A 70,757-nucleotide genomic window follows, 5' to 3' on the forward strand; every position below is an offset into this window, starting at 1 on the left:
TCCTATTTCCTTCACCCCAAGCCTTCTCATCTGAACCAGAGTGAAGAAGGTGTGGTCTGTCCCAATGCTGGTGCAAAAGCTCCAACATGGCACTGCTTTTGGTTGTGCAAACTGCTTTTCCCTTTGACATAATTTTAAGTGTTCTACTATTTTTACCAGTAGTACATGGGCAGTGAAGAAAATTTACAAGTATACAATGTGTCCACCTCCAGCTCTGAGACGGCGATGTCAGGTCCACGTACGCCCCCAGAGAGCTGGTGTCAGAAGGGCAGGGGCTGCAGGCTGTGTCACTCTCCACCCTGCTTTCTGCACTTCCTGATATCCAAGACACACATCAGGCATACAGAGCTGCCTTACTCTGCTAGCCACTGGATAGCATCGCTCCATTCTGTGGCTATCTGATAACTGACTTAACCAACTCCTTACTAGCAGGGGCTTTCCAATCCCTTTCAATACCCCATGATCAACCTTGTACATCTGTCCTCCGACACTTACTAAAGTATGTGATGGGTAAGTTCCTGAAGTACAATTCCTAAATCAAAGGGCGTGGGCATTTTTAAATCTGATGGTATGGTCAAACTGCCATCCAGAGAGGTTTAATCAATGTGCACTCTCACCAGCAATACAAAGAAGCCTAGCCAACAGTGTGGCAGGGACAAAAATTAATGGTTAAAATTTGCATTCTCTAATGAGACTGAGCATATTTTCAAGTTTATTGACTGATGATATTTATATATTTTGCCAATTTCTGTTTGTTGATCTTTTTCTGTTTGATTTGGAGGTACTCTTTATTTATTAAAGAAATTAGTCCTTTGATTTAGCATGCTTTCCAATTTATCTTTTGCCTTATTTTACAGGCTTGTTTCCATGCAGGACATTTTTATGTAGTTGAATTTATGAATGTTTTCCTTCATGTTTCTGAGTTTTGGCTCATATTTTTTATATTATCCCCACTCCAAGACTGTAAAAGGCAGTAGATTTTAAATCAGCACACACACACACACACACACACACACACGCACGGAGTGTAGAAAATGTGACTACTGCAGCGAAATTCCTTAACACCCACACACAGAATGGCCGATCTTTCAGGTTGGAAGGGTGTCAGCAGTCACACAATGAGATCCAGGTGGTAGCTGCGGCCCCGAGGTCACCCATTAGCCAGAGGAGCACAGGCTTCAAGGAACCCATGTTTTTTCCTCCCCAGAGAAAAATTCCACGCAGCCCTGCATCATCTCCACACCTCTCTGGGGAGCCCAGGAGAACCAAGGAGCAGCACCCCCTTGATAATCTTCACATTTCCATTCTAGTTGAAATTCAATCATACAGTGTTGCAACACCTTAGATTTTTGGTCTTTGGCAGGAATTTTGAGCTGCAGATAAAATCCCAGGGAGCAAAGGGAGAAAAGTGATCCTGCCAATCCCCTCTCAAGGGAACAGAATCTAAGTGCACTCTCGAAAAGTTCACCCTTGCATGGGTTTCCCTGGGAGAGTGACACAGACAAAGTATGATTTTAAAAACGTATCACACTGCCATTAATCTCCCTCACAATACTCCCTTACTTCGTTCACACTTAGCCTATGGTTCTTGGGAATTTGTGAAGCAGTTCTGGAAGTCCTCTTTCCTGAGGGTCTGTTTGTGCTGTTGTGGTGGCTTGATGTCCTGAATCAACTCAATGCTTTTACCTTTCATGGTCATTTTGACTTTGGGGGAAGAGCAGAAGCCACACGGTGCCAGATTGGGTGAATCGGGTGGATGAGGACGCACTGTCATGTTTAATAAGCCCACTTTTCCATTTAGTGGTACTCGGCAGCAGCATTCACCATAATTTCATCATACTTCATAGACATGCATGAAAGAGAACTTCCAGAGCTGCTTCAGAAAGTGGCAAGAGTAATGGGATGAGTGTTCAAAGTGAAAGGGTGTATTCTAAGGGGAATTAATGGCAATGTTTGTTACTGTGATGAATTTTAAAATGTAAACATTTTCCATCACACCTCAGAATAACACGTCCAGACTAAGAGCTAATAAACATTAACAAACGATCGCCCCTCTATTCCTTCCCACCAGCAGGGTCACACACTGCCCACCCAACCCTGCTAGAACACAGCCCAAGGAGCCTGACTGGCGACAGGGGACGGGACGGGACAGGGACAGACAGTGGCCTCTTGGGCTCTCTGTGGACACGGCGGGTTCAGTGTTGCTGGTAGGCAGCTCAGAGAAAAGGCTGATTTGGTGTTTTGTCTTCTCTGTGCTGAGGTGGAGCCTTTACCAGGCACAGGAAGGACGGATGCAAAAGCCTGGTCTGGGAGGCACAGGACCCCCAGGGTCCACCTGGTTGGGGGCAGGGTGCCCTCAGAATAGGTGGAGGAGCCTGGATTTAGTTCAGTGGTTTCAGCACCTGCCTGTCTCGCAAGCGCAAGGTCCCAAGTTCAATCTCTGGTACCAAAAAAAAAAAAAAAAAAAGAATGGGTGGAGTCAAGCAGTCAGGCGAGGGTGTTGGGCAGTGGGTGGGCCCTGTGAGCTGGGAGTGTGAGGCCCAGTGCCACAGGAGGGTTTCGATGCTTAGATGGTGTTACCGCCTCTCCTCCCCACCAACTCTCCTCTCACAGCGGTTCCTTCTCTTGGACCCAATAATGAGAACGACAAACTAGTTTCCCCTTCTGCTGCCCCTAAAAGCAGATCTTGTTTCTGGTATCAAGGATTGAACCCAGGGCCTTCCCACTGAGCTGCCCCATCCCTTATTTTCTATGTTGAGATAGGATCCCGCTAAGTTGCTCAGGCTGGCTCAAACTTCAGAGGGTCTTGGCTCAGCCTCCCAGAGTGCTGGGATTCCAGACCTGGGTGAAAGGCGGCTCTCAGGTCGCCCCTGCAGTGGCTGACTCCCTCCTTGGTAGGACTACTCCTTGCTGGAAGCATCTCACAGGTTTGTGTGGAAACGCGTGCCACATCAGCCCTCTGGACAGCTCTGCTGAGTCCAAAGAGAGCGAGGGGCTGAGCCCAGCCCTCCAGTCCCCTGTGGATTATGAGGGGAACCACAGTTCCACCTTCTGCAAACTCCATTTCCCTACATCTGCTGACTGCAGTAATGCTGCAGCTGTGGTCTGAATGCAGATGTGGAACCAGAGCCCCCCACCCACCTCGTGCTGTCAGGGTGCACCCTGAGGTCAGGCTGAGGAGGAGGAGACCTTGGCCTTCCCACCGCTGAGGCCACAGCGCCAAGTCACCATCTGTGAAGCAGGAAGCAGCCCTTAGGAGCCAGGAATCATCTGCTGGCACCTTGATCTGACCTCCAGAGTCCGTAACTAGCATTGTGTGTAAGCCATTGATCTATGGAGTCTGTTCTAACATCCTGAGAGGCGAAGACAGATTCCCACCTGGACATATTTTCCATGCTGAAGTGACCCTAACCTTCGAGGGAGGGACAGGAGAGTGCAGGGAAACCACCACCTGCCATCTGGGTGGAAGGCGCTTCCTCCACACAGGCTTTCTGATTGGAGTGAATGAGCTGCTAACTTGTACTTACCTGGGCATTTTTATTTCTTTTCCACCTTCAGAGCCACTGGTGGAAAAGCAGATTTGGAGTTTTTGTGCAAACTTTAGTTTTCCGCAGTACAATGCTCTTCCTTTTTTACTGAGCAGTTACCAATGATTTCTCCACTTTATTGGTCTTTTCAGAAGAGTAAGTTTTTGAATTATTGATCAACCCTACAGAACAAGTGTTTCATTTCATGACTTGATGCTTACGCAGGCTTGTGAACTGACACTTAAATGCTTGTATTCTGCTTCACTTTACCATTTCTGAGATGCTATTAAAATTTCTGTAACTGTGGATTTGTCATTCTTCTTCCTGCAATATTAGATTTTTCTCAATATTTTGTTGCAAGGTGGTTCACGTTCTTGATGGTGTATTCCTTTTATAAATATAAAACACAGAAAGGCTGCCTGTTTCTCCCAGTTGCCATCATGCCATGAATTCCATTTTATTTGATAGCGACATGCTGAGTACCCTTTTCATTTAAAATGCACACTCCCTGACCAGTAAGCGGGACTTCCAGAGATTTGTTCCAACCTACACGTGTGCAGTATTTGAAATGAAAAGTTCAGTGTAATTCATTGCAGGATTCTGGGCAGTAACCAAGGACTGACTGGAAAAAACCCAACGTCTACTCACAGGGCGTGGTGAGGTGAGGGTCCCCTGCTCCACTAAGGGAGGCGGCGGCTCCTGCTACTGATCAGAAGTGAGCTCTGTTGCTTTAGAGACAGCTGAGGCATAGAACATCCAGGTAAATGTCAGGATGTGTGGGGAAGGGAGGCCTACCTGTGCACTCCTGTCTGTACAGACTGTCCCTGGAAGGAAAGACAGGGAAGTGCTGGCTGCCTCCTTGGAGGGCTGAGGGGTGGAGGGAGATGCTTACTGATCTGAACCTCTCAAATATTGAGCCTGGAATGTTTAGCGCTTCCAAACATAATTAAAATAAAATATCTACACCTGCATCTTGTGTGAACACTTGCCAGTGTCAGTCACAGCTCAATTTCTGGAACTATTTTGCATTTTCTGTCCGGTTTCCTTGCTGTTCTCACCGCTTCCCCTTCCCTTCCCTTCCCTTCCTGTCCTCTGAGGAATGTCATCTCGCTCTTCCTCCTCCCATGGATCGGAGGCCGAGCTTCTTCCCACATCTGCTCGCTGCTGCAGCCTGTGACAGGCCCACTGAGTGGCGGGCCGTGCAGGGTGCTGGCGTCTGGTCTGGCAGCCCGTCCTCTCCCAGCCGGGTCTCTGGGGGACTGGCTGCTGACATCCTGGGCCAGGACTGGTGGGAAGAGGTCCCCTACCCCGACTCGGCAGTCACCCCAGCTCCAGGGCTCCCTCTGGGCCCATGGAGACTGTCATGCTAGCGACAGCGCCTTGCTCTGAGGCCATCGGGTCCCACTTGTCCAGCCACCAAGGCACCGAACACTCCAGGATTTAAAACCTCTCACCTTGCCTCAGCCCACACAGGCCCCTCCAACTGCCACTCATCTCCTCCACTGCCTGCAAACTCCGGGGATGTGGGTTTCCTGGCCTGACCTCTCCCTCCTCACCCCGTGCACCCCGCCTCACTCTTTCAACTCCCTCTGGTGGCTCCAGTGACCCAGCCGTGGTCTCTGCAGTTTCCGCTGTCACAGGCAGCCGAGTTAGCTGTAGAGGCAGATCACTTTACCCATCTGCTGGTCTGTGAAGAGGACGAAGTTGTACGTATCTGTCATGCTTCATGTAGGGAATGTACGCTCTTCATCTTCTCCACAGACCTTCCAAGGTGCAAAGGGAAAGACAGGGCAGAAGTGACAAGCCCGTGTCTTTTGCAGCCTCAATGAGGTAAGGCTGTTCTTGCTCCGAGAGGCTCTGTCCATGGTGCCCTGGGCCAGTGACACAGGTCCGAAGGGAGGTGAACTCATCCCTCGGCTGGAGGCCCTCTCTTCTGCAATGTGCTCTTCAGGGATCGTTTGGCCACAATGGCGACTGAAAGTGGAGATGAAAACTCTTCCAGGTAAGCATGCAAGTCAGGAACACTTCTCATTTTAAAACTGCCTCGGACATTGTGGCAGCTCAGCGAGGGGCACGGAGAGTACAATCACTAACTGGGCCGGTGCACCCGGGGCTGAGAACCCAGGCAGCCACCTCCTCAGCAGCACCTCCCAGGCCGAGGACTGGGCCAGCAAGCGTCGCCAGGCATGGTCTCTGCTGTCAAGTCTCCAGCAAGTGACACCCCACTCTCAGTGACACACCTACAGCTGGGGCTTTGCCAAGCTCCAGGAAACGGGGCTAAGCCTCGGGTCCTCCAGAGTCCCTCTCATCATGCCAGGAAGGATGATGGGGCCTCAGGACACTGGGACCAATGGGAAGCAGCGCCCATGTGCCAACTAGAGAGACAATGAGCACCCAACAATGACAATGACAACAACAGATTAGCACTGACTAAAGCACTCTTGAACGCAATGCCAGGAATGAATAAAAACTAAGTGAGGATCGGTGTGAATTTATGCACAATGTGAACTAACAAGGTAGATGCAAAGTGGAAAGCCACCATTTTGCAGCTGTCCAGGTAAAAATTGGTTGTGGCCAAATTATCAAGCGCTGCTAAAGAGGCAAGGAGCACTAACGCAGGTGGTCTTCGAGTCACTTCCCTGCACTGACACCAACACTGGCACCAGCACCGGCACCGGCACGTCAGCCAGTCGACTCGGCAGGCAGACACCACGCTGCCCGGGAAACGCATGCCCATGAGCACACCAACAGCACCTGTGTGCAACATGGACAAGGACAATGCCACTTAGAGCACTCTGTCCCTGCCCCACAGCACTGTCACAAGACACAGCTCCAGGCGGCAGGGACCTGGGGGGGGGGGGCTGAGGACAGCACCGCTCTGGTGTCTTGCCGTGGGGCTCGGGAGTGATGCACCGATGAGCTACCGGCTCACAGTTCAGAGAAAGGTGGCTTGCACACACAGGAAGTGCCGCCGTCTGCATGGGAAAATCACCCTGAGGTTTCATTCTGGTGAGCTGGCCAGGAGACCCTAGCAGTGCTGAGCTGGGAAGTGCTCCAAGAAGCTCAGGGTAGCCTGCGTGGCGTGGCCTGGGCTGTATACGCCAGGAAAATGAGGTCTGCAGGCCAAGGTGAGCCCCCCGAGAAACGCTGGAGGCATGAGGGTCGCTGGGAGGGCCACTTCTCTCGGGAAGTGGGAAGTGCTGTCGGAGGCCGCAATGGAGATCAGTCCCAGGGAGCAGCAGCTCAGGTGACAGGAACTCAAAGACTCCACCCTGCTCTATTTCCCGGTTTTCAAATCTGGAAAAGTCTCGGCAAGGTGGCCCCAGCACCCAGGAGCCGACAGCAGGAGCCACAGGGTCGGGGGCTCGCCCCCCAGGCCCTGTCTGCCCCACTGCACCCAGGGAGGCCCCACCGGGCTTAGGATCACTGGCTGGCAGCTCGGCAGCACGGTGTGACCGGCAAAGACAAGATGGCGCTGAGTCCAAGGTTCCCTGCAGTCAAGTCATTTCTGCTGCCTCAAGAGAGAAAGGACAAGTGGCACAAGTGGCACGAGACACAGTCATCATCATGAAGAGCTCTTTATTTGAGGATCCCCAGGACTTCCAACCTCCTTAGAAAGTAAAAGCTGCAAAGCACCCACTGAATAAAAGCACACACAGCTGACAGTGTCACACCCAGACGAGCTCGGACTCGGAAGGTCCCCTTCCCATGTCACAAAGGCACAGGACACGGCCGCCCGTGCTCGCCAGCCACCTCACAGGCCGATGCGCGCAGCAGGAACAACAGCTTTTAAAAGCCCGGCCTTTAGAGAGACGCAGGTGTAGGAAAGGGGCCCAAAGCCCCTGCAAGGGCGGCTTTTCTTCTGCACCGAAGGAACACTGGGGAAGTCAGACACTCGACCCGCTGCCAGAGACCAGTGAAGCGAACAGCGCAAGGCACCCAAGCACTTCCCAAGCTCCGTGGAGAGCAGTACTGAGCGCAGTACTGAGCGAGCACTCCACAGGGCCTGTCCTCAACACACCTCCCGGCTCAGCTCCGAGGTGGCTCTGGGCTGCTGTCTGACGCCAAGGCCCAGGGAAGCCAGCTCGGGCTCTGGCATCCTCATCGGGGAGGCTCGGCTGGGGCCGGGGCACAGCCTGCTGCAGCGCCCTCCGGGCCGGCCTCTTCCGCTCGGGGCTGCTGCTCCTCCTCCGGCGGCCCGGAGCTGGCCACACTCCTGCCAGGAGGGGGGGGCCCCTCTTTCTTCTTCTGGCCCAGCACCTCCAGCCCCATCATCCTGAGGTAGTGCAGCCGCTCGTTCTTGGGCACGAAGGTCCGAATGGAGGCCTTTCCCCGCCACCCACACAGCACGATGGGGCACTGGAGGGCCTCCGGATTCCTGCGCACAAGGATGGCGCTCAGTGAACGCCAGCATCCGCAGGGCTGCCCGGAAACACCCGAAACCCACCGGCACCAGGAGGCACCAGCCCGGAGGCTGCTGAGGTCACCTCCCCTCCATGGCCAGGCCTCTTCCTCCTCAGCCCGAGGCGCTCACCTGCCATCGCTGCGGCCAAAACCCACCTCCTGCTCAGACAGAGCCCCACCTGTGCCCTGCAGCCCCCTGAGCAGGCGGCAGCTCTCTCTCCTGTCACCCTGCAGGCCGGTGGCAGAGGGGCAGACCCGGGCCTGGGACCATGACACCCCCTCCTTGCTCTGTGCCTCACGTGCCATGGCCTGCCACTGCCCCAGCCTCCGGGCGGGCCACCCACCCTGTGCTCGCCTGGCTGTCCACCCAGTGGTCCACGCCCAGGTTCCCCAAGGCTCAGCCAAACGTGCATGAGCACCAGAGCAGCATGCCGGGCTCTGTGAGCTCGAGCCACTGCCAGGCAGGGCCATCTGCCGCCTCAGCCTGGAGACACAGACGCCTGGTGCGCAGCAGAGGAGGGAGCTCGCACCCACTTGAGACCCCCCGGCCAAGGTTCTGGCTGAAGTCAGACACCTGCACCGATTTCCAGTGCAGAGCCTCTTGTGAACACAATGCAAGGCTCTAGGAACAACGTCTCCACGGTGATCTGCAGAGTTTTCACCGTCTACCTTCGGAGGAGCAGGAGAAAGCTGAGGCTCCCCCAGCTCCCGAACACCCCTCCCGGAAACACTCATCTAGCGGCAAGGAGCATGCACTTACGTGGGATCCGGTTCGTACTTCAGCACAACGCTTCCCTTCGCTGGAAGAGAAGAGAAACAGATGCACATGTGCAAAGTTCTGCCACTGGCGAACACTACTGTTAAGCACGTTTGTGGCTGTACGGTTTTGAGGACAGAGAACAGGGGCCCGGAGCCCAGCGTGAGCACAGGGCTGACCCTGTGACACAGAGGCCCCAGCCGAAACCAGGCAACCAATGCTGTGCCCTCACTGGCCAGCAGGAAGGCTGTGCTTCTCCGAGCAGGGCGTCTCGTGTGCCAATGCCCCACACGCCATCCAGCGGGTCTCCTGCACCCTGTGACACAAGAGGCCTCAGGGACCTCTGCACCGGGGAACTGGGTGGCACGTGCTGACCTGCAGGAGGGCACACGCCAGGCAGCCCAAGGACTCTCCAGTGGGCTAGTGCCCCAGGGGGTGAGCACCGTGCAGACTCAGGGTGGGCTGCAGGGTGGCACCAGGGGCTCAGGGAGCAGAGCACCCCTCGGGATGCCTTTGATCCTTAAGGTGTGAAGAGCCCTCTGGAGCTCAGTCAACAGAGGGCCCTCACTGTGCAGTCCCTGGTACACGGGGACGGGCCCAAGGACCCCACATGTCCCAGGACGCCCAGTCTTTGTGTCCACACAGAAACACCGCCACATCCCTACACTGCAGGTCACCCCAGTTCCTGTCAGGTGGTGACAGAAGACATGTGCCAGAGAAACAAGCACCTGCACTCACTGTCCTTATACAGGAGGACAAATCACTGCACCTCCACTGCTTACCCATGTCCTTGGCTTGACTGTATGTCTCGCTGCTGAGTTTTCTAAAAAACGGATTTTCCTGGGTCAACAGGATCTTCACATCCTCCATGGATACAGTAATAATTCTTGAGTTAATAAACGGATACAATGTATATATGCCCTGCGGAATAAAGAGGACAATACCACCCGCTGCAGGGCTGTGGATGGTGCAGGCCTGGCCTCAGCTCCAGGGATGGGGCAGAAGCCACGCCCACCCATGAGGCAGGCAGACGCCCGCTCACCCCATTGGCTGCAGAGCCACCTGGGGCCAGGGCCGTTCAAGCCTCTTCCTAAAATTACCTCTTGTGCCAACCGGAAAGCACAATCGAACTCTTCTCCACTGTTGTTTCGACACCAGACTTTTATCCCTGTGTTAATGACCTGTAAGAAGAAAAGCAAAGCAGCAGATAGAACACAGAGCTCAGGCGCACTGAGCTAGCTCATCTCTTCCACTGTGAGCAGCAGGGCGCGGGGGGAGCCGGAAGGGGCCTGGGGGCTCAGCCACCTCACCACAGCAGGCTCCCTGGCCAACTGCAGCGCTGCACACAGAGCGCTGCACACAGAGCGCTGCCCCAGAGGCCCGCGAACACGGCCACCTTGACCGCGACTCAGGGGGCCCAGAGCCAGGTGCCTGCTGGCAAACAAAAGGGCGGAGCCACGGGGTGACCTGGGGGCAGGGCCTGCCCACCCCACCCTGCCCTCCAGGCGCCCTCACAGGCCCCGTCCGGTCAGGCAGGGCACCTTCATCCGCTCGCTGTTGTTCAGCAGCACGCTCCTCAGCTCCTTGGACACCATGTAGAGCTGCCTCTTCTTCCCTTCTGTGGTTCGAGTCAGCAGATTCATCCTTGGGAACGAGGGATCCAGAGCGTAGAACTTCCTGTGACAGAACGTAGCTGCTGGGCGGGGCAGGGTTTCCGCTGCCCACACCTCCATCTCCCTGCTGCCTCCTCGGGCTGCAGCGCTCAGGCTCTGCACTGACCCCACCCCAGCCCCTCTGCCTCACCTGGAGCCTCCAGGCGGCTCCCCAAGGGCCACTCCCATGACAAGGACTGAGCACCCGGTACCGTCCCAACCGGTACCGACTGTGCAAGGGCCGGCCCGCAGGCAGGCTCGAGCACGGAGGTGCGGACACTGGCGTCCTAGGCTCTTCCTCCCTTCCTCCCGGTGCTGCCCGGCCAGGCCTGCACCCTGCCCGCCACTCCGCCTCACTCTGGATAAGACAGCACAGCCCGGCCGGCGGCACTCACGCCAGCTCACCGGGCCAGCGAGCGAGCCAGGCACGCGGGCTCAGGACAGAGGCTGACTCGGGGTTTGTCTCTGTCCTTGCCCCTCCAGGAGGCTCTCGCCCTCCCGCTCTGGCCCTGCCCGGTGGGGTCGCAGTGGCAGAGTGCACGCCTGCCTCGCCGCTCTGCTGCACCACGCAGGGCGAGGGAAGCCACGCGGCTAAGCACGCCTCGCCCACGGCACAGGCAGCTTCTCCAAAGGGGGCCGCGGACTGAACCAGTCCTTACTCAATAGGTGGGAAGAGCGGGTCATCTTCGGGAATGAACACAAACGGGTCTTCCTTAAACCCCAGTAACTTCATCTTCTTCGAGGGCGGCGGCCTGCCGGGAGGGGACAGCAGAGGGGCCGGGAGTGAGGGGCGGTGGAGCAGGCGGGCAGGGCACAGACCCCAGGGCCGGGTCCTCTCACCCGCAAACGCCGTCCTTCTTGCTCTCGCCGGACTCTGGGTCCTCAGCTGTTGGCGCAGCTGTTGTGTCGCCCGGCCCTGCAGCCGCCCCGCTGTGCAGCTCGGGGGGCTCGCTGGGCACCCCCTCCTCAGGAGCCGCCAGGCCTGGCTCTGTGCTCTGTCTGCTCACTGCACACATACCCTGGACCTGAGGTGGAGAGTGAGCGAGAGCAGGAGCGTTCAGCACCCAGACGCGCGCACCTCGCTCTCCCCCGGCCGGGAAGAGCGGAAAAGGAAGTATTTATTTCCCAGGGCCCCTGTGGCCCTCTGCTGGGAAGGACGGAGCCAAGTCAGGCAGGGCCCTGCAAGAGCTGCCAGGGGCGGAAGTGGGGCAGGGACCAGTCCAGGGCACCGGGAGTCAGGAGAAGGCCGAGGATGAGCCGCTGGCGTAACTGAGCCTGCTCTGAACATTCACAAAGGGCCACTCCTAGTCGGCCTCTTGGAGGACAGGGTGTGGCTCAGCAGTACAGTGCTCTCCTGGCACAAGCAAGGCCCTGGATCTGAGTTCCAACACACGCACACACACGCATGCGCACACACACACACACGCACGCACACACACACAAACCTTTTAAACTACCTTGTCCAACAGGTCCCAAGACTGTTGAAAGGGGCAACTCCTAGCTCCCACGAAACAGAGTGGTGCCTCAGTCTGTGAACTTAATCTATGACTTTGGGTAAGATGGCTGCGCGTGTCTGTGTGGGGAGGATGGCTGTGGTCATGTGTGTCACTTGATGCAGAGTTTGGGAATGGAAGCACAATTTTGTCAAACGCTTGTTTGCAAACTGAATTGTTCACAAACAGAAGCGTTCGTGAGTCAAGGTATTACTGTACGTACATAAACTGGGACACTTCCACACGGACAAGTTCCACATTTCCCTCAGTGTCACACAGCTACTAAGCCCGAGTCCACCCAGAGCACACCCGCTCCGGGGCAGAAAGAGCGTGAAAACATGGGAGGCAGCTGCCGCCCGGACATGGGCAGCAGCCGAGGTCCTTCCAGACCTCCTGTCTCCCTCAGGACCTGAACAGGCCTCTGTCTCAGGGCCGCCTCTCGGCCACTCCCAGGGCACCCTCTGCCCCCCCCAAGACCCGGGGTACACCGTGCGGCAACTAGACAGGCTGTGCCCTGGACCAAGGACTCAGGACAGACGTGGCAGAAATGGGACAGGAGGGCCGAAGTCGTCAGGGCAAACTGCAAGAGAGTCAGAGCCCACTACACAGGCAGGTGTCTGCGGCGTCCACCTGCCCGGTCATGGCACTGCCAGGGGCCTGGTGGGTACACGTGAAGCCAGCAACCATGGACCGAACCCCAGGTCCAGGGACTCAGTGAAACCGAAGGAGTGGGAATCGGGACTGGGTAGCAGCAAATGGGAAGCTGAGCCAGGGAGGGGCACAACCAAGTCACGGAGACAGCCTGGGTTCAAGGCCAGCACCAAGTCACAAACAGTGAACTGCACTTCTGATTGCTGAAGCACAGTACCAACAAATGCAAAGGGTCTCAAGAGTTTCTTACACCGATTACTTGGAAATTACATTTTTAACATCCTGGGACAAATAACATTAACGTTAACTCCACTTCTTACACTGTAGCTCTGGGAAACATGACACAAGGCTAGAATCCTGCTCCTAGCTGCACAGCTCTGAGCAGCACGGTTCAACTCCTGAGAGGGCAGCTGGGCTCCCTGGATTAAGATCTCCACCAAGACTCACTCCATGAAGCCCCTGCTAACCAGAGACGAGACCTTGGCGAGGGCCTGAGCACAGGGCTCGGCCTTTACCAGCTGGATGACGACAAAGAGTGGACCTGGACCAGCCCTGCCTGACCGTTTTCCCTTCTCCAAAGGCTAAGCGTCACTGGTCCCAGTTTCCAGGTTTTCAGTGACTGCAGCCCGCCCACCATCGCGCAGAGCAGCAGCTGGGAGAGCAGCACACGGCCTGGTTCCAGGGCTGCCTGCATCACCAGTCGGCCAGGCCAGGCCAGGCCTCGGTGCTGAGGGGGCCGGGCGAGGCCGCCCAGGATTGCACACTGCCAAGGCATCGATGGTGCCCTGCCCCGAAGTCCCGGCCTCTGTGGACACGTGGCAGGTGGGAACGAAGCCTCGGGTACCGAAGCAGAGGCGGGTGTCAGAGCCCAAGCCCCACACTGCTCTTCTAGTCTCCTCCCTTGTTATTAAATAACCAGACTGCAGATGCTGCTGACCGAATTCATTGGTCAGACAGTGCCTTCTCCTACGCCTGTCCCCAGGGATGAACATCTGCTTGCTGGGAAACTAGAAATTAAACAAATTCCACCTCAGCCAGGCTCAGCCCCTCGCGGGCCCTGCCTCCGCCCCGCACCTCTCCCACTCAGTGCTGTGTCCTAAAGGTGCGAAAGGGCCAAAGTCCTATCACGCTGTTCTGCAATAAAGCCCTTACCTTCGGCTGACGCTTATTCCACGGCATTGAAGACTTTTTCACCAAGACCGCCACGAAGAATCCTCCAGTGTTCTGATGGTGTGGCAAAATCCTCAGGCTACAAGCACATGTGTACAACTCAGGCCGCGAAGGAGCCATGCGTAAGCTCAGTGTTCCGACAAAGACCACAAAAATGACTTCATGCAGATCCTCAAGTGGCCTCACCCACGGCCCTCACTCAGATCCTCTGTGCAGCGGCCAACGGAGCAGGACATGTCGCTGACCTGAGTCCCCACACCTGCGGGTGGCCTTGGAACAGCCAGCCTCACACCTGTGTCCCCTGTGGCCTGTCCTGCTGCTGCCCAAGCCCACCAGCCACCACAGCCCGCCTGGTCCCCAAACTGCGCAGTGCACCCAAACTCACCAGCGCTCCAGGTGCATGGCCTGCAACTTCTCGGGGTCCTTGGGTGGGAACATGGTGGGCCGGATCTGGGTGTGTCTGCTGCAGGGAACCTCATCCCAGTCCGCAAACCACTGCCCCTCTCTGGTCATGACCTGCAGACGAGACGGCAGCTTCCTGGACAGGCAGCACCACTGACTGGGAGCCCCATGGCACAGTGCGAAGGCCCCGCCCGGGACCAAGGCAGGTCTGTCCCCTGAGAGGGAGGACCAGTCGCCCAGAGGGAGCAGTCTTCACACACTGTGTGCTACAGACCAGGACAACCACATTCAAGGAACATTTGCCACACGAGTTTCTTTTTCATTTTTAAAACAGGTCCTGGGTTGTCTGGACTGAAACTGTAAACTGAACCACTTCACGGTGGAATGAAGTTAAAATGCCAGATCATTCAAAAATAAAGCAAAGCTATACTTATAGAGGTAAGAACAAGGCCAGTTTTCAGACGTGGGATAAAGGCAAAACAAGTTTTCCACTGCCAGAGAGAGGCGAGTACAGTTACAGTACTTGTCATTAATCCTGTGACTCGGGCACTCACTCCAAACTGCAGCCTGCGCCCTGGCACCAGCCCTCCCCGCAGGGTTACCTTCCACTGCGTGAGTCCAGGCATCCGCTTCAGCCCCGGCAACTCGGCAGACGCATCGGCAAGCTCTAGAGCTCCTATTTATTAAGAAAAAAATTCCCCAAAGGGATGGCACATTATGCCCAGTGAAAGAGACCAGAAATAAAAGATCTCACCTTGCATGAGTCCACTTACAGGAAATACCCAGGGAGGGCAAGGCTGCTGACTGGAAGGACAGCAGCAGTGGCTGGGGGCTGGGCGGGGCATGGAGTAACAGACCTTCCTCAGGGGTGGAGCAAACAGCTGCCCACGTGGGAGGTCACTAAGCCACTTAGCAGTACACTTGAGGCAGGTGAATGTTATGTTAGGTAAACTGCAGCTCCACAAAGCCACTGAAGTACAAAGGCACTGCAGAGTCCCTCCATGGACACAAGATCAAGGCCACATGCAGCCGGGACTCAGTGTGCGCACGCTTGCCTGCCTATGCCGGACACCCTGGTCAGCTGGCTGGGGTCTCCCTGCCTGTGCACGTAACACACCCAGAAACAAACAGCGACCGTAAACTGTACAGCAGTTTCATATGCCTGTAAGTTTTGTAAAACCATCTATCACGACTCAGCCCAATCTGAACCACACGCCTTGCCCTCCAACACTGACACCAGCAGAAGCTGAAGGGGAGCTGGGAAACCTTGGCATCAGCTCCTATCCACAGACCACCATGCACATCTGACAGCTTCCCAGGAAAGGAAGCCCAGCAAAGCTCTATGGGAAACGGTAAGAAATCTGAAAAGGTAAACACAAAGCACAAGAGTCCCCCAGGCGGACAGGTGGCGGAAGAGACCTCCCACACGGCACCTCCCTGACTTCCACTATGGTTTCTGAGTTTTCTCCATTTAACACTAGCACCCAACCAGAGTACAGGCCCCTCCAAACTGTCCAGGGCCTTCCAGGGACCTCGCTGACCCATCTGTCACCTACAGGCTCGGCCACCGGCCTCCTCCATCCAGCGGAGGTTTCTAGCAGTCTCCAGTGGGGACTAAAGGCCCTCTGTCAGAGACCCCAGCACAGGAGAGAACACGGCTCAGGGCTGGCTGCTTCATTCTTCAATGAAGCCCTATGCGCGCCAGGTGCCTGACAGTTAAAACTTCCCAGTCCAAACTTTAAAAAATAAACTAGTATGACATGGATCTGACAAACAGATATGAGCAAGTCTTTGTTTTCAGATCCCCTTAAACATTCCACACAGTATGAGAAATCTATCGTGTGTGCTTCTGACAGACACCTCGCTTTAGGAGTTTGGTGATAGGGCTGACATGCAAGCAAAGCTCCAGAAGCGCTGCAGGAACACACACCGTGAGGCCGCAGCCTGCTCACCTTCGCTTTTTTCCAGGAGTGAAGCTATGACGGCCTCGTCCTCAACGGGGTTGAGGGAGCATGTGGAGTACACCATCCGACCCCCTTCTGCTAGCTGCTCGGCACCTCGAGTCGCAATCCGGAGCTGTAAGCTGAGGGTTGGCACAGGTGACCCAAAGACTGAGTGAGCGGATTCATGCAGCACGACGCTCACAAGCACCATCTACGAGTTTTCACAATGCTCTAACAGTTTTAAGCTTCGAAGTGAAGCCGGGGTCAGGCTCTGTGAGCTGTCTGGTACTAGCACTAAAAGCCTCTCGTTACACAAATGTTTTTGCTGTTGCCTTGCCAATGCAGCAAGCAAAGACAAAGCTTAGCGATCGAATCCACAATTAAATGAATCTATTAAAAAACTCTGCATTTGTACAAACATGAATGTGTAACCCTTCGTATATTCTAATCCTAACACTTGCCTTCCTTCTACAAAAAGTAGTAGAAAGTACTGAACAGAGAAAAAAAATTCTCACTACTTATTTGTGATCTTTCATCAATACACGTTAGGCCACTCACAGTCCCGCCTGCGAGAACCGGTACCTTTCCAGACAATGGAAAGAGCTCACAAAGCTGTACTCACAGCACAACCCGAGCTGTCCCAGTAAGTGCAGAACACAACTCAACACAACCGACACCAACACAAGCTGCGGCTCAGTGTGAGGTTTTCTTTTAAGAATTTTCCAAATTTTCTTTAATCAGTGTTTTACTTATCTAAAATTATTCTGAAAGATCAAAAAGCAAATTAATACCACAAATGAACAAAAAATGAAGAGAAAAAAAGATTAGTTAAGACACCAAAAACAGGATCCCTTTGTGGAAAAATATTTGCAATACTAGAAGAAAATATCATTGCAGGAATTTTTATAATAAATGTGTATCTTAAAGGCAAAATTCAGTTAGTACTCTGGAAAGGCTTTTTTTTTTTTTGGTACCGGGGATTGAACTCAGGTCCTTGCGTTTGTGCAGCAGGCGGCGAAACCACTGAGCAAAATCCCCGGCCCTGGAAAGGCTTTAAAAGCAACTTCTGATGTAGAAGCAAGCTCTCACGAGGTGCCACTGGCTGTCACCCCAGATGCCACGGCCACCCCGAAGATCCAGATGCTGAGCCACGCCCGACCGGCACGTCCCTCCACCCTGGCTGTGCCCGATGTCGCCCTGGGGGCTCACTCACCCATGCAGCTGCAAGCTGTTCAAGGTGCTCCACTTCTTCCAGACATCGATGTTTTTCCTCATAGTGCCGTCCCCACTGGCAAGAAGATATTCAACAACTTGAAACGACACAGCATGGCAGACTCACACTGGACTACAAACAGGTATGACTATAAACCCCAACTAGAAAGCAACCTAAACTCTCATAAATGACAACTAATGTTCTATTTTAGAAGTACTCTAAAACATTTTATTTTAGACTTGAACATGAAATCTCACTCACCTCCTAAAGAGATTAATTTGCACCCATGTTGGAGAAATACAGGTTGAATAGCCCTTGTCCAAAATGCTTGGGACCAGAAGTGCTTTGGGATTTCTTTAGCTCTGAATCTGTACACATATGCAATGAGCTACCTTGGGGCTGAGAGCCAAGTCTGAACATGAAATTCGCCTGTGATACACGCCTTACACACGTGGCCTGAAGGGAATCTTGTACAGGATTTTTAGGATGTCCATATTTCAACTGCAGCCCATCACTTGAGTTCAGATGTGGAATTTTCTACTAGTGGCATAAGAACAGCACTCACAGTTTCTGATTTTGGAGCACTCTGAATTTCAGATTCAGGATGTTCAACCTGTACTAGCAGAATTGGTATGCAGACCTGTGATACAGAACCTTGAATCCTGCTACTTATAACTCTTAATCAACAATGACATCTTAACCAAAACTAAATGAATGATACATTTATACTCAAAAGATTTTTCCACAGCAATTTCAATTAGAGCAATTTAATTCCATCACCAAGTTCTATAATCATAAATATTTCAGACTTTATACTTTTAATAGAAACTAGTTTCATGTTTCTGTTAATGGAAATTATTTCCATGTACATTTTAAAATACAGACTTGACTTATAATCTTCTGTCCATGTCCAATTTTATCTACCTAAGTTTTCCAGGATTTATTCTGGGCTCTGTTGACGTCTGTCAAGTTTAAATTTCCCCGGGTTGACCTGCATGTGCCCCACGGCATGGTTACATCCTAGAGATGTGATTCCTACTTTCAAATGATATCCCAAGCTGGAAGCTGAGAGCTTGTACAGTGGGAACTCTGCAATAATTTCAGGAATTTCTTCAGCTTACAACCAACTGCTCATAAGGCCACTTTATTCTCAAAAGATGACACAAGGAATGAACTCTATTTCAGATCAAACGAACACAGAACTGACATGGAAAAACAGGGAGACCGAGAAAACTACAACTTGGAAATAGGGAACCGAGTTCATGACCTACACATTTAGTTTACTAGAGTCACTAAGTTTCACCTGCTGTGTAGCAGCTACAAAAGGTGGCCCATTTTGAAAACTTTTACTCTAAATTTTACTTCACACAGAGCTTTTTGGGTACTGAAACACAACCAACTTCAGTGTTTCCAGTTAAAAGTTTCAAACAGCTCTGCCGTGAGCAGTGAGTCTGCCCTGGCCTAAGCCCAACGTTGACCTCCCACAAGCAGGCCGGGGCTGAAACCTTGTGCTCAGCGTGACAGGGCCAGTGGCTGTGTCAGAGCTGCAGCAGCAGACGCCTGCTGCAGAGGTGCCAGCTGCTGCCCATGTCTGGCTCCCAGCAGACAGCTCCAATGGAGTTTTCCCTTCGAGAGATGCTCAGCTCTTCACTACGTTACAGAGGACCTCACACTGAGAACACTGGGTAAGACGAAGTACAGATACAGCCAGAAAGGGAGTTTCTCCAAGGTCTGAACTCCGAAGTTTCTTTCCAGGGCTGCAAAATAATTCTGTGCAATACCCAGATGCGCACTGCGGCAGTGAGTCTGTGACCATGTAGTCCTCTCGCTTCCTTTTTAAAGACCTTTTACCAAAACCACCTTTTTGCTCCCTCTCTGCTCTCTACCGTGTGTCAAGCTGAGCCGTTCCACTCACTCCCTGTCCACCTCTGGCTTAGGCTCCCGAAGTCTTTCTCCATGCCTGTGGTCACCTCAAGTATGTCCACAGTAGTTTCATTTTAGTCTACATCTGATTGGACTCCTTGGTGGTGGTGGTGAGGGTTGGGCTCTCGGGCTGCTTAGAAACACGAATACCTGCAAGGGACATCGCACAGAATCCGGTCGTAGAAGAGAACCTCCTTCCTTCCGTGCACGTCCACCATGAGTCTTGGGATGCTGGATGCGTCGTGGTTCACCACCATGATGCAGGGGCTGCTCAGCCTCTTGGCTTGATGAACAAGCAGATAGCAGCGCTTGTTGTCCACATCGTTAGCGATAACAAATCCCTCTGCCAACACGGAAGCGTGCTGTCAGGGGAGACCCAGCAATCCACAAACATAAGATGCAAGGCCAAGATTTACTACAAATATGTGAGTTGTCCCAGAATAGGACACAGGCAGCTCTGCATGGATTTTACAGACACCTGAACATTTCAAAGCTTAAAGACTCACTTGTTCAGTGATAACTGACTTGATAACGACTATTGTGCTGATCATGTCTTTCCTGTGACTAGGAAGTGATTACAAAGAGACAAAAGACTCAGCAGACAAGTGTTAAGTGCTGCTCAGTACCAAGGCTCTGTTCCTGACCAAGAGCTGGGCTCCTGTCGGAGCACCTGAATGGACGAGCTGCTCTCAGTGAGGTCCACCTCAGGATCCCAGCGCTGCCTCTGCACGTCTGCGTCCTCACACTCCCAGCAAAAGGATGAAGACGCCTTGTAACGCAGCTTGTTATAACCAGGATCATTTTGCAAAACCATGCAAAAAGCAAAACCTCAACCATACAAAGAAGAGAAACTGCTTCTGCTGACACGATCCAAGCTCCTTGGTATCGATTTAACCAAAAAAGAATAAAGAACACTTTTTAGCAAAAACATTCTTGAATAATAAGACGCACACACAACTAGCAAATGTGCCCACCAAATAGACCTGGGCAGATGCTCAAGAAAAGAGATGAGGGCTGATGACAATAAACACCATGGACAGGGTCCATTTTCCAGAGAAGCCCTGCGGAGGGCCACAGCCTAACTGCAGGAGCAGTTGCCTGACCCAGCCTACGGAGAGCGCTAAGCCCAGGGAGCCCCACACTGCGTAACCACCACGCCCCAGCGCCTGCACAGGGCAGCGGGGAACTGAAATGCTACCAAAAACTCAAAACTGGGACATCTGTATACGGCCAGTTGGCCTGATCAAAGGAAAAGCTTTCGTGGAAAATAAAGGCAAGAATGTGCTGGTTTGGAAACTCCCAATTTTACAAAAACACCCAGCTCTGCCTTCAGTAAACAGAAAACCTGCATGTCTGGCCCAAGCAATCTCAGGGAACACCAGAACCTCTGGCCAGCCTACACCCCACAGTTGCTCCCTGCCCCGAGAGTACCTGGAAAGGAGACATTCATGTCGGCATGGAGCATTTCAATCAACTGTGCGGTCTTTGATCCAGGTGCTGCACACATATCTAAGATCTAAAACAAAGCAAGGAACTGATGTTTATAAAAATACCGAATATCCTATGTTTAATGTACAATGGTTTCAAGTCAGACTCTAATGTCCTGATGTCCACCTCAGGACCGACCCGCACTTCCCTACCAGATGACTTCTATAGGCAATTAATGTGCTGAAAAGAAAAAATCACTGACACAGATACAGTCTCCACACACAATGGAAATGGAATGATGGAGTCCCATGAAAGTGCTATATCCAGAGATGAACAGCAAGAATCATGGCAGCAGAATGCTCAGGGTGGCAGCCCTGTAACTATGTCAACTACTTCTCTCCTGGCAAAGTGCAGACAGCATGGTGGATCTACTCTCCCGGGGGCATGGGGAAGAGAAAGGGAAGTCCTTCACTAAAGACACCGACAGCGCCTGGCATACAATGAGCTTGCGGTTACCATGTTCAATGTGGTTTAGCCACCAAGACTGCTCCAGGTATCTGTACGGTAAGCAAATTACAAAATTTAAAAGGGAGAAAACAGGTATGTGAGTCGTCAAAATGAAGTAGGACAAAAGTACAAGAACCTGACATAGAATATATACCATTCTCCTTTCAATGGGGGGAAAATTCTACTAAAAGGTTTCAACAAACACGACACACAGCACAACCTGACAACCACCTACTCGCCCCATCTCTATTTACTACCCTACCTTGTGATGTGGCTGGACGTTTAGCAGTAGTGGCGGGATCATGCTGACTGCTTCCTGACGGCTGATATTTCCCTTGGGAGAGAAAAATTAACAATAAGATAAACAGGAGAGAATTTCAGGAACAGGCACTTAATGTCCAATGGCAGCAGAAAAAGCCCATGTAACTTTACACAGAACCAAACTCTGTTCTACCACACGGAACACAGCAGGGAAACAGCTGCTACCTAAAGGCCAACTGAGGCTGACCCTGACACCACAATGTGCCAGAGAATAGCAGCAGTTCCGCTGAGATACCGAGGTCCGGCCGCTCCTCTCAAGAGCATGGGGCTGAGGGAGCAGCTCTCAAAGGCACCCCGCTGGCTGGACACCCACACCCACAGCGGCCACAGTCACTGCAGGCGGCTTCTCCCTCTCCCTCCAGCCTGCCCTCCATTTCCTGGTCCCATCCACTCTGTTCCCACAACTGCCCTTCAGGGAGCACACTGGCCCGTTCTGTCTCCTTCAGGTGACCTACACCCGGACACCCCCTAGATTCCGTCCTCAAGCTTCTCGAGGGCCAGGGCCTGGTCTCAGGGGACATGGTGCAGAGGCAGACCGCCCTGCTGCTGCAGCCACCCCTGCCCCATCGCAACCCCACCAACCCCGGAGCCGCGTGGCTCCCCAAGGCCTGCGCTCCTCCTACACCGAGGCCTCTGCCGGTGCAAACCTCCGCGGGCCCTCTCATGTCCATCCCTTTCCCGGCGAGGGCGAGCTGTGCCTTCACTCACGGGGCACGTGACTCACCGGCCTGCTTCCAACTGAAGCTCGGGAGCTCAGGGACTCACATGCTGGCCGCGCAGAGGCTCGGCCCTGTTCACCACGGATCAGAACCTGGACCAGTGCGCCGAACGCTCCTCCTCCACCCTTCCCCGCCGCAGCCATCTCTGTGAAACCGGCCCCTCAGGTCCGCACGGTGCCCACACATCTGCGGCTCCTGTGTGCCCATCCTTACTGACCGCCCATCCAGGCTAAAGGCCGAGCAACAGCACAGAGCTCCGACGGCTGACAGGCCACCCCAGGGCCAGGGCCCGTGAGCAGAGCAGGGCGCAAGGGAGAAAGAGCTGAGCGAGGCGAGCGGCTCCCAGACTGGCTAGCGCAATACTTCGGTGAGCTCACCGTGAGCACGGAAGGAGCGAGCTGGTGACACAGGGTCAGCTGGCTACAGGAGACCCGGAAAGGGAAGGAAAAAACTTCTAACTTCAAGTAGGAGACCAACAATTCCAAAAGCATCGAAGGGAAACTGCAGCTCATCAAGACGCAAGCCCGGTGGGCACTTGGAGACCCCTTTACTGTGTGAGGGAAGAGCTGCGGCGGCCGGGGCGGGGCGGGGCTGCGCCGAGAGAGAGCCTCAGCGCCCGGAAGGGGACCCGGCAAAGGTGCAGACAGGAAAAGTGGGTGGGAAGATGATAAAGACGCAAAGTCACTTCCCCTACACTCTGGCCTTAAAACCCTATTACTTCATGTGTCCAACAGATGGGCTGTGCACCTGAGAAGGAAACGGGACATCCAGTGTTCTCAGGGGCCATGGCTGCGAGGACACCACAGCCAAGTGACAGCAGTGACCCCAGGCCCCGCATCTCCGGATCAGACCCACCCGTGGTGGCGCCTTGCCCCAGGTCTCGCACAGAGAGAACTATGGAGCATCTCTGCACGCCACGCTTGAAGGAAACCAACGAATGCAAAGACATCTACTTACAGACTCAGTTTCGCTAATCAGGAACTGATGAAACCTTTCCAACAGAGGGGACTTTCTCAAGATTTTTCGACTTAAATTTGTGTGCCAAGCAAGTTCTTCAGGATACCTGGGCAAAAAGAAATTAAACATTTATGGGTTACACATCCCCAAGCAGTCTCCTGGCAGCGGGCTGCTTCTGCAGACACAGCCCGGATGGGACGGCCACCTACTGCTCACACTCACAGAGCTCTCAAGCACAGGAGGTGACCCCACCCATGTCCTGGCCACCGCCCAGGGACAGGAGAGCTGCGGGTACATGTGACTGGTCCATGTGACTGTACCATTCCAATGGTGGTGAAGACAGAAATGGAGGCTCCTCTGTGCCTCACCACTGAGCTAACAATGGTGCAGAGGTCAGGAGGACAACGACGAAACAAGGATGAATGAAACAAGTACAGACTGTACCGAATCCAAGTGACAGGGCAGGGCAGACACTTGTATGTCTGATGTGTATTTGATAAAGAATTTTAAAAAATACTTTTGGTATTTTAACACCAGCCCTGTGCTAAAATGTCTTCCATACAAGCAAACAAAAGCCACAAAACCCGCAAGCTTAGAAACCACTGACACACAAGCCTGAGCTCCTACAGGCACTGCGGTCTCCACTGTGTGAGAAGGAAGCGAGGACGCCGCGCCTGCCCTTTCTGTGAGTGACAAAGCTGCCGATCAGGAGAGGCAAAGGCGCGCTTCTAAACTGGCCTGCACCTTCTTATCCACTCGGGTCCACTGCACACGCAAGGACACTGGCGGGAGACAGCACCACACGCACCCCAGCATCAGGCTCAGCACAACACGCCGTGCCACGTGGCCACAACTGGCCTGCAGCTTTGCGGCCAAGTCTGAGGGGTAACAATGAGCTCAGGCTAACAATGCAGGGCCGAAGCCGGAGTGCCGGCCATGGAAAAGAACTGACTGCAAACAAAGGGATTATTTGGGAGGAAGAGAGTCAGGCCTGAAGGGTTCAAGACATTACTCAGGGGTCATACTATGAGATACATGTGCAAAGTATTTTCTAAGAAATAACAAAGATTAAAGTAGCTGAACCCATTCATAGCCAACTCCAAAGGTCCCCAGCCCTGAACTATTCCCTATGCCTAGTTCCCTCTTTGATGCTTAAACTGGTTTCAAAAACACAAAAGCCAAACTAAAATCCTATTTGTCAGGCAATTAAATAAAGAACTTTATTCTTTTGGCCTTACTTGAGGCTAACCAGTATGAATACACTCAAGCAACTGGCAAGATCTGATGTGCTGCTGCGCTCTTTTCAACACTGAGTAGCCAAACGCCCACCAACCTGACCCTGTCTGTGACTGACCACTGTGTGGCCATGCAAGTCACTCTTCACCAGACCCAGGGACGTCATCCGCGGAAACACAGCGCACCACCCTGGTGTACTGTAAATCCCTCAATTTTCACTTTCAAACAAGTAAGTGACCTACATAGAATTTGAGCAAACACCCCCTCCATGTGCCACAGGCTGAAATCTTTAATAGTTACAATGTCGATTTACTATGACAGGCTTAAAGTTTTCCTGTAATTCTAAGTGCAAAAGCCATTAACCTTAAAAATAATATTGTTTAAAAACTTTCAGGTAAACACAAAAAGTAAAAAGCATGTTTGTTAAGCAGTTTTGAAACAGCTTCATCTTTTTTGAGCAACAAATTTAAGATCTTTGTACATTTTAACAAAATAATTTTAAAGAACTACATTTAATTTTTTGCTATTTAGTGAGTCTTTTAAAAAAAGGGCTATTTGGACTATCTATGCACATCAAAAGTTTTCAAGGCGAAGAAAGCTCTGCAACAATATCATACAACACACAATATCGTCTGCCATCTTCAACCCAGACATTAAAAAATATGTGAACAGGGGCTGGTGATTTAGCTCAGTGGTTCCACCGCCTGCCTCGCAAGTGCAAGGTCCCAAGTTTGATCCCTGATACCAAAAAAAAAAAAAGTATGTAAACAGACAATAAAGAGGTGTGGCAAACAAGGCCTTAGGACAATTCTTCACTCCAGAGTCTAGGGGGAAGTATGGGGAAAAAATGTGAAATCCACCAAGCTACAAGTCCTACACATAACATTCCCTCTCAAAAATATATTTCTGAAAGTTTCCTAAATTATATTCCACTCTATACCAAAGGGCTTGAAAGAACACTGTATAATCTATTTCTGCATTTTGAACAACACAGAAAAACCACCGGAAGTCCTGAAAAGCTTCTGCTGTACTTGCTGAGATTTATGAGCACCCCACAAGTGACAAGTAAATTTGATTAAATGTTCACAGAATGAAGTTGTCAAAACTTCCATTGATAACAGTAAAAAAAAAAAAATGAGTATAGGAAACCAAATCATTCAGTCTTTTCTTTATACTCCTCAGCTGTATGTTCAAAAATAAATACATGCATGCCTCCAAGCTGGCAGAGTGATTCACTTTCATTCCTCAACTACAGCGAGGTCAGGGTCCCTCTCAGAGGCTTTGGAATCTCCTTGTCAAGTAACCATAAATGACAAGATGGGATGGCAGCTGACAAATGTTTAAAAGGCTGATCAAAATGAGTTGACCATAGCTTGTAAAGAACAATCAATGAACAGCAAGATTTACTAACAACTGATGGTTTCTCAGTTGGTTGGAACCTGCAGAAGAAAAGGACTACAATCATGGGCCCTGAGATGCATGCTGAAACATCCTGCTACTGGCCAAGACTGGAAGACAAAGATTTTCTCCTCGTCAAAGTCTTCGTTCCTCTAACACACTTCTAGACCCAAGTTTTAAGGAACAAATATTTTCAGGTAATAATGTGAAGTAGCAAATTCACCCAAAACTAAAATGTCAGGCAGCTTCTACTTGAGGCAATGAACAAGTAACACAGCCATCAATCAAATCTCCGAACCAAGGTACTCAAGGCTAGATAGGTCTATAGACAAGTTACCAAGACAGAAAAGTGGGGTCCCACAAAGGCCACCTCATTTCAGCAATGCCAGAGCCACGACAGCTGAGGAACACCTTCCCTCTCCAAGGGCCTCAGCACAGGGGACATGCACTTAGTAAGCGCAACAGAGATGCCGGGAGCATCTGAGTCAGAGTCCTGTACTGTCCCCTTCAAGCTTCTAAAACACGACTAAGTGCAGTCTGTGCTGGCAAACAGTGGGACAGTCCACAGCAGACCACAGCAGCCCTGTCAGGCTGAGACTGCTGGTTCCTACAGGCAGAGAAGACCCTCTACAACAGTTCTGATGTGGAAAAACAAGGGCGGTACGGAGATGGAAATGCCCAAAGTGGCAACACCAAGGAAGGAAAGAGGCTGGGCCTACAAGAACAAATTAACTGGACCGGATGAGTTAAACACAGACAGCAAGAAGTCATTTATGAAAACTTGCATACCAACTAAACTCAATGAAAGCACTGGGTAAAAGAACATCAGGATGTCTCCTAAGTACCTTTAACCTCTTTCATGCTTCAGCAAATGAAGTGTGAGAAACTATATTCAAGGGACAAAAAACAACCCTTGAATACCCACAAAATGAAGGACTGTTATACCTACCAACTCAGTGGCTGTGGAACCTCGACTTTCTGACCATCCACTTCCAAGTTCTCCAACTCCTTAAAATACTTGTTCTTCAAGCAGTGCAGAATTTCTTTTGCATGGCTATCGAAAATAAGTTTTACAATGATTGGAAAAGCTAACTTTAACCTTTTAAGACTTCCAAGTGTTTTAAAACTAAACCAACTCTACATAAAGAGATGTCCTTTAATCAGATTTTTCGCTGTATTCCTTTAACATTTAAGCAACCCTCCCTGATCGCTAGAAGATAACTAAATGCAATGCTGCATTCTTTTCCTCTAATACCCTAAATTTCAATTTTATGTGCAACTTAGCATGGAAAGATATAACTACATTGATGGGCGGGGAGTGAGATTTTATGGCAAATTCGATGTCAGAAATACTCCTGTCCCAAAAGCAGGATCCTCAGCTAATTAATCCCCAAGAGCCAGATCTTTCTCAGGCTGCATTTTCAGTTCTTAATCCGGCCCGCCACCTACAAGGCCTCCCGACCCAGGTCTATTTCTCCGAACACCGCGCCCGTCCTCAAGACGTCCTGAACCCACCGGGGGAAGGAAGCAGCTCCGCACTGGAGCCCTGCTCCCCGGAGCACCCCCGAGCTTGGCCTGCGGGCGCAGGCCCCTACCTTTTGTAACCAGTAATTCTCAAAGTGGCCGGGAGGGGCGCCCTGAGAGCGCCCATGAAGCGGTCCCACTCGCCCTCAGGCACGATCTTGAGCTCGCGGTAGTAGTGCTCGAACAGCTGGTTCTCCTTGACGATCTCGGGGTAGCCGCCTTCCCAGCCCTGAGAAGGAACGCACGTCTCACCTGGGCCTGAGGACAGCCCCCCCCCCCGCCGCCGCCGCCCGGCCCTGGCGCCCCGGCCCTACCGCCTCGCCGCGCTTCCCGCCGCCCTCGGCCCCGTCCTCCGCGCCCTCGGGCCGCTGCCGCTGCTGTTGCTCTTGTTGCTGCTGCTGCTGGAGACGCCGGCCCCGCGACCGCCGCCCCATGATGCACGCGGTCGCCCCCGCTGTGCGCAGACACCGGCCCGCCACGGCGCCGCATGCGCGAACTTCCGCCTGAGCCGAGGCCCCCGCGGGGCGGGCCCGGTCCTCTCGGGCCGTCAGGAGATTTGCCCGAAGCGCCGCCACCCGTCAAGCGCCGCCACCCGTCGTCCCGGAAGCCGAGCGCGCGAAAAGCGAGGCCCGCCATAGCGGGAAAGCGGCTCCAAGGAAAAGCCCAAACGCGCGAGCAGGCCAAGGGTCCCGGCCCACGGGGCGCAGGCAACGCTGCGGACTGCCTGAGGCTGACGCGTGCGCAGAGCGGCGCGGGACAGCGCGGGCGGGGCTTAGGCTGCGGCGGCTCCACGAGGGGGCGGGGCCCCGGGTAGGGAGTGTACAGAAGGGGCGGGGCCCGGCTGCTCGGGTGGTGGGAAGGGCGGGGCTCTCGGCCGCCCGGCCTGCACAGTGATAGGTGGGATGGAGGGCGGGCCACTCGGACGTGGGCGTGAAGGGGCGGGACTCCGGCCTGCGCGTGCACAGTGATAGGCGGGCGGTCCCTGGCCCTGCCCCGCGCAGGTGGTGGTCTGTCTGGGCCGCCCTTCAGCGACGCCTGCAGGGTCGGTGTGCTCGGCACGTGGGGCGGCGGCCAGGCTTCTCTGCGTGTGGGGCGCCTGGGTATGGAGCGCGCTGCCCGGCCTCATCGATGGAGCCAGAGGAGCTGCGCCTGCTGGACGCGTTCGCCTACCTGATGATGCTCACGGGCTGCGTATGCTTTGCCCTGCTCCTGCGCCTCTCGTCGCCCTACGGCCGCTACGCGTCACAGTGGCCCGGTCCGCGGGTGCCCGCGCGTGTCGCCTGGGCCCTGCAGGAGCTGCCGGCGCTGGCCTGGCCGCTGCTCGAGTGCACCTGCGCGTCCCCCCAGCGCCTCGACCGCCTTCCCAACCGCGTGCTGCTGGCCATGTACCTCGTCCACTATGTGCACAGGTGAGCCCGGCCGGCCCCACGTGCCTTGTGTGCCGGGAAGGACAGCGTGTGTGGGGGGCGCTCTGGTACTGTGGACAGGGACTGAGGCGGAGGAAAACGGGCCTGATGGGGAGTGGCGTGGAACTGCTCTGGAAAGGCAGTTGTGCAGCCATCCTGGAATTTATTTCTTTGATGAAGACAGCCTGTTCTTTGTGTTTTGCTTTGTTTTATTTTTTTCGCTACCGGTAGTTGAACTCAGGACCTTGCACTTGCGAAGCGCGCCGCTGAGCTACATCCTCGGGCCAAGACAGCCGTTTATGACCCCATTGTAAGATATGACTGCCTCAAGTCACCGTGGCCATGGCGCGAGCTTCTTTTCTGTTGGTCCCCCTTGGGGACCCCGTGGAGTTTTTCTCCTGGCTCTGTGAACCTGGTGCCCTAAAACTACTCCGATTCCTCTGTGTGGCTCTGATCAGTTTCAGAGACTTTTGCCTCCCCCTTAGGCAGGGGCCCAGGGCAAAATGATGTACACACACACCACACACCCACACACACACACCCCTACACCCCTGCACAGAGGTAGATCTTTAATAGATTAGCATACACGTTCGACCTGGGGCTGCTGGCCAGGGACTACTGGGACTAAAGCCCCTGGTTCAGTAGTTGTGAAAACTTCTCCAGGGGGGTTTGCTGGATCAGGTGTAGTTTCTAAAGCTGCATGGAGATCCTATATATTTTGTAAAGCTGCATATGTGAATATGCATAAAGCCCATGTGGTTGGGAGACAGTTAGGTTTTCTAAATAAAAGGATAAGCATTTTCCATTCTCTCTAAGCAGTTTATTTATTCAGTAGTCATCTGACCTGAAGTGGACAGTGCTTAGGTGAGAACCAGGGTGGAAATGGCCCTTAGTACTGGTGACTGTTGCCCTGTTGGCCCAGTCCCCACTGCCCAGGGCTCTCCAGATGGGAGGGGCCGTGGGAGGGGCCCAGAGATGCTGGCCAAGCCCCACCCTGGGCCGTGTGCACCTCCTGGGGTGCTGAGAGCCAGGCCCTGAAGCTGCCCACAACAGGGGGACAGGGCGGCTGCGGCAGAATGACCACTGGTCCCTGGGCGAGTGACCGTGCCGGGATGGATGAAGAGGGGGCCAGGTGAAAGAGGCATAGGGTTGGCTCCAGGAGGAAGAACCACTGTGCGTTTCTGTGTCCTTGTTCAGCCAGCGAGTGCTAAGGGTGGACGTGAGGGGGCAGGAGGACGTGAGGAGACCCGACACCCCGTGGCAGGCTGGAGTGGAAGCTAGCTTGCAGGGAACCTGTGGGAGGAAGGTGGCCTGCCTGGCAGAGGAGGGCAGCTGGATGAAGACCCAGCCACGCTGCTCCTGCTGCTTCCCCCAGGGATGTGGGGCAGAGGACCTTGGAGCAGGTTGTTAATCTCGGACGCGTGGCATGGGTGTCATGGTCCTTGTTAGTTTGGGGGCCATCTGCATCCTTTCTGTGCTAAAGTCTCCAGCTGACGTCCTGAGCTCACGCTGAGCTCAGTCTTGCTGCACAGCCTGTCCAACGGGTCACTGGCTGCTGCCTGGGACAGGTGTGTCCTCAGGGCCCGTGCTCCCCTGATCCCTGTGTTCGTCCTCCTCACTGGCCATCCTCTCGTCCCAAGCCCTCTGTTTTGTCCCCAGGTCTCCCTCCTGGGCTAGTGCCTCAGTGCCACCCCCGACACCAGCTCTGTTCCCTGCCAGCCTTGTGTTACACATCTTACCGTTCATCTCCTGCGCTCCCTGTACGGTCCTGCCCAGCCAGAGGACATCAGACACTGGCAGTAGTGCCCTCTGTCGCCAGCGCCAGTTCAGCACTGCCGTGATGTCGGAGTCCCTGCTCTACTTTCTATCCAGCCAGGCAGGTCCATGCCCAGGTTGAGCACTGGATTAGTCAAGTGTCAGGTAAAAGCCTCCCTCGTGGGCTGGCCCGGAGCACAGTCCCAAGTACTGCGTGTAGGGTGCTGCCTGCCAGTGGGCCTCCTTCGGAGCCACCTTCATAATGAGGAACCAGAGCCTCAGACAGAGATGTGGCATGGCCCGGACGTGCAGGCACTCCAGTGCCCAGAAGGCTGCCACCTCCGAACACCTGGCCCCAGGACGGCATCCAGCCAGAGCCATGAGCCAGTGCCATCTTGATCCGCCTTGCCCCCGAGGACCAAGCTTTGAGCTGGGAATGGTGGCACATGCTTGTCCTCGCAGCCCTTTGGGAAGTTGATGCAGGAGGATTGAAAGTTTGAGTGGGAAGGGCTGGAGGTGAAGCTTAGCTTAGTGTGAAGGCCCTGGGCTCCATCCCCAGTACCACTGAGACAAGCCTCGTCTACGTGGGATAGTTTCCTGCAGAATGGTCTCTTGGGAAAGCCTGGCCCAGCCCCTGCTGTGTAGTGGACTCCTGCAATTCTAAATCACAGCAGGGCACTGAGAGCAACAGGCAATAAAAGATAAGCAAAGACACATTAAACTTTTAAAGACTTTGCTTGAACAGGTGGGTGACTCAGGAGTCTGCCCCTCCAGTACCCGAGCAGTTTGGATTCCACTGAGGTCTGTGTGGGGAAGTCTTGCTTATTAAGGTGTTTGGGGCACCAAGACAAAAAGAGTACTTGATTACATAGACTAGAAAGTCCCTAGCTTCAGTTCATTGTCAATTTCTGATCGGTCAGGTTTCTAGCTAGGGATTCGTTGGTAATTTCTAATCAGTCAAGTGTCCAGGAAGCTGGTGGCTTCTGGTGAGTCAGGGGCAAGTTTCCCACACTACTGTGTGGAGCTAGAATGTAGGTGGCAGCCGTGGAACCTCAGGTGCTAGGGCCATCTCATCTCAGCCTGTGGTCTTCCCAAGTCAGTTGTTGTTGAGTGCCCTGGCCTTGTGGGTCTAAATACTTGAAGTGGGAAAATATTTTATGCAAAAGTATAAAATGGTGAACATTGAAATATTCATCGTGACCCTCATGCTGTCTTGAAAAACCAAAATGTTCATGTAAGTCCTGTGTATAGGGCTCTGTGCTACTTGACCCCTGCAAAAGAGTCATTTCACATTTGTTGAGGTTTTAGTTCTCAAACTGTTGAGAAAAAAGTAATAAGATTATTGGAATTAACCACTCTTGCTTTTGAAGATTGAAATGATGACATCTACCATGGCCTAAATAACCCCCGAGTCACTGTTCACTGCTCCCCCCGCTCCAGGGCTCTGAGGCTGGGGCTGTGCTAGACGATGGGGTCCACCTGATGTCGAGAACCAGGTGGAGAGCCAGGTCGTTGGCTGAATGAAGGCCATGTTTGTTATTGCAAGAAGAGTAGGGTATTACTACTCAGGTTGTAAGGAAGATATTTCAAGAAATAATTCCTTAGTTTTCTATGTGAATGAGGCATGCGTGGAACTTGCTTTTGAGATCCCAGAACACTCCAGATTTGGCATTAAATACTTAAAGGATGGTCCTTACATGTGCATGTGTGTGTCTTGGCCCTCAGGAGTGCACACTTCCAACAGTCCTCTCCCTCCCTCTGGGGTGGGGCAGAGTGGGCAGCAGGTGAGCTTGCTCTACCTGGCAACCTTGAGGCCTTGACCCTACTGGGTGGGACGCAAGGGCTGCATAGGGGAAGGGCAGGGCTCCCTGTCCCCGGCAGGCACACAGGCACACGCAGCTCCTGCTCCCGGGGCTAGTGGCGCAGACACCAGGGAAGCTCTCCTGGTGCTCTTATTCTCCATGATTCCCTTTGCTTCCTGGGCACTTTCATTTTCCTGAGCTTTGGAAACTCCCACACATGGTCCAAGTGCCTGCTTTTTCATGAATGTTGCCTCATTGTGTCTGAAGCTTTTCAGTTAGCAGTTGGGGATCTTTACCCCAGGAAGTGTAATTTCTCTAACTTGTTCATTCTGAATGTATTAGGTACCTGGACTTGAGATGCTGGTGGCTGTTGATGGACTACAGTTGAAATGCGTGCTCATTGTAGAAAATCTGTAAAACGTTACACAGAGTAATTCTGTATAATATTACACAGAGGAAGTAAAAATCACCCACCATTGCATCACTTAGACTTTGACTGTGGCCTTTTCCCCATCTCTGTCATAGTTCTTAAGTTTTGGATGTACCCGGAGGAGTATTTAGAACTGGGTGGTCTAAAATAGTTTTTTAGATGACATCAGCTTGCTCTTTAGCTGTTTGAGAACACACTGTGTATGGACCCACTGCCTACCAAAGCCTTGTGTAATCAAAACATATATAAGTAAAGTGATTTCAGTATAACTCAGATGGGCAAGCTGAGCAGCCGACCCTCCACTCTGTCTGTCTCATTCTTTCATAGCGGACTCCACACCTCCTCTCAGGACCTGAACCCGCTGGAGCTGGACTCCGGCAGTAGTTCACACAATTTTGAGTATTCTTCTTTCTCTGTATCATTACTGCTTAGAACAAATGATCCAGAACTTACGCACATCTCTAGCCTTTCTCTAGCGTCGCCATCCCCCTTTCCAGTCAGTCGGAGAATATCGGCCTCAGTAATACACGCACACGCACACGCACACATGCACTTAGAACACGCTCATCCCAGCATTCTCGCCACTTCCAGAAACCGCTCTGGAGTCCTCCTTCCTGAGTGTCTTTAGCTGCACTGTCCTGGCTGCCTCTATGTCCTGAATCGATTCGGAACGTTACCTTTCATGGTCATTTTGAGCTTGGGGAAGAGCCAGCAGGTGCATGGTACCAGATGCGGTGAGTAAGGTGGCTGAGGATGCGCCACCTCCTTTCTGTTGGGGGCACCCAGCAGCAGCACTCACTGCATTTTTTTATCACCTCTCGAAAGATACTCATGAAAGAGAACTTTCAGAACTGCTTCAGAAAGTGGCAAGAATGATGGGATAACTGTGTTTGAAGCCAGGGAGAGGATGTTGAGGAAGATTTATGGCAATGTATCTTTCAGTATAACATTTTAAAAAAATTTAAACTTTCACCATATTTTTATATCACACCTTATAATTTACCAAACAAAATTCTACTTATTTCATGTCTATAGTTTCATGCGTTCTGGTGACTGCGTGTAGTTATGTAGTCATCACTCAAATTAAGATGCACAGTTATTTTCCTCTAAAGGCTTCTCTGTATCTTTGCAGCCAATTCCTACCCTGATTATGGTTCTGCATTTGAAGTCTAAACCATTTCAGCAACAAGATAGGAACCAGCGGTTCTGTCCGGCTTCTCTGCAGTTAGTCCCTTTCCACTGGGCCCAGTTTTGCCTCCTCTAGGGTTTGATGAGTCTAAGTTAAACGCTTTCACTGACACGGCATTATGGAGTTAGCTCTGCTCACCCACGTCTTTCACAGGCTCTGCGTGTCTCCTCAGGCTGTCCAGTGTATTGGCACAAAGTGCTTGTTCTAGGTCCCTGTAAGATCCGCAGGACTGATGGTGATGTCCTCGCTTTCAATGTCCTATGCATTGATATTGCAGAGGAAATGCAAACTCAATCCGAGTTTTGCACCCCCTTTTTTCCGTAGTCCTTTTGTCTTCTTGCAATACCCCTTGAGTAGGGGACCCTAAGCTAGTGTGGTGTAGCACAAGAGCCTTGGAATTGGCCAGCGTTGGCCTGAACTCAGCCCCTCACCAGCCCTATCACCTGGTCCAGATTCTTTAGCCACTCTGAGTCTTCGGTGCATTCTGCATTGAATATGAACAGTAAGAGCCAGGGGCTGGGAGGGGTGGCCGGTCACTGTGCTTGTGGCTGTTGATGGATGGTGTGACAGCATGGCCTGAATCCTACTGTTCAGAGGCTGGAGCACTTCAGTGATTTCAGGGTCATGGAAGCTGAGAGCCACCCGAGGTCTCCAGTTTTCTCTATCCTGATGTATCTGTTTTGCGTTCTGTATAACTAGAATCTTGAGTTGGGGCACTGTGATGATATACATTGAAACATGGCGAATTGATCTAAAATTCTTCTTGGCATAGAATAAATTGGCACTAATGTGATGGGGGTGACATTTGTACAGGGAAGCAAGCTAAAAAGCCAAGACGTTTAAAACAGAATTGCAGAGGTTTGTTACCTCTTTTTGAATTTTACCTGCTTCCTGTCTCCGAAGGTCCCTGATCTTCCCCTTCCTGATCCGAGGAGGAAAGCCGATGCCTCTTGTCACCTGTGTGTTAGCCTTCCTGTTCTGTACCTGTAATGGCTACTTGCAGACCAGGTACCTGAGCTGGTATGCGGTGTACGCCGAGGACTGGGTGACCCAGCCCTGCTTTCTAGCTGGTGAGTGTCCCCCTCCATGTCCCTGTGGTCACTGCCATGCCCGCGGCCTCTAGGTAGTATACCCAGGCTCTGTGACAGAACCAGGGGGATGTCCTGTGAACGCCCCAGAGGACAGAGCAGCGGGGGGACACGAGGCTGTCTTCATGTAGCAAGGGGTCCGGAGGTTGCATTCAAGGGACGCATAAGTACTCCTCTTGTCAAGAGCCCCAGCCCCGAGCAAACTGACTCAGGTGGAGGAGACCCTGGCTCTCCTTCACCCTGTAATCTAAGGTGGTCCTCCAGCTTCTCCTAGTGTCTTCGGTAAACCAGAAACTATACCTTCCAACAATGCAGGCAGCCTTGCATGTTATGGCAACTTGAATTAAGTTAGGCTTGTGAAGGTTTTTAACTTTTTGTTAGTTTTGGGGGTTGTTTTTGTTTGTTTGGGTTTTTTTGGGTACTGGAGATCAAACTCGGATCCTTGCACTTGCGCGGCAGGCGGCTAAACCACTGAGCTAAATCCCCGACCCAAGGTTTTTAGCTTTTAAAAAAATTCATTCTAATTAGTATAAATTAATTAATGTGTACTTTTAGGTTCTCATTACAGCATTGGAAGTTTTGAGCAGAAGTGAAAATAAGCCATTTGCTCTCAAAATAATCTCAATTATTAAAAATGCTTAATGTATTGGTCAGTTTTTCCATTGCTGGGAAAAACACCTGACATAAAAAACTTAAAAGGAGAAAATATGTAATGTGGCTCACAGTTCCCGAGGGTTTGTTCCATGGTATGCTGGCTGCAAGGCAGGAGCATTATGAGTGGCGTGGCCGAGCAGCACTGCTCAGCTGATGGCACCCGGAAGCGGGGAAAGAGCCAAAGAAAGAGGAAGGGGTGGGGACAAGAATACACCTTCTAGGTCTCACCTTCAGGGATCCACTTCTCCCAGTCAGTCCCCAGCTCCTACACTGGGGGGTCAGTGAGTCTTTGGGAGACGCTTCCTGTTGGAACTGTCACAGTCTCGTGGGTGTTATGCAGAAGGAGGATTCTCTTGTAACACTTTGAAATGACAGCACATGAACATGTCACTTACCCCGATGGCAGCACACCAAGAGTCTTGACTTGGTCCGTCAAATCCTCAAACTGCCCCCTGTGGTACTTCACCATAAGCTTGGAATTTCTAACAGGAAAACTAACTCCTGCACAATACTTTCTTGCTGACAGAGCACTTCCTCGTTCTCATTCATAGTTTTTCAGAGACTCAGAGCTTTATTTCCAGGGCAATGGTGTGTCGTCCCTGAGAAATGACGCAGCAGGTAGTCTGTCCTCCTCTGTCGAGTGTTGGCTGAGCAGGACCCAGAGCCTCTCCTAGCCTGGCAGTTAGGGCCTCAGTGAAAGGCTGGGCTTCCTTGAATGGTACCATAGCTCCAAGTAACTGCTTCGTTTCTGGCTTCTCAGCTACCTGGTTGTGTTCTGCTCCGAGAGGGAGAAGGAAGGAAACGAGGCTTTTGAGGCCTGGGGTACTGGCTTCGTCCCTCCCCTCCCCATGGGCTCCCGGGATGATGGACAGTCCAGGTCCTCAGTGGGCGTGGGCCCAGGTCTCAGGCCAGAGCCGGCCTCGCAGGGACTCCAGCTGGCTCCTCATGCCCACTGCCAGAGGGGTACAGAGGAAAGGCGCAAGGGGAATCACTGCTGCATTTTTCTTTGTTACTAAAAGACGGGTTTGAATGTTTTTGTGGCTGGCATTCTCGAAGGAATCATGCTTATAATGAATGGTTTAGATTCTTTTAACAAGAACAACAGAAGAATCCCTTTGATCTGCGGAGTTAAACGTCATTCAGAGAAGCTCGCAGACGGACCGCACTGCCGCGGGTGGGTGCCTTCGAAGCGGGTGTACAGCTTGAGATGCTGATTTTTTTTATGATCATGCTCATCATTGGGGATTTGTATCCTGTACAAGATGTCCCTTGGTTCTTGTTTTCTCCCATTCCCCTTCCTTCCCTTCCGCCCCTCCATATTTACAAAACCTTTGTTTCTGTGTTTCCTTCTTTTCTCATTTTTTTTCTTTCTTTCCTTTCCGCCACCCCCTTCCTAGTTCCTTTTCCCCTTGGAACCTTTTCTTCCTATTTCACATTATCGGTTATACATTTTGGTCCTCATTTACACTTTCAGTTTCTCACACCTGAGAAACAATTTGGTATTTACACATGTGTCTCCTATTTATTTCACCATGGCCTCAAGGTGCATCCGTTTAACTATAAAGGTCTCTAGTTTACCATTCCTTATGGCTGAGTAGTACTCCATTTTATTAAAAAAAAAAAAACAAGCACATCTTCTTTATCCAGTCACCATTTGATGGGCACTTGGGCTGTTTCCAAGATTTAGCTATTACACACTGTGCCACTATAAACATGGGCATGCATATATCGCTGTGGTATGGTGCTTTTGGGAAGATCCCCAGCAGGGGAATAGCTGGGTCGAATGGGACCTCTAGCCCTAGTTCTTTGAGGTATCTCCATACTGATTTCCACAGTGGTTACACCAGTCTGCACTCCCACCTACAGTGGAGCAAGGTTCCTTTTTCCTCACGGCCCCGCCAGCATTTGTTACTAGTTGGTCTCTTGATAGCAGTCATTCTTTCTGGGGTGAGGTGGAATCTCAGCATTGATTTCACCTGCATCTCTCGAATGACCAGTGATGTTGAACATTTTTTCGTGTTTACTTGCTGCTTCTACTTCCTCAACTGAGGAATATCTGCTCATTTCAGATGCCTGTTTTTGGATTGGATCTTTAAATTTGGGGGATATGGTTTTTTTATGTATATATTCTAGATAACAGTCTTTTGTCTGAGGAACAGCTGGTCAAAATTTTTTCCCACATTGTGGCTTGTCTCTTCACGCTGTTGGTGGCTTCTCTTGCTGTGCAGAAGCTTTTTAATAAAATGAGATCCCAGTTGTTGATTCTTTCTGCTAGTTCCCATGTGACTGAGGTTTTGTTCAGAGAGTCTTTTCCTATGCCAGTGTCTCAAGAGTTCTATCTAGCCTGTCTTTGAGCAGGTTTTGTGTTTCTGTTTTAATATTTAGATCTTTGATCCATTTTGATTTTAGTTTAGTGCATGGTGAAAGATAGGGGTCTAGTTTTAATCTTTGGCAAGTTGAAGCCCAGTTTTTCCAGCACCATTTATTAAAGAGGGCATCTTTCCTCCAGTGAGGGTGGTTGGCTCCTTTGTCGAAGATGAGATAGCTGAGTGTCTGGAGTTGTTTCAGCATCTTCTCATCTATTTGACTGGTCCTCAGGTCTTTTTCTTTGCCAGTACCGTGCTGTTTTTATCACAGTAGCTTTGTAGTATAGTTTCAAGTTGGGGATTGTGGTACCCCCTGCCTTGTCTTTGTTGCCTAGAACTGCTTTTGCTATTCTAGGTCCCTTCTGGTTCCAAATGAATTTTTGGACTATTGTTTTTTCTAGTTCTGTGAAATATGCTTTTGAATTTCAATCAGGATTACATTGAATCTATACAGCAGTTTTGGAAGTATGGCCATTTTCACTATATTGGTTCTTCCTACCCAGGAGCAAGGGATGTCTCCATTTTCTGATATCTTCTTTGATCTCTTTTTTTCAGAGTGCTGTCGTGTTTTTTTTCTTGTTTGTTTGTTTTTTGTACCATGGACTGAATTTAGGACCTTGCGCTTGCGAGGTGGGCAATGGCACCAGTGAGCTAAATAGCCCAGCCGGAGTGCTGTAGTTTTCGTAGGTATTTCATTTTTTTGGATGCTATTGTGAAAGGAGTTGTTTTTCCAGTTTCTCTCTCAGTGAGTCTGTCATTGGTGTAGAGGAAAGCTATTGATTTTTGAGGGTTGACCTTGTATCCAGCTACTCTACTGAGTTTGGTTAAGTGTAAAAGACTTTTGGTGGAGTTCTTGGGGTCTTCAATATAGAGTATGATGTCATCTGCAGATAATGACAATTTGACTTCTTCATTTTCTATCTTTACTCCTTGTATTTCTTTCTCTTGTCTAATTGTTGTGGCTAATGTTTCCAAAACTGTGTTGAACAGGAGTGGCGATAGTGAGCATCCTGGTCTTGTTCCTGATCTTAGTGTGAAAGATTTCAGTGTTTGACCATTTCGTATGATGTTGGCTGTTGGTTTTTCATAGATGGCTTTTATCGACACTGATCTCTTGAATTTTCTGCCATCAAGTGGAGTGACATGAAAATGAAACAGCACACCAACTGGGAAATGAACTAGGTTATCTCTTTCTGTAAGTTCAAAAATGCGTTGTTTTTGTAGGGAAACACAGATGAGATTGCACAGGTAATTACCCTCGGGGTAGTTACAACAAAGAACTAACAAATAATAATGAAGGCCAACAAAAAACTTCCATAATAGTGAAAGTGGTTCATCTAAAAGGTTTGTCAATCTAAATAATAGAGATTCTCCAAGAATGTTGTTTATTTGGGAATAGAATAGCGTCGCAGTGGGAATACGAGTGCCATCAGAAACCATGCGTGTTTTAAGGCAGTTGAGGCAAGGGGACGTTGTTAAGAGCAAACAGGAAGGTTACGCGAGGTGTTTTGCACTGGTCACACCTGGCTGTGAGGATCACTAACAAAGATGTTATTAGTCCAGAGTTAAGCAGCTGTGTTGCAGGGGGTCCGTGCAGAAGTGCTGGTAAGTTCTAGTTCTCTCATTGGTCACACGTGCACGACAGCCCTGAGTTATGGCCTCCTGCCTTTACTCACAGCTGCTTTTGTCAGGGCTTGCCCAGTGTGACTGCATTTTGCCTCTGGCAGTATTCACAGATTGGAAGGTCCCTACAAATGGATTAAATGTTCATCTTATTTTTTTTTCTTTATAACCTTCACAGACAAAGCAGTATCTTTGAGAAGTAAGTTTGTTTTAATAGAATTGAATATTTAATTTTTCCCCACAGTAAGTAAAGCAAACATTATTACTCTTGGTACATCAGACTGAATTCTAGGAATGTAATAAAGTCTGCCTTGGAGATATTACATAGAAAAAGACTGAATTAACAAACAGTGCATTTTTTAAGTTTCTTCTCATAGCTATACATTGACATATACTTACCTGATAACAGGCTTGCTGGTTTTGAGTGTTTTTGTTTTTGTTTTTCCTCTGCTTTCTAGAGGGAATGCAGAATGGGAGTATTATCTTCGGAACAAATAAAGAAGACAGAAAATAACAAGAATAATTTCACATATATTCTTAAAGGGCCAAATACATAAGCATATAATTCTGGGAAAAAGTATACCTCCAGTGTGTTTTATTCAAGGTGTCCTGTGCTTTTTATTTTTGAGATGTAATGTAGTGGCACTGCTACTTGTGGGAAGAACAAGCCCAGAGCCTTGTTTTTCCTGGAGATGACGGGGCGCTTTGGAGGGAGAGTAAACCTGGGAAGGTCACTGCTGGAGCCAAAGTTGTGTAGCACATTTTGCCAGCACATATTCTAGGCTATAAGAGACTCACCAAATATTTTGTGTCTAACTTGATACCCCAAACAGGTTCTCTGCTGAGTTATCGTGCTAGCACCGGAAATTTGAAGGAATAACAAATTATGTAACATAAACAGACATGCGACATGGAAGGGTAGAAAAGACAGCTTGGCCCTAGATGTGTTTTTTCCTTAAGAGTAATTCCTTCTATAAACAAAACCTTACTTTTTACATATAGACTCCTAACTGGGTTTAGAGAAGTTAATAACATAGCTGTAAAAATGCTAGGTCTAGGCCATATTTTTTTCTAGCCTTTGTCATCCCAGAGCACAAGAAAGATGCTCAGATCAGATTACGGTCTTCTTAAATAAGCACATTTTCTGAGGCTAAGAATGGGGAGCACACAATAATGACAGCAGCAAGTCTTTTCAAAATGACTAAAACATTTTAAATATAAAGTACATATAAAGGACTATTAAGGATAGTTTCCAAAACAGTTTAGAAATACAGAAAAATATGTGTTGCCTCATAATAAAGTTAAATATTCTTTCTGAATCCTATAAACACTGTAAGATGCTTTAGATTTATTTGCTTTTCATAAGTTAAAAAATCTGATTGCTTTTACATAAATTCTTCCAAACTCGTCTACGCTCAGATTTTTATTGTCTTTCACTGCGCTCTGAGATTATCTCCAACTTTCTTAGCAATGTGCTTTTTTGTTGGCTTTAGTAAGTATACTTAATCTCCTAGCAATAAACATGATTTGAAATATAAGGTTCACAAGATAATTCTGGAAGAAGCGCGACACTAAGCTGTGAGCTTCCCTCCACACACGTACGGGGCCTCACACCCAGTGTGGTTTCCTTCTGAGCTCACTCCCTGCATTATTAGCAGCCAGCTTACCTAGAAGAACTCGGAAAAGTCCGGATGCTTCACAGCTTCCCAACACTACAAAGTCATTACGATCGCATGTGGATAGGTTGGAAGTATTAGTGTTATGTCAATTTTTGCTATTGGCAAAAAAATACAAATCTACTTTTTCTGTCTAAATGAAATCGAAGCTCCATTCTCAGTTCTCAAGATAATGTCTAAAATGTACATTACTAAAGGTAAAGGTGTTCAAGGGCTGAACTGGTCTAATATACGATTAAGGATTTGATTCCTGCTTTTTTTTTTTTGTCCAGGGGATCGAACTCAGGACTTTGCTCTTGCGAGGCCTTTGCCTTTTTTGTTTTTAATCCCTATATTAAACCTTGGTTTTTCGTGGATTCAATCATAATTTTAACATTATAAAAATTTCAGAAACTGTTGTGCCAGTATTTAACTTTCAGGAAGGAAACTGAGTAAATTACCTCCATTTATTGTTAGAACGGAAGATAAAATAGCTTGCTGATAGGAGCTATGAATGTCACTGTGACCCAAAATTTGCTGCGCTTTTCTCAGGACAACACACAGCATTTCCACCTGGTAACGTGAAACTCGCACTCATGCAGCGTTGTGTGACTTGCAAAGTCTGATTGTAACAGTAACAACCTTTCTGCTGAAAAAACAGGAACAAAATCCGTTGGGAAATCAGGCACAGCCTATTTAGGTTGTTCTTCCTTACCTGTTGTGGTTTTGTTCCTCAGGACTTTGTGTAGAAGGTTCCATCAGAATCCAGTACTTGTTACAGCATGGCACAGCTGCCTTTTTCCTGGTCTGTGTCTTTTTCTCAGGTTCCTCTCCTCATCGTTAGAGTGTCTTCCACTTGATGGAGAGGCTTGTGCCCCCGCTTGTTCTGTTCCTGGCAGAACTGAAGCTTGTCTGTCTTCTCTTTGGAGTTTCTCTGCTGTCTCCAAATCACTGCTTCCTTCCAGGATCTGTCCCCAGTTGATGTCTTCATTCTGCTGTTGCAGAGACAATGCCGTAATGCTGTCTGATCCTGTTCTTTGTGCACGGTTTCAGGGTCTGAAGGAGGCCTCAGATGAGATTGTTGAGTCACAGACGTTTGTCACTGTCTACAAGGTGTAGACTTTCCGGTCAGAAGCCCCTGGGCTGTCAACATCAAATAAGTTGACCCTTGTGTTTGGTCATGGTGCTAAAATGATTGTTCCAAAAGCACCCAGAGTGCTCCTTCCCGAATGGTGGTGGTCAGGTGGATGAGTGGCTGTATTGTTCAGAGCCTGCTTGGCTGTGAAGCCTGTGCTGACCAGCTGGCTGTTGTCCAGCTGCTTCCAGAAGGTGATGTCTCCCCTCTGGCTGTGGGTGCAGCTCTCGTGGCCCTCACAGTGTGAGCATCCTCCGGCCGCCCTGCTGCACAGGAGTGTCGAGCAGGTGGAACACTGCCCTCTAACACGCGGGCACCATGGGCCTCGCAGTCCGCCCAGGCCCGGTTGCCGTTTGTGCAGAATTGCCATGGCATCACTCGTGTTCTGTTCATAATTTAAATGCTGAATGTCTGAAGTTTCTGTGGGCTTTGCATCAAGCATGTAATTGCAGAAATACTCCAGCTGCTTGGCAGTTAGGATTTCCACACTGGTGGAAGTTTCGCCTTCCAGGCCAGAAGCAAAACATTGATGGCCAGCAAAGGGCAGGGCCGTTGCGGTGCATGCTGTGCCTCCACTGGGTCCCTTTGATGGGATTTGCAGACTGCCAGGAAGCACTTCTGGGCAGCTGTGGCCCAGAGTGGCCTCATTCTGCTCTGCGCTGCTGTGCTGCAAAGAGGCGCAGCCCTGGGGCCCTGTGTCTCTCCAGCCCTCGCCTCCCCATCACCTCTCCCTCGCCTCTCCCTCCCCCTCCTCACTACTGAACTCTGCTGCTGGGGGAAGAGTGCAGATTGGAGAGTGACTCCAGGGAGCCCCACTCAGTGAGTCCTGGGTGGGCTCCGCTGCAGCTGTGTAGGAGCCTGGGGCGTGGCGAAGGGAGTTCCTGGGGTGGGTGCTGGGTCAGGGCCCTCAGGAGGGCGAGGAAGAGCTGCCCGCTCTCCTCTCACGAAGACTCATTTACTTCCAGACTCCTTGACAAAGGGGAATCATAGATACAAAGTAACCACAGAATTTAGCATGGTTCTTTCTAGAACCTTGGATTGGAAGCCAAATCACCGAGGAGCGACTTACTGAAATCCAAAATGGGGAATGTATTATAAACTCACAAATCCAATAAGTGACTTATAAAAAGTATTACAACATTTAGTATAAACTGCTTGGGAAAGAAAGCTACTTACAGTGGCGAAATCCAAAGGAGGAACTCTTGAAACACTTTCTGTAGGCGACAAGGTTTTCCTTGTTCTAACAGCAAGAGCATGCCGCTTCACTGGACCAAGTGGAATGGACAGGATGCCACCCAGGTGTACATTTCTTCAGGACTGTCAGCCTGTCACACTTCAGTATATCAGAAAACTCAAGTCAACCTCTTTTTAAAATCATTGCAACTGAGTTTTTTGGGGTTTTTTTGGTATCAGGGATTGAACTCTGAACTTCTGAGCTAAATCCTTAGCCCTTCCCCTTTTTAAATTTATTTATTTATTTATTTATTTATTTTAGCCCTTCCCTTTTTAAAATCAGAGTTACTGCTTTTGTAGAACGTTGCCTCGTCTTGTTGGTATTACATGATGTAATACTGAGAAGTATTTAAGTGATGAAAACTTCTGAACATTGAAAGAATGGGGAGAGGGTGTCAAGGGAGGGAATGGAGCAGAGGAGGGAGAAGTGAGTGGCCCAGGAATGCAGATGGGTGACATAGCAGGAACTTAGGGCTGGGAAGCCAGGGGCAGTATGCTAAGTGATTCGCAGGAAGTTGTAGGTGAAAGCATTGCTGAAAGGAAGGGGCACACACAGACATTCAAGCAAGCTTTATTGGGGCGGCAGTCTGCAGCCTGCTGGGCTGACTCACAGAATGGAGACCAGCGACTGCATGGGCTGAGCTGGAGGCTTGTATAGGGTTTTTCAGTGGGAGAGCACTGGTCCATTGGTGGGGGTGGGGGATTGGGGCTGGGGTATATAGCAACAGGTTTCGGTTGGTGGGGATGGAGTAAGTTTCCAGGAAGCCCCTGTCTTACGGGAACATCTGGCCATGAAACCGGTGGGGCAGAAAGTCCTTAACTAGGCAGAGTCACTAATAAAGGGAGGTCACGCCTTAGTTACACGGAAGTTCCCTGTTCTCCCTTGCTGGAGTAGGGCAGGGGGAAAGGGGAGGAGGGGGCCTGCTCTCTGGGGCCCTGAAATACCTAAGAGTAGGAAAGGAGCAAAGAGGTACAGACCTGGGCCCGTTAGTGACGGTGGGCAGGTGCGGACCCTTCACCTTCCCTCCTCTGGGAGGTGCAGCCTCTGTAAGGAAGAGTAGTCAAGCACACCGGCTGGCTGGCTCCTGATGCAGAGAACACCTGTGCCCAAGGCTCCTGGCCATTTCTGATCCCGGAAATCGACTGGGGCTGGCAGGGCTAAGCGTGTTCGGTGGTTGTCTAATTCATGAGCATCATCAGGAAGGCAAAGCCTACTAGTGTCGCACCACGGACAGTGCCTGGGGTCTCCTCACAGCCACAGCTGGTGCATGGTACACTGAGGATGATCAGGAGGCCTGGACTGGGGCACCTGTTCCGTCCTCGTAGATTCTGAAATCTCGTGGTCCTTACCATGGTAATCTCATCTTTTTTCTCTCAGGTTTTGCCTTGTGGTTAACGGGCATGCTGATAAACATCCAGTCAGATCACATCCTGAGGAACCTCCGAAAACCAGAGGAGACAGGATACAAAATACCAAGGGGTGTGTCCAAGAGGGGCTTCATCTCAGTCTCCCCGCATGTGCCCTGCTGTCTTAGCCTTAACGCCCTAATAACTCAGCACGGGGTTCATAGCCGCAGGTTTGCAGTGCATCACTTCCATGATTCAATTCTTTTTAGAAAATCAAAACGGATTCTGGGTAAGGAGATGGTTGTGAAGCAAAATGGAATGTTTGGGATTGGAGACAAGATGAGGAAGAGCTCACGGTTCACCAGGGTCTGATACTTGTGCTGCCCACAATGTGATGGAATTGACTCCCTGACAGACCCTCCTCTAGAGACTACATAAAACCCTTTCTAAATGCATTGCTCTGTCGAGAAAGGAAGTCATCATTGGAGGAACAAATCTGAGTGCTAGAATCTTCAGTGGCCACACCCATTGAGCCTGCAGTCCCAGCCCCGGGCTGGTCTGAAGATCCCTAGTGCTTGCCTTAATCCCAGGTTGTCCTGGGTGGGAGTAGGGTGTGTTCCTGTGCCCAGGCAGCTGGGCCCGCAGCCCCGAGAGGCACCTGCCTTCTACTTGGGGTTCGTGGACCTCGTAGATCTCATTTCCCAGCGTAGGGGACACACACAAGCTGCAGCACTCACAAGAAAGTTGCCACTGTGAGGAAGAGTCTAAATGACCTGAAGAATTTCAGATCATGGGAGGCCACCCCACCACAGCAACAGAGGCACCAGCAGGACTTCTCTGACCTTTTCCCTCCACCTCCTGCTGCTGGCTGCTGCTATGGGTTCTAACCCAGCATAACTGAAACCAGAACAAGAAAGCTGTTTCGCAGCACCATTGCAGACACATTATGGAGGAAGACAAAGTAGCAGCAAGACGTGTCTGAACAGAAAAGCATTTTACAAAGCAGGGGAGAGTTGAAGCCAGATTTTCTCTGTGGTTTTTCGTGTGAGTAAAGCAATAGCAGCGTGGGTGCCCTTGAGAGCTCCAGAGAGCAGCACCTCTACCCCTGGCTTGTGGCTGTCGGTTGCCCACACCTGCAGCTTCCTTGCCCTGCTGTCCCCACTGCCCCTGGCGGAGTGGGCATCTGCAGCAGCTCTGGGCTCGGAGATGGGGCTGTACGTCCAGCAGGAGACCAGACGATGGGGACAGACAGGCTGGGAACCCATAAAACCTGGGGGAGAAGCTGCTGCTAAAACGCTTTGTTTCTAAGCCTTAAGTTAGACAGCAAACAAACGGCAGCAAAAAGGACATAAAAGCAAAGTGAGGCCTAGATTTTTCTCAGTGAGAGCTACTGAGGCAGGGAAGGGAGGTCTGCCGTGTGCACGTGGTAGCTGTGAGGATGAAATCCAAGGCCCTGGAACAGCACAGGTTTCACAGTTTAGTGCATGCCTGGTGTGGTGGTGCACCTATACTTCCAGTACTTGGGAGGCTGAGGCAGGAGAGTTCGAGGCCAGCCTGGGCTACACAGGGAGATCCTGCCTCAAAAAAAAAGCTCAGGGAAGGTTTTGTGAAGCCAGCCTAGACGCAAGTCTAGCTTTGAAAAGAGCACACCCTGTACCAGTGGTGGTGAGCCTATGGCACTCGTGCTGCAGTGGGCTGCTTGCTATCATTAAAAGCTCCGAAAGGTTCGCCATCCCTGTCTACTTATTATACTTAAAAAATTGACAGCAGTCACACAAGTCCTTGGGGCCAAGGGCGGCTAGCGGGAGGCTCATCAGATTCTGGAGGTGGCCCATACCTTGCCCGGGTCCTGCTGTCCCTCGTGTAGGTGCAGCCGGTGTCTTTGAGGACTCCAGGGCCCAGCGATGTGGTCTCCGTGCTCTGGAGGACTCTTGTCCTGGGGGGCTTTGGAGCTGACCACCGAATTTTGAGCTCTGATTGCAGGAGGCTTCTCCCAAAACAGGGCAGTGTTTTCTAACACAGTCGTTTCCGTGAAGCCCAGCAACTGTGCGCTGTTCTAAGGAGCCCTGGCCAGAACTCTGGACACTGGTGTGCTGTCATTGGTCAAGGCCGGAAGGGTGAAGTCACAGAATCCATAGAGGAGGAACGCCCAACGGGTGCAGAGACAAGGGGCCCATCGGCATTGCGTGAAGGCCAGATAAAGCACCTGCATGGGTGGGCACAGGCTCTGCGTCCGTCCCTCGTGCCAGCCACAGCACATGGTCAGGAGAGGTAGCCCTTAAGCTGCTGGTGCTGGGCGACATCCTCAGCAGGGTGGCATCTGTGGGTTTTCTTAGCTAATCACTCACCAGTCCCCAGCCGGATGTTCCCTTCCACACTGGGCACCTGGGGGCAAGGTCCCCGACGATGCCCGCAGAGCTGTCCTGCCCCTCCACTCGGGCCCGGCCCTGGAGTGACAGTGGCCTTTACAGGAGGGTGCCGAGCCACCCCTCCCCAGTTGGCTGCCCAGACGCTGATAAGTCACAGGCAATATGACAGTTGCGTAGGAAACTGGTGGCTACAGAGGCAGGAGTGAGAAAGGGAGACCCCTAAAGTCACGGAGGGCCCGGGAGGGAGCGTGGCCTCTGGTGTTCGACGTTGCCCTAGATGGCTCCGGGATGCACCTGCCTCCACGTTTCACACAGCTGAGGTGATGTCTGTGCCGCCCTGAGTGGTGGACCCTGGCATGGTCCCACAGTAAATGGCTGTGTTGCTCTTTTCCTCTAGGAGGCTTGTTCGAATACATAACTGCGGCCAACTACCTTGGGGAAGTTGTGGAGTGGTGCGGCTTTGCACTGGCCAGCTGCTCTCTGCAGAGTGGGGCTTTTGCGCTATTCACATTGACCGTTTTACTCCCCAGAGCAAAACAGCATCACCGGTAAGTTTTAAAACACATTTAACCTTCTTCAGTGGTTCCTTGACCTTAGCATAAAAATGTTCAGGTTAGATGTGCTGAGGTGCGGAGATAAGTCTGAATTGCACCATCCTAGTGCGAGCCTTGCTGTAGCCAAGCGAGACGAGAACTGAGCACCACCCCCAGGAGCCCAGCTGAAGTGCAACCCAGCAGGGGGAGCTGGCGGCCCACAGCAGCACAGGGGTTTTCTCTACCATGTTTGGGCCTCTGGGTGTTTGCTCCTGGGGTCCACAGTCACGTTTGACACCAAGCAGAGGATTCAGAGACTTGAAGTCGAAGCAGCAGTTAGAATGGAGGATGCCGGCCACGCACGACGGCACACACCGTCATGCCGGCGCTAGGGGAGGCTGAGGTAGGAGCACAAGTTCAAGCTGAGCCGGGCAGCTCAGAACTTAGCAAGATCTTACCTCAGAAATAAAAGATTGGATGTAGCTCAGGGCAAAGGCCCTGGGTCCAGTCTCCTTTACTGCAAAAAGAAAAACATCTGAGGATGCTGATGGAGCTCTAGCAAGAGCGTAAAGGCCGGCCACGGTGAGTGGCAACGAGGTGAGTCCCAGAACTGGACAGTGCTCTGCACCGTTTCTATGGCTCCATCACTCCCAACGTGACATCGAAATCGCCAAGGCGAGGCCCAGAATTCAGCTCAGTGGTTCCGCCGCCTGCCTCACAAGCACAAGGCCCCGACTTCTATCCCCGGTACAAAAAAAAAAAAAATCACCAAGGGGCTGATGCTAGGGGCCACAGTGGGGTAGATCGTCATCCTGTTCACGGAGTTTGCCATGTCTTTTAGGGAAAGGACAAAGTCTAGAAGCTACAGGACGACCAGATGTCATGGTAGATGGGAAAAGTATAAACCTTTTAGAGTCGGGATACCTCGGTGTCCTCCCAGCATTGAGAGGTGCAGGGGTCATTTTTGGAGATGGAGCAGGAAAAGGCCCGGTTGCCAGGATTCATGGCGACACCATCTAAGGTGTGAGCACAGGTGAGACCGGAAGGCAAGCACCCTGTGTCTCCAGGTGCTCCACTGTGCCAACAGGCTCCGTGTCTGCCGAAGACCAGGGCGACAGAGGCAGATCAGAGTGCCAGGCCTGAGAAGGGTTGGAGGTTTCGGAGCAGAGAGTGTGTCGGGGAACACAGCCCACAGGAGTCACCTCCATGCAGGGCTGGGCTGTGTCGCAGAACGAAGGTCGACATTCCCTACCCGTGCCTGAGCATGCGCCCGGGAGAGCTTGCCGCAGTTGGGATGAGGCCATGAGGCAGTAGGCAGCCTGGTCCCGCCAGGAGTGCTGAATCAGGGGCTGTCACCTGAGTCTGGGCAGTGACAAGGTCGCCCGCACCCCGCTTCTGGGAGAGGGCCAGTTGTTGTTCTGAGGCACAGCAGAGTGTGCTGTTTCACACCGGCAGAGCTTTAAGGAAGTAAACAGTGAGTTTGATTTCACAGGCCTCAGATTTCTCTCTGGTGACCTTGTATGAAGCTTGGCTGCAGTAGTAACTTAATAGTTTAATGTCGAGTGCCGACAACATACTATATAGTTCAGTACTAATGGCAACTATGCATAAGTCTAGGGAACGAGCATAATGAAGCAGGATTTATGTCCCAGCAGTGGCAGGGCAGCCTGCTTGCCGTGACCCAGAAGGGGTCAGTGGCCTGGCCTGCAACCTCCTCAGACCCTGTCGGTCACCAGCCCCCAGCCAGGGGTCTGAGCTCCTCCCCGTGGCTGTCAACACCTTCCTGAAGGCACTGATCTTTGTATTTGCAACTCTTCATGTGAAAAAGCAAATAATAGCCTGTTCTTAATACTAAAAACCAATGAAATAGCACTGACAATTTTAAAAATTGGGTGGGGAAGGATACAAGAGCCTGCCGAGTGTTGTCAAGATGTTTTCTCGAAGGAAAATAGAGAACAGGAGAATCCCTCTCAACACTTGACTGTGAAGCAAACAAAAGTGGAAAAGATGCAGTTCCGCTCTCCAAATGAAAGCCTCTTCCTGAGAACCAGGCCTGTTTCACCTGGCGTCAAGGTCCCAAGGTGCATCGCCTCCTACATGTGACTCTGATTTATCCTTGTTTGTAGTAGCATAGCACCCATTGGATAAATACCACTGAATGCCAGGTGTGGTGCATGCCTGTGATCCCAGGACTCCGGATGCTGAGGCAGGAGGATCACCGTGAGTTCAAGGCCAGCCTGGGCTACATAGTGAGACCCTGTCTCAGAAAAACAAAACAAATCCTGTCGATAAATTGATTCCAAAAGCAAAAATCTACTTCATAGAGCTACTTCTTTCACCACGTTTATTGTAATACTCTGAAAACTATTGCATGACAAGGAAATTCTATAACAGCTGGTATTTAAGTTCATAATCGATTGTATTGTTAGTTAAGGTCAGACACGTGAGATGGGCAGCATCTCACACATTCTCTGCTAAGGGCAGAGTTCTAAGGAGGAGGGCAGTCTGCAACGGCCACCTGCTATTCAGGCCTGAGTGCTAAACTCGGAGGCCCCCACAGAGGAGCTCACCCAAGGGACAAAGTACCATCACAGTGCTAAGCTGTTCCAGTTCATTGTCATTCAAAAAGCTTCAGTGCATCTTCGAGACACTGATTCACAGAGTCTGATTAGGAAAATAGAGAGTGAGCTGAGAATCTGTATGAAATGCTTCCTTATCCTCTCAGCACCCTGCTCCCATGCTGCTCATCAGACTTGAATACAGACAGTGTAATTTCTGAACCCCAGAAAAAGTGCTCTCAGACCCCTGGTGACACAAAGGAAGGAAGACTCATGTTACACTGAACAGTCACAGGAACAATAGCTGCTCCAGGAAGAGCCAGGCAGGTCTGGAATTCAGTGTCATCTGGATGTGAGGAAGTGGGCTTTCCACAAACAGGTGAGCGAGGGGCAAGGAATCAGATCTCAGATGGAGGCAAACCCCGGAGTGGGCCCTCGTCACATACGGCACCTCTGGTTCTAGGGCAGAAAAAGTAGACAGCAGGCTGTCTGCCCTTTAAAAAACTAATATACACCTTCAAAAATCATTTCTTGAGGTGGGTTTTTGACTTCAATGATTGAGAAAAATTTTACCATTTATCATTTTATTTCCATATAATGGCCTCTACAACTAATATTTAATTTTTATTAGTCTGTGTTTGCAGTATATACTGCTTCTTTCATCAGGAGGAGTTGGCGCACGTGCACAACACATCTCAGTTCTTTGACCCCTCCCACACCAGCTCTTCGTCCTCTTCCCATTTGCAAGAGATGTACCTTGCTTTCTCCTTGTATCTTTCATCTTGCTGTTTAATTTATTTATACTTTGAGTTTCTCATGTAAGGGAAACCATGCAGTGTTGAAGCTTGTGTGTCCGATTTATTTCACTGAACACTGTGACCTCCATGTGCATCCATCTTCCTACAAATGGCTCTAGTTTTTCCTTCTGTGTGGCAGCATGGTGCTCCACTGTAGGTAAATCCCACGTTTTCTGTATCCATTCACCTGTTCATAAATAAGCAGCCTTCCCAAGTGCAGCTGTGGTGAACTGTGCTGCTGCATGTGGAATTCACTTACCACTGTGACAGAATGTCTGCGACTCCCCTGGAGAGATACCTAGGTGTGTGAAATAAACAATCTGTCTAGAGAGCATTCCTCTCTCACTGAGACCATTCTGACAGCACAAGAGCTCCTTGCTACCTCAGAGGGAGCCTGCACCCGAGCACTGTGGGAGCCCTGTGCTGCACCCCAATCTCCTGCAGGCAGAAGCACCGCCTCCTGACTGCAGCTGTGACAGTGGCTGCACCCGAGTAGGAGCTGCTGGGAGCTCAGGCCTATTGCACACCTGCACGAGCTCTGCCTCCCGCTGCCATGGCCACCCCGAAATGGGCACTGCTGGGCAAGGAGGTGACACTTGATCCTGAGGCCCTGACCGACTTACAAAACAGGTCTCCTCCTGCGCCTTGTGAGGCCCCGGGCCAGCGTAGGCAGCAAGCACGGCAGGCTGCTGGAGAATCCCACATCAGTGTGGTGCAGTGTGAAACTGGCCCAAAGCTGACAGGGCTGTGCCACTTCATTTGCAGATTGTTGGCTTCGCACTTCTGGTTTGGGTTTTTGGTACTGGGGATTGAACTCAGGGGATCGAACTCAGGACCTGGCACTTGCCAGGCAGGCGCGGTGCCACTGAGCTACATCCCTGGCCCTGGCTTCACACTTTGCCACATTAACAAATACCTGGTTGGTTTCCCATCATGGTTTTACATCTGTTTAGTGATTTAGTGTGTTTTTCATACCAACACGTTTAAGCAGAAGCGGAGCTTTGATTTCCAAGCAAATCTTTTTAGGACAAAAATTACATAAGACAATAATTTCAAATGTGATACTGTACATAAAAGTTAGACTTGTGAAATTTACAGATTAATATTCTGAGTAGATGGAAAAATTACATATCCTGTTTTGTGAAATCCAATCTACAGCATTTAGTAGCGTCACATAGGCCCTGTGCAGGAGTCTCCATAACCTCCCTCTTCGCAGACTTTTCCCACCACACCTGATGATAGCTCTTGCCATAGTGGCCAAAATTTACAAACAACAGTGTACTTAAAATGTTCAGCAGCACAAAAAATTAGACAAAAGGGAAAGAAAATACTATTAAAAGAAACTATACAGTGATAATAGAAACAACTCCATGGGAAAACAGATCACAGTGTCTTTCTGTTAAAACATCAAAAATATTTATTATCACAGACTGTATGACAACACCAATAAAACAATTAAACAGTATTTTAGTCCCGAGCACACAATTTAGCATTATTTTGTGCTTATGGAAACTCTTTTTTTTTTTCTATTTTAACATCTTGCCAAAAAAAAATTTTTTTTAAATGGATCTTACCTGGTTGTCCAGGCTAGACTTGAACTCCTGGGCTAGGTGACCCTCCTGCCTTAGCCTCCTGAGGAGCTGGGGCTACAGGTGTCACCTTCCACTGAGCCTGGCCTCAAATTATTTCTAATTTTTACTCCGCCTGCTTAGTTGCCAGCTTTCCCAATTGGCCATTACCCCAAAATGAATGTGTGTGACTTTGTTCATATCAGTTATCTCAAAACTGAAAGCACCATTTGGTTGTGGGACTGGATTACAGATGCCACCCATTGCATTGTCCCAGGTAACCCTGTCTCCTTCCTCAGCTGCCAGGGCTCAGGGCCTGGCTGGCAGCCTCTGCAGACCCCCGGTCAGGCTGCAGTTAGTTCTCCATGGAGCTGGGGAAGCGGCCAGGCAACACCTGCTGGGCCATGTCCATGGCTGGCTGTGGAAAGAGCTTGTGAGTGCTTTGAGCATGTCAGCAGGTTGCTTCCCAGGAGAAAGGAGAATTCCGTGGATTACTTGGCCTGAATAATGCTTACAGGATATGTAATTATCCATGACACTGGTAAAACTAAACTCTGTATTTGAAATGCCAGAGTTCTTACCACTACCTTTAAAAATCTCAGTATTCATTTATAATAAAAAATATTACCACTTTGGTTAGTGGCTATGAAAGGCTAAAATGACAAAATGATTTCCTTTCTTTAAATTTTCTTATTTTAGGTGGTACCTTGAGAAGTTTGAAGATTATCCAAAGTCTCGGAAAATTTTAATTCCATTTTTGTATTAAGTGTGTCATCATCAAGGAAATGATCTTCTACTGGAAGATTCAGCTCTGTTTCTCTGGGTGTCAGGCCTAGAAGTGAGTCCTTCACAAGCACATGGGACGAAGCAACAGGCTACTCTTAGCAACAACAGCAGCTTCTCAGTAAATAGGGCAGATGGACTCAAAGTAAAGCATAGTCCCCCTTCACCGAGGAGTCCAGTAATTGTCTACACACCTGAGCAGCCCGTCCTTGGGTATCCAGGTCCGAAATATTTCACCCAGATTCCTTAGCCCCTTCAAGACCTACAGAAGCCTAATTCCTTTCCCAGTGAGCTGCTGATATCTCTCTCCCTGGTGTAGCCAATCTCCCAGCTAGCTGCCACTGTCTCTCTCTCCCATTGTCTGCCCATCCACACATGGATGTGATAAACTCTGCTTTTCCCAGCTACCTGCTAGAATCTCCTGATTTTTAGTCTCTTTACTGGAATAAACTTTACTTTCACAAGCCTGTTTTTGACAAGTGAATTCTTTATGACCCTGGGGACCATGTAAATGAATCAGATCTCCATAATTTTCCTGCTTGATTGTTTTCAAGATATGCTCAATGGATGTTTTCCATAGTGAGTTTGTAGGCTACGCAGTTACAAACTAATCAAACTAAAATGTAGGTGGGCAGATTATGCCACATAGCTGGTCAGGAACTTTGAACCATCAGAACTTAGTTCTGTTAATTTCCAGCTTACCTTTTTTGACTATGGATAGCTAAGTGTGTAGAAGAGTGGCATTTGCAGGCTTTTTTTTGTGCTGTGTATGTGGTGCTGAGGTCTAAACCCAGGGCCCATGTACTGAGCTATACCCCCAGCCCTTCTCGCTTTATTTTGAGACTGGGTCTTGCTAAGTTGCTGAGGCACTGGGCCCTGGTTCCAGCCGGCTTGCCGAAGAGCTGACCAGGGCAGGGTGGGTGCCAGCTGTTGCTCCTGAAGAGCAGGCTGCCACATCCCTTGTGAGGCACCCTCGGGTGGCCCCCAGAGTTAGGTCCTCTGCCTTCCAGCCTGTCCCTGGCTCTCTGGCATGAGTATGAACCATTAATATTTTAATATTTTCCATGATTGCATTTTTTGTCTTCCTTTAGTTAGAACTAGAGTTTTCTGAAACACTCATTTTTTGAACCATCTGACAATTTTACAAAGCAAAATCTTGAAACAGTATGTTACTTCTAATCTACACCAGGGTCAGCAGAGGTAAATAAGAGTCATAAAATACACTGCTTCACCCAAGGAGAAATCTCCAATAGGGCGACACTGAGTTCTGTGTCCTTGGTCACCTGGCTGCGCACTGATCTCTAAAGTCTTCTGGGGGCTGGGAGAATGGCAGTGCCCACACACTACCCCGGTCCTCGAATGCTGCTGCCAGAGGGGGTGCCCAGCCTGCTGTGCCATCACTGTGAACCCCATCCTCTGTGCACTTGCTTTCCAGAGCCACTAGTGTCTGGAGAAGGGCTACAGAAACATGAGGATGTGCATCCCACTTTAAAAAAAAACCACTGTCTTTGCTGGGAATTGAACTTCTGTCCTTTTCTGAACAAATAACTGCTTGAAACCTTAAAGCAGAGGCTTCTGGGTAGGCATGCCACAGCTCCCAGCCCAGAGGAGATTTCCATGTTCACGCGCCATGGCTCCCAGGCAAGAGGAGGCTTCCGGGTCGGCGTGCCACAGCTCCCAGGCAGGAGGAGGCTTCTGGGTAGGCATGCCATGGTTCCCAGCATAGAGGCTTTCAGGTAGGTGTGCTGTGGCTCCCAGTACAGAGGAGGCCTCCAGGTTGGCGTGCCACAGCTCCCAGCCCAGAGGAGAGTTCCAGGTCAATGCCCCACAGATCCCAGGGGAGGCTTCCGGGTAGGTGTGCCGCAGCTCCCAGCATAGAGGAGGCTTCCAGGTAGGCGTGCCATGGCTCCCAGCACAGAGGAGGTGAGCCGCGAGGGCACCAGGAACAAGCCACACCCCTGTGTCAAAATGAGAAGACAGGTAAACAAGCCGCAGATCCAGACTTCCAGATCACCTACAGCAACCTCAAAGGGAAATGAGATGGAACACTCTGATACTTAACCATCTGGACTCCCTGAACTAGCAACAAAAGAGGATCTGGAAAAAGTGTAATCAGAAATGATTTCTTACATAACAGCAAAGATTGTGCCCATAGTGCAAGACATGATTAATCTAGAGAGGATACAGATAAAAAAAAATAGAGGAGCTGAGGAACATGATGGAATGCCAACATAGGAAACAAGTGGAATCCATAAAACAGATGCAAACAGATTCCCAGGAGATTAAAAACTCCATTGACAGTCTATGCAGCAGAATGTGCCAATGTGAGGACAATTTCAGATATAGAACATATGATTGCAATTAGTGACCAGGAAAAGAAAAAATTCTTTAAAATTTTAAGGGACCACAAGAAATCAATCCAGCAGCTGCTAGATGATCCAAAGAAAAATTACATAAGACTGATTGGAGTCAATGAAAAAACAGGAGAGAGTGCAGATGACATAAAAAAAAAGCTTTACAGAAGTGATGGCAGAAAACTTCCCAAGCAGGGGAAAAGAATTTGACATACAGCTAAGTGAGGCATATAGGACTGCAACTAGCCTTGATCCAAAAAAATCTACACATAGGCATACAATTGTTAAGATTCTAGAAAACCAACAGAAGAACAAAATTCTACAAGTAGTTAGAGAAAAGAAACAAATCACATACAAAGGAAAATCCATCAGAATCACAGCAGACTTCTCACTGCAAACCCTCAAGGCAAGAAGAGCTTGGGGTGATGTTTCAAGGCCTAAAGGAAAACAACTTCCAACCCAGATTGATGTACCCTGCAAAACTCTTTCAAAATTAAGGGCGAAATAAGATACTTTCACAACAAAGAACACCTTAGGAACTTCATGAATACCAAACCAGCACTGCAGAAAATTTTAGACAAAATCCTAGGAAAAGACAATGAGGAACACAACCCCAAGGAAGCCCAGCAGAGTGAATCCACTGGGCACAAGAAATTAAAAGCAAAGGGGGAGGATCAAACAAAAAGAAAAGGTCATGACATTGATAACTCAATACGTATCAGTTATAACCATCAATGTTAATGGTCTCAACTCACCAGTCAAAAGAAATAGACTGACAGAATGGATCAAGAAGCAAGATCCAACAATATGCTGCATACAAGAAACACATTTAATTCAAAAAGAAACTCAGACTGAAAGTTAAAGGGTGGAAAACAATACTCCATGTGACAGGAACCCGAAAAAAAGCAGAAGTAGCTATCCTCTTTGCAGATCAAGTGGATTTCAAACCCACACTGATCAAGAGAGACAAACAATGACATTATATCCTTGTAAAGGGAACAATCCAAGAGGAAGAGATGACAATCATAAATATCTATGCACCATACACTAGTGCACCCAACTATATAAAACAAATACTAATGGACATGAACCATATAAACACTAATACAATAGTAGTGGGGGACCTCAATACCCCATTGTCACAAATAGGTAGATCAACTAGACAAAAAACAAGCAATGAAATACTAGAACTCAATCAAACTCTTGAACATATGAACTTAAGAGATGTTCACAGTGTTTCACCCCACAAAATCAGAATACACATTCTTTTCAGCTGCACATGGCTCATTCTCCAAAATAGACCACATACTTTCTCATAGAACATATTTAGGTAAGTGCAAAGAAATTGAAGTTATCCCCTGTATATTATCAGACCATAGTGTGATGAAATTGGAGATCAACAGTAAAAGAAACTGCAAAAACTTCATAAACACATGGAAATTGAACAACACACTTCTGAATAACCAATGGGTCACAGAGGAAATTAAAGAAATCAGACAGTTCCTTCAAATAAATGACAATACAACGTATCAGAATCTGTGGGACACAATGAAAGCAGTCTTACGAGGGAAATTCATAGCAGTGAATACTCATATTAGGAAAACAGAGAGAGCCCAATTAAGCAACCTGATGCTGAACCTCAAGCTTCTAGAAAGAGAAGAGCAGGACAAACCCAAAGCTCATACAAGGGAGGAAATTATAAAGATCAGAGCAGAAATCAATGCAATGGAGACTAAGAGAACAATACAGAAAATCAATGAAGCCAAGAGTTGGTTCTTCAAAAGAATAAACAAAATTGACAAACCCTTAGCCAACCTTATCAGAAAAAGGAAAGAAAAGGCCCAAATCCATGCAATTAGGAATGAAAAGGGTGAAATTACAGCAGATGCAGCAAAAATCTAGAGAATCATCAATACCTACTTCGAGAACCTATAGTCCAATAAGATAGAAAACACAGAAGAAATGGACAGATTCCTAGACACGTATGAATTACCAAAGTTGAATGAAGAAGACCTAAAAATTCTAAACAACCCAATATCAATGAAATTGAAAACGTAATTAAAAACTTACTAACCAAGAAAAGCCCAGGTCCTGATGGCTTCACCGCTGAGTTCTACAAGACATTTAGAGAGGAACTACTGCCACTACTGTTTAAACTCTTCAACGAAATTGAAAGGGAAGCAATACTCCCGAAATCATTCCTGGAAGCAAACATCACCTTGATCCCCAAAGCAGAGAAAGACCCAACCAAAAAAGAGAACTATAGGCCAATCTCACTAATGAATACAGATGCAAAACTCCTTAATAAGATACTGGCAAACAGAATGCAGAAGATCATCAAGAAGATCATACACCCAGACAAAGTGGGATTCATCCCAGGGATGCAGGGCTGGTTCACCATACACAAATCAATCAATGTAATAAACTATATCAATAGAGGCAGGGACAAAAACCATCTGATCATCTCAATAGATGCAGAAAAAGCATTTGACAAAATCCAACACAAATTTATGGTAAAAACCCTACAAAAAATCGGAATAGTCTCTACCTCAATCTGATAAAAGCCATCTATGAAAAATTCAACAGCCAATATCATACTAAATGGTCAAAAACTGGAATCCTTCACACTAAAATCAGGAACAAGACAAGGATGTCCACTATCACCACTCCTGTTCAATATAGTTTTGGAAACATTAGCCACAGCAAATAGACAAGAGAAAGAAATAAAAGGAATCAAGATAGGAAATGAAGTCAAATTGTCATTATTTACAGATGACATGATACTTTACATAGAAGACCCCAAGAACTCCACCAAAAGTCTTCTAGACTTAATAACCAAATTCAGTAACATAGCTGGATACAAGATCAACACACAAAAATCAATATCTTTCCTCTTCACGAACAACAGAGTCACTGAGAGAGATAGGGCAAACAATTCCTTTCACAATAGCATCCAAAAAACTGAAATACATAGGAATCAACCTAACAAAAGAAATCAAAGACCTCGTCTCTGAAAACTATAGCACTTTGAAAAAAGAGATTGAAGGGGATATCAGAAAATGGAGAGACATCCCTTGATCCTGGGTAGGAAAGATCAACATAGTGAAAATGGCCATACTTCCAAAATTGCTATATAGATTTAATGTAATCCCAATTGAAATACCAAAGCATACTTCATGGACCTTGAGAAAACAATCCAAAAATTCATTTGGAACAAGAAGAGACCCAGAATAGCAAAAGCAATTCTAGGTAACAGAGACATCACAGCAGGTATTACAACCCCCAACTTAAAACTATACTACAAAGCTACTGTGATAAAAACAACATAGTACTGGCAAAAAAACAGACCTGAGGACCAGTGGAACAGATTAGAAGATGCAGAAACCACTCCAGACACACTCAGACACCTCATCTTTGACAAAGGAGCCAAACACCCTCGCTAGAGGAAAGATCGTCTCTTTAATAAATGGTGCTGGAGAAATTGGATTTCAACTTGCCAAAGACTAAAACTAGACCTATATCTCTCACCATGCACTAAACTAAAATCAAAATAGATTAAAGATCTAAATATAAAAACAGAAATGCTGAACCAGCTGGAACAGAGGTTAGGTAGAACTCTTGAAGCCATTGGGGTAGGAAAAGACTTTATGAAATAAACCTCGGTTGCCCATGAACTAGCACAAACAATCAACAAGTGGGATCTCTTTTTACTAAAAAGCTTCTGCACAGCAAGAGAAACCACCAGCAGTGTGAAGAGACAACCCACAATGTGGGAAAAAATTTTCACCAGCGGTCCCTGAGACAAAGGTCTACTATCTCGAATCTATAAAGAACTTTTAATCAGACCTCCCAAATTTTAAGACTCAATCCAAAAATGGGCACCTGAAATGAACAGACATTTCTCACACAAAGAAGTAGACATGGCAAATGAACATATGAAAAGATGTTCAGCATCATTGGTCATTCGAGAGATGCAAATGAAAACAACGCTGAGATTGCACCTCACTCCAGAAAGAATGGCTGCTATCGTGAAATCAACCAGTAACAAATGCTGGCGGGGCTGTGGGGAAAGAGGAACCCTGCTCCACTGCTGGTGGGAGTGTAGACTGGTGCAACCACTGTGGAAATCAGTATGGAGATACCTCAAAGAACTAGGACTGGAAGTCCCATTTGACCCAGCTATTCCCCTGCTGGATATCTTCCCCAAAGAATTAAAAGAATCATACCACAATGATATATGTGCACCCATGTTCATAGCAGCAGTTTGTAATACCTAAAACTTGGAAACAGCCCAAATGCCTATCAACTGGAGCCTGGATCAAGAAAATGTGGTTTTTTTATAAAATGGAGTACTACTCAGCCATCAAAAACGAGAAATTAGAGACATTTATTGCTAAATGGACACATACTGAGGCCATACTCTTAAGTGAAATAAACAGGACACACGTGTAAATACCAAATAGTTTCTCTAGTGTGAGAAACTGGAAGTGTAAATAAGGAATAAAAGGTATAACGGATAATGTCAAATAGGAAGAAAAGGGGCAGAGGGGAGGGGAAAGTGGGAGGGGTAGGGGAAAGGAAAGAAGGGAATGGAATTAATATGAGAAAATGAAAAAATGGAAACAAAGTCTTTGTAAATAGGGAGGGATGGAGGGGTTGAAGGGAGGGCAGGGGAAGGGGGAAAAATAAGAACCAAGAGAGACTATGTAAAGGTGCAAATTTCCAATGATGAATGTCATTATATTGTATACCTCAAATGTACCAATAAAAGGATGTACAAAAAAAAAAAAAAAAAAACCTTAAAGTAGTGAGCTTTTTGGATCTTCTTGGGAAAACTTGAAGGGGGACCCGCCCTCAATTGACCTGGATGCCTGTGTGCGTGGTTGGTGACCTGTAGGGTGCTTGTGGTGACCTTCACTCCCGCAGTGCTGCTGTCTCCCTGAGGGACTGAGGTGCAAGTCTAGGTCGGCTCAGACCCGAGGCCTCCTGTCACCTCGCCCGGGTGCCCTGCTGAATGCTTAACGTGGGAAGGACTCTTGTCCTGTCTCAGGTCTCACTGCCCTTTGGTTCCTGACACGGAAACTTACCTTGTGAATTATGACAGTTGAAATTAATAAAGTTACAGTTGAAAATCCAGTTGCATTTTTCAGTCCATTGTTCAGACCTTTGCAGTGTCTGCCACGCTGCGCTGAAGTTGTTTCCCACAGGTTATCTCTCCATGGAGCACCGTCATGTTCTTCCTATAATTCTGCGTTTTGTTTTTAGGTACTTGATACTTTGTTTATTGTGAATGTGAATTTGGTCACGCATCCTTTTTTTTTTTTTGTTACCGGGGATCGAACTCTGGTCCTTGCGCTTGTGCAGCAGGCAGCGAAACTACTGTGCTAAATCCCCGGCCCAACTCATACATTTTTGACAACAAACCAAAGCTGTTTCTGTCTGTTTTGTTGTCATGTACAGCAATGCTACGACATTTATTTTATAAATTCCAACGTTTTTCTTTTGCTATTGGAATTTCTGGCTTTACAATCATCATTTGCAGAAATCTTAAAATTCGAATTTCAAAACATTTGAAGCTGCTACGTTTTGTCCTTTGCTTCTTATTAGTGAGAGCTTGGAGAACAGCAGTGAAGGGTGGAAGTGCTTGTCAGTTCAATGTCCTGAAAACGCTGTGTGGGGCCCTCCTTCCTCACGAGCTCACTGGTCTCTTCTACCTTAGATTCTACCTTGAGATTGTTTTTCTTCAATTATCTGTTTCTTTTGAGAATTGCAGATGTGCTCCATACCAGTCAGAAATGAGAAAATGCATCGCAGCATTGATCTAAGATAACTTATTATGGTAATTTCCTCTATTTCTTAATTTCTAAATTTCTGCTTTATCTTTCTTATTGCCAGTGTTCTAAATTCAGGTGGATTTTTTTATTAGTGCCTATTTGTCATATAATGATCTCATTCATCCTTTGTACCTGTACAGAGTATATCTTAATTTTTTCCCATTCCCCTGTCCTCCCTTCAACCCTTATGTGGATATTTTTGTATCATTTATAACTAACTAATTGGAAGGGGTACTACATTTGCTTGGTGTTTTCAGCAAACCTGCTTTTAGGTTTTGAGGCACATACTTCTCGTTAATAACAAGACTGGAGCAAGCACAAAGATGTTGGATGGCACTCCATCATGTCCCAGCTACCTTTCCTCCCTCCAGTGAGTAACTCAGATGCCAGTTGTACTGTACTGCACCACCATTTTAAGGTAACTAAAAGTAAACAAAGTTTGCTTGCAGTATGTGTGTGTGTTTGGTTTTTTTATACTTTACCTTTTATATTTGTGTCAATGTGTAAGACTCACTTCTTTGGACTTACGAATGAATCTGGCTTGCAGACATTCTGCTGGAAGGGAACTCTTGTAAGTCAGAGACGTAACTAGTGAAGTATTTCGAGTCAGTTTATTTACATGAGTGAACAGTCTAAGGAGACATGTCACAGCATGCACACAAATGGCAAGTGAGCACAGGCCAGCATGCTTAACGTCACGGAGTCATCGGGAAGACACCAAGCTGCAGGATGCCAGTACTTCCCCAGCACCCTTCACAGAACTCTGATGCTAAATGTTGAAATCTGAAAGCTCATTCTGTCAGAGATTAAATGGAGGCACCGTGAGTTTACTAGAGAAAACAGTTCCTGAACCGGCAGCACCACACCAGATGTCATGCAGAAACTGTTACACTCGGTGAGAGAGAACCAACCAGAGACCGATATTAAATCCACACAGGAGTTTATTTCGGGCCAGGACCGAGCCGAGCATCAGACTCGAGCCCCGACTCGGGGGAGACAAACATATTTTATACACCTTTGAGGCCAACAGCTTCTAGGGCCCCCTATGGGATAGAACTAGTAAAGCAAGCAAAAGGTACAGAAGTGGAACGTCCTGCTGTTAGAACATTTGTAAAACAATAGTTGATTAATTGTTATTTCTAAAGGGACTTTCTAAGGGGAGGAGGTTTTTAAGCCTCTGCCTTCTGAGTTCATCTAAAGGGCAGGCAGGTGGGTCAAGGAGCAATGTGGAGTCTGTCTTGTTAACTAGGGTCCTTCAGAAACCACCTCCAGGAAAGGAAAGTGCAGATATCTACAGCACAGCCATGGAAGTAAAGTGGAAAATCGTCTGATTGGTCCCTATGGTCTGGTGAGGGCAGTCCCATTGAAATGTCCCTGTTACATAAGCATCTTGAAGGACAAGTATAACAGGCATTTTATAAGAATGATCTCAGGCTGAAATCCCTCAGGAGGCCTGGCTGGTGGCGTCAGTATAGTACTCTCCAAAGTCCAAAGTTGTTTTCAATAATACTCATACTTCCATCAATAAATAGTGTTACATTTATTTCAAATAGTTTGAAACCCGCTAAAACTATAGTTTTTCTCTAAGTGGCACTTCTTCAGGGAAAGTTCATGCCTGACTGAGGAGTCAAAACAGGCACTTATATTAACTGAAAACATAACCTTCACTAATAAAAACTTCATCTTACAGTAGCCCTCTTATCCATGGTGTTGCTTACCATGCTTGCAGTTAACCCACAGTCAACCGTGGTCCGAAAATACTAAAATTTTGGAAAATTCCAAAAAATAATTCCTGAGTTTGAAATGGTACATGATGAAATGCCACTCTGTCCTACATGGGATGGGAATCATCCCTTTGTGCAGCGTATCCACCCTGGATATACCTCCTGCTCAGGTATTATTCAGTCACTGTCTACATTATTAGGTCAGCTGTCCAGGATCACAGTGCTCAGGTTCCAGTAATCCTTGTTTTACTCACGAATGGCCCTGAGTTGCAAAAAGAGGGAGACTGGCAATTGGATTACAGTTTCTGTCATCATCGCTCCATTATATTATTGATAATATCTATAGTGCTTAATTTATGAATTAAACGTTGCCATGGGTCTCTGAGAGTAGGAATAAACATACAAGGTTTGGTACTACCCATGGTTCCAGGCATCTGTTGGGGGTCTTGGAAGGTATCCTTCTTAGGTAAGGGAAGAGTATTCTTTTATTTGAAAAGACCAAAATGGTCGTTTGCAAATCGTAATGAAAAACACTTGAGTAATTGTGTTTAAATTACCTTAGCCTTAGCATTCCCTCCAGGACCGCTGCTGGGCCCCCCTGAGCAGCATTTGCAGAATGTGTGAGGGCAGTGTCTGAGGCTGATTGTCAGGTGCAATGTCAACACCTGACAGAACAGGAAGTCAACAAAGCAGGAGGCTGGTGTCCACATGCAAAATCGTTCAGGTATTAAATGTTTGCTTCCTAAATATTTGCATAGACCCCTGATTTGCTAATGTAAAAAAATAAACAGCAGTCTAGAGACGACCTCATTCCATGTTCAAAGGTTCAGCTGTTTGTTCTTCCCATCTTCTGTAGGCAAATCCTTTCATATTTTGAAATCTTAGGACCATTAAACTCTGGCATTTTCCAAGGTGCTGCGTGAACCTCACTCCCATGCCAATTGGTGCCCAGATGCCAGGCTACACATAGAGGTGAGCACAGGTCCTCCATGAGCCTTCATAGCTCACATTCTATTTTCCCAAGACCATGCTGCCCTGCACTGGGGCTTGCAGGAGGGCAGCAGCATGCTGAGATCGTCTGACCACTGCAGCCCACACCAAGACCTGCTAAGGAACTCAGCACATAGCTAGGTCTGAACCATTTTTGCTCAATAGAAAAATCACCTACATTACTTCTCATTCAAAGGAGAAAACCGGGTTATGGGCCCCGTGCTTCAGTGAGAGCCCAGGTCCGATAGAACGGGGCCTGGGGCCTGAGAAGACATCTGAAACACGTGTCCGTGTGAAAGGCTGCACGAGCATTGACTGTGACTGTCTGGCACGGTTTAGCTCTAACGTTCTCCAGACATGTGCTGGGGGACAGGGCTGTGGGACGGGACTGGATCGTGGGGACACTGTGCTCACCGGTGGATTTTTAATCTGTGGATAAGGTCACAGCTGGACACAGCCTCACCCTGGCAAGTCCTCTGAGAGGACCTCAGGGAGACACAGCCCTGCGTCTGCTGCCCTCTGCAGGACCAGCCAGCCTTGCCTCAGCCACAGCTGTACTCCAGGCACCCAGGCTGCCCTGCACAACTGCTCGTGTCACAGTGTGGCCACTCAGGTGCGCCATGCCCAGTGGGGAGGACGAACAGATACGTGACCAAAAAAGGCACAGAGTGGAGATCGTGCCCCTCACCACTGTCTGGGTCAGCTGTCGCCCCTGCTCTGACCTCTGCTGGCACCCTGCACTGCCCAGTTTTCACAGACATCCATCTGAAGCGTGCCAGGCCCTCTGTATGCCGCCAAGCCCTGGGGACAGGAGGTGCTGTGCCCACTCCCTGCCCCTCTGTCCACGGCAAGCATTCTTCACTGCAGTGCAAGCCTTCTCCAGGGTTCTTCAGCAGTGTCCGACGCTGGTTCATCTTGGCTGAGTCTGGCCAGACTTAGCTGCTGCAGGCTGGATCGTGTACTAATCAGCTTTTCAGGTCTGTAACTAACACCCAAGATCGTCAGGTTATAAAGACAAGCTGTGTTCTGCCTCACAGTTTCAACCTACACAGATTCCATCTCTAGTCCCTCTGCCACGCCAGGAGGCTCCTCCGGACATCACAGAGCAGAGGGACATGTGGAAGGGGCCAGATGTCCAATGGGTTGTAAATTCCTTCTGGCAGGAATGTAAGATAGTGCAATCACTATAGAAATTAATAAGGTTCCTCAGAAAACTAAAAATAGAGCTATCATGTGACCCAAACCACTCCTTGGTATACACCCAAAAAATTAAAGTCCTCATACCCTAGGGATATCTCCATGCCTTCGTTTATTGTGGCACTATTCACAACAACCAAGAAATGAATAGATTGGGCTGGGGATGTAGTTCAGGGATGCCACATCTGCCTGGCAAGCTCAAGGTCCTGAGTTCGATCCTCAGAACCGGGGGCAAAAAAGAGATGACTAGATAAAGAAAATGTGGCATATATACACAGCGGAGTATTAATCATCCATAAAGGAGAATGAAATTTTGTGTTACTTGCAGGAAGATGGACAGAATTGGAGAACATGCTAGGTACAATAAGCCAGATTCCAAAACACTGACAATGCATGTTTTCCCTAATATGTGGAATCTAAAAAAGATGACATGAAAGTAGAAAAGAGACTGCTAGCCGAGTGTGGTGGCGCACGCCTGTGATCCCAGCACTCAGGAAGCTGAGCAAGAGGATCGCTGCAAGTTTGAGTCGCCTGGGCTCCATATATAGTGAGTTCAAGGCCAGCCTGAACTGCACAGTGAGACTGTCTCAAAACAACAACAACAAAAAGGGAAGGGAATAATGGAAAGAAGGTATGAGGGAGGATAATGGAATGGTGGATATGATAAAAATATATGCATGTGTGGGCATTCCACATTTTAATCCAATATTGCATAAAGTTAATAGGGATTAATACAGTATTTTTAAAAGTACAGGACTCACTATCAGTTTATGAAATTCTGAGAGGAAAATTGTTTTGCATAAATAATTCATAAAGGAGCACAGTGCAAATTTTGAACTTGCTTAAAAATAAAATAGAATGATATGTGTCATTGGAGAAATTGCATTAAAATAATTATCTCTTGGGCCGGGGATTTAGCTCAGTGGTGCTGCTGCCTGCCTCACAAGTGCAAGGTCCAGAGTTTGATCCCCGGTACCAAAATAATAATAATAATAATAATAAGAAGAAGAAGAAGAAGAAGAAGAAGAAGAAGAAGAAGAAAAAGAAAGAAGAAGAAGAAGAAAGTAGAAGAAGTTATTTCTCTTAACTAAACTTATGAAATTACTTTTGAAAAATAAATTGTCAGAAATACAAAAATAAATTTCTTGTCAGAAGAAAGTAAACGGAAATGCTGAGTCAGCAAAATAGTTATTCTGCTCTTCTGGAACTTTCTCCATAGCAGTGGAATCTAATGAATACTATCAGTCAACTGTAAACCAATTTAGAAACTGAGAAAACAGACCACTTTCACAGGTTTTATTTTTTTAATGACATCCTCCACTGTTCTCTGAAGAAAATGGAGCTGAAAAGTCATATTTATATCCCTGCTGACTCTGGAGAACAGAGTCCAGGGCAGCGTCTCGCAGTGCTCACCTTTCATCGATAAAAGCTTCCCATCTATCAGATAGCATGCAGGTGAAATAGTATAGGTTACTTCTTTAGTTCCCGGCTCTCCTGAAGCAGTCAGTTTCTACATCAAAGAATGCAATGGGGAAATACAAACATTCCTCAGCATTTAGTGGTCTGCTTGGGTAGCTGTTGGCCAGTGGACAGCTGTCCAACTAGAGAGCAGAATATGAAGAGGTCAGCTCCCCTCACGGGAGTCCTGGGATGGTGGACCTCTGTCCCACTGAAGAGGAAAGGGGCAGGGGTCCGCACAGTGGGGAAACAAGACAGGCCCAGGGGGGACAGAAAGGGACAGTCCGGGGCGCTGAGCAGCGAGGCCAGTGCAAGGCGTCGTTCTGCTCCGAGTGGAAAAGGGCGGGGCACAGCCCCTCTCTGTGGGACGGTGACTGTGCGGATGCGAGGGAGAGGCCACGTGCCCCTGGGTACCTCTTTCCTAGCGCACCTCCCTAACTTCACTGCTGGAAATCACTTCACTTCTGGATTGTACTGGCAAAATGGGTTCTTCAGTATTTACAAATGGGCTGCTTGAGGAAGAGTGACGCAGACTGTTAAAACTCTTGGTTCTGGAGGTAATATCTGGACAGCTGTATGTAATATTCAGAGCTAAGGAAAAGCCATAGTGGATAAAGGCTCTTTGGACCAAGACAAACCTGAGCAACGTGAAGACATCTCATTTCCCATCTCACTTCTCAAGGAAGAAGTGTACGTCGGCCAGAGTGAGGATGAAGATAAACAAAGCACATAGTCGGGCTCCGCAAGTTTTGCTGAATTTAGGAAGATAAACTCTATTGATATGAATAATGTGATCACTATTTTCTAATGCTTTGGGAAGGAAGCTGTGTCGGGAGGGACCCTAGGGACTGACTGTCCAACTCACCGACCATCCTCAGCTCCTGGTCCTGCTCTCGGCCGCCCCCCTCCAGCCTGCGGTCCTGCTGTCCCACTATGGAACTTCCTTCCTAGGGCAGCAGCACACCTCCAAGCAGACAATTGCAGTCATCAGTGTCAAGCTAGAGAAGGAAACAGCTCAGGGTCATGCTCAAGCTCCCAGTGGTGGTGCGGTTATGGGGCCGCCTGTCTGTATGTCAGCCTGGTCGGTGCAGCTGGGAGCTCCTCTAGGCGAGGTGGGAACCACTGCGTTTTGCGTTGCTCATGGAAGTTGTGTGCCTTAAAATATATGTTAATTGCTATGTCTTAAGAAATACTGTAAACTCTAAATTTAACTCTTTCAATTTGATAGAAAGCAAGCTGGTGGTCTCAGTGGGATAATGATTTCCTTTCTTTCTTCACATCAAGCTGATCTGGTCTAAAGTATATGTGTGGAAGGCAGGACTGGAAAACCACCACAGATTAATTAGTGTCTGCTTCATTGAAAAGTGTTCAACAGTCTGGACTGGTTGCTTTCCCATCATAAAACCACAGAATCTGTTCCCAAAATGACATGGCTGGGAAAGGAGCATCAGTTATTCCCTACTGTTTTAGTACTGATTGTGCTGCCTGGTTTGAAAGCATCTATAAAAAGAAATGATGCTTGGCATTAGTCTCTTTCCCTATCAGTTTGAAAGGTTGTTAAGGAAATGCTTGGACCAATCAGTCTAGCAACATATTTTTCCCTTAACAATAAGCCAATCCTTTTTGCTTTGAATAAGAAATATTTCCATTAGCCCCCTGGGGAGAAATAAGCAAAACTGAGCGACAAGCTTATGCAAAGATGCTCATCATTGTATGTCCTTGGGGACTTATAGATAGAAGCAACACTGAGATACCATGACACACCTTTGCAGACTGCCAAATCCAAAACACTAATGTCATTAAATGTTGGCAAGAACGTGAGCACTGGGAATTTCATTCACTGATTCTGGGAATGCAAAATGATACAGCCACTTGGGAAGACAGTCTGACAATTTCTAAAAAGTATTAAACATAAGTTTATCATTTGATCCAACAACTGAGCACCTGGGTGTTTCCCCAAGGGGGTGAACAGTTATGTCTGCCTGAAATCCTGCACATAAATCCTCAGAGGGTCTGTGCTCAAAGCTGGCAATGAGTAGGAGCAACCGATAGATGACATCAATAATGTCCTTCAATAGACGAGTGGATAAAGAGACTGTGGTATGTCCATATAACAGCATATTATTCAGAAATGTTTAAAAAGAGCTCTTGAGCCAGGAAAAGACAAGGAAGAACATATTGCTAAGTGTATGTTGCTGCGGAAAGAAACCAGTCTGAAGAGGCTACAGATTATTTTGGAAAACACACAAATATGGACACAGTGAAATGATGGTGGCTGCCAGTTTGGATGGAGAGGTGAATAGGTGGAGAACAGAAGAATTGTAGCACAGTGGAGCCTTCTGTATGTATACAATGATGCGTGCAGGGCAGCATGCACTTGTCACTCCCCACAGAATGTACACCACCACAAGCTGGCCCTCATGCACACGGCAGATGTTGGTTAGCAGTACTGTGCTATTACGTCATTCTATTTATTGAAATTATTTTAACTATTATGTAAAATGCAAGTTCATACTATTTAGCTTTCCTTTATTTCATTTGTTACTGTATTATCCATATCAATTATTATAGCATATGGGGGGGTGAAAGGAGGGGAGGGAAAGGGGAAAAAAGTAAGAACCAAGATGCATCATGTAAGGTACAAGTTCCCACTGAGACATGTAAATGTGTTGTATACCTAAAATGTAGCAATGAAAGAATTTAAGGAAAAAACTATTATACCCTAAAATGTTAATAGGGAAAACTGGGAAAGGAAAAGCATATGAAAACTTCATAAAACCTAAAACTGCTCTAAAAAAGTAAAATCTCTTAATGAAATAAGTAATAGCGGGGTGGAAAGAGGGAGCCTTTTGCTCATTTGACAGAGTTTTTATCCACCTGTGGGGTGGGTTGGCCCGGTAGGCGTGAACCCTGGGAAGGCCCTGCGGGTGTCACCTCCAGTACCCTGGGGCCCAGGCTCTGTCCCACTGCTTCCTGTCCAGGGCTGCCAGCAGCCTGAGAAGCTGCTGGACCGTGCCCTTGCACTGAACGACCTCTGAAGCCGGTGCCTCAGTTTCCGGGAGTCGCAGCCCACTGACCACACGGCCAGCCCTCTTACCACACGGCCAGCCCTCTACACAGTTCAGTCCTCTGCCCAGCTGGGTGCTGGAGAGGGAAGGGTGAAGACTGGTGGGAGGCTTGGCCTCACCGGTGCAGTGAGCTCAGGTAGGACCAGGGGACAAGATGTAAAAAACTGCCTCATCCAAGACTCCCACGTCTGCTTGTCAGAAAACTATCACACGGTTGTGATTTTTCAGACAAGACACTTTCATCTAGATCAATACACAATCAAAGATCTGCCCCAGGTGGTGGCACCTAGAGGTGGAGGGTCCCAGGCTCTCAGCAGTGGCACATCGGACCTCTGGGAGGCAGGTCTGCTCTGTCCCCAAGCCAGGTCCCAGAGGAGCCTCCTCAGCCTGCAAGCCCATTCTTGGACCCAGGAGACATCTGTCTCGCTTGGTGCCTAGAATCCTCCCCAGGCAGCCTTATCATGAGCCCTTTGTTTCTTAGCATAATCGCAAACAAATATGCTATTGTTCTTCGTTTCTATATATTTCTCCCCAGTGAATTGGAAATGGTTCTGCCCGAGTAGGAGTAGGAAGGTTTTCTATCTTGGGCTCCTGGAATGGAGAAGCTGTGGAGCAT

General features: G+C 49.0%; 2 protein-coding genes across 5 annotated transcripts; one reads left to right on the forward strand and one right to left on the reverse strand.

The window, feature by feature from the left end:
- Positions 1-7,089: 7,089 nt before the first annotated feature.
- On the reverse strand, positions 7,090-27,734 carry Nsun2 (NOP2/Sun RNA methyltransferase 2). Its single transcript, XM_004845153.4, has 19 exons — positions 27,540-27,734; positions 27,297-27,454; positions 26,651-26,755; positions 23,068-23,173; positions 21,333-21,404; positions 20,567-20,651; positions 19,286-19,478; positions 17,213-17,287; positions 16,009-16,139; positions 14,659-14,732; positions 14,040-14,170; positions 13,637-13,733; positions 11,181-11,365; positions 11,000-11,092; positions 10,230-10,365; positions 9,789-9,869; positions 9,471-9,609; positions 8,692-8,731; positions 7,090-7,905 (listed from the first exon to the last, which is right to left on the reverse strand). Exons 1-19 carry the CDS (start codon positions 27,657-27,659, stop codon positions 7,629-7,631), a joined length of 2,298 nt encoding a protein of 765 aa, XP_004845210.1. The 5' UTR covers positions 27,660-27,734; the 3' UTR covers positions 7,090-7,628.
- Positions 27,735-28,051: 317 nt separating this feature from the next.
- On the forward strand, positions 28,052-53,980 carry Srd5a1 (steroid 5 alpha-reductase 1). Of its 4 annotated transcripts, XM_021258595.2 has the most exons (6): positions 28,202-28,634; positions 34,711-34,877; positions 44,940-45,041; positions 46,945-47,122; positions 47,675-47,825; positions 53,433-53,980. In XM_021258595.2, the coding sequence occupies exons 1-6, from the start codon at positions 28,354-28,356 to the stop codon at positions 53,442-53,444; spliced, it is 891 nt and encodes a 296-aa protein (XP_021114254.1). In that variant the 5' UTR covers positions 28,202-28,353; the 3' UTR covers positions 53,445-53,980. The 4 variants fall into 4 exon arrangements, with proteins under 4 accessions (XP_004845214.1, XP_004845213.1, XP_021114254.1 ...); XM_004845156.4 differs by lacking the exon at positions 46,945-47,122 and having other exon boundaries at positions 28,187-28,634; XM_021258596.2 differs by lacking the exon at positions 46,945-47,122 and having other exon boundaries at positions 44,940-45,138.
- The last annotated feature ends 16,777 nt before the right edge of the window (positions 53,981-70,757 follow it).

This window comes from Heterocephalus glaber, unplaced genomic scaffold (assembly GCF_053883595.1).
Source record: "Heterocephalus glaber isolate CG9 unplaced genomic scaffold, H.glaber_assembly_v1.0 deba00001537, whole genome shotgun sequence".
NCBI lineage: Eukaryota > Metazoa > Chordata > Mammalia > Rodentia > Bathyergidae > Heterocephalus > Heterocephalus glaber.

Coding starts and splice junctions, on each gene's coding strand:
- Nsun2 (XM_004845153.4), bottom strand. CDS start 27,659: ATGGGGCGGCGGTCGCGGGGCCGGCGTCTCCAGCAGCAGCAGCAACAA. Junction 23,174..26,650: donor GTTCCACAGCCACTGAGTTG/GTAGGTATAACA, acceptor CTTTTTGCCCAG/GTATCCTGAAGAACTTGCTT. Junction 11,093..11,180: donor AAGAAGGACGGCGTTTGCGG/GTGAGAGGACCC, acceptor CCCTCCCGGCAG/GCCGCCGCCCTCGAAGAAGA.
- Srd5a1 (XM_021258595.2), top strand. CDS start 28,354: ATGGAGCCAGAGGAGCTGCGCCTGCTGGACGCGTTCGCCTACCTGATG. Junction 28,635..34,710: donor CTCGTCCACTATGTGCACAG/GTGAGCCCGGCC, acceptor CTGTCTCCGAAG/GTCCCTGATCTTCCCCTTCC. Junction 47,123..47,674: donor CAGATAAAGCACCTGCATGG/GTGGGCACAGGC, acceptor CTTTTCCTCTAG/GAGGCTTGTTCGAATACATA.